The sequence below is a fragment of the Beta vulgaris genome, chromosome 7 (genome assembly GCF_026745355.1).
Source record: "Beta vulgaris subsp. vulgaris cultivar EL10 chromosome 7, EL10.2, whole genome shotgun sequence".
NCBI classification, from domain to species: domain Eukaryota; kingdom Viridiplantae; phylum Streptophyta; class Magnoliopsida; order Caryophyllales; family Amaranthaceae; genus Beta; species Beta vulgaris.
The window spans coordinates 40124087-40196175 of record NC_079208.1 but is presented as its reverse complement, the minus strand read 5'-3'; the positions used below and the strand labels follow the sequence as shown (position 1 = coordinate 40196175).

General features: G+C 35.0%; 1 protein-coding gene and 2 pseudogenes across 1 annotated transcript; 1 reads left to right on the top strand and 2 right to left on the bottom strand.

Annotated features, from left to right (window-relative positions):
* Positions 1-4373, bottom strand: part of LOC125499387 (mediator of RNA polymerase II transcription subunit 32-like) — a 9200-nt pseudogene extending 4827 nt beyond the window's left edge.
* A 657-nt stretch (positions 4374-5030) lies between these two features.
* LOC104898522 (histone H3.3-like) lies at positions 5031-5449 on the top strand (annotated as a pseudogene).
* A 12524-nt stretch (positions 5450-17973) lies between these two features.
* On the bottom strand, positions 17974-55649 carry LOC104899428 (probable LRR receptor-like serine/threonine-protein kinase At1g56140). The gene is given in 25 exon segments (XM_057390914.1): positions 17974-18444; positions 18594-18718; positions 18721-18743; positions 18881-19112; positions 19213-19423; positions 23445-23563; positions 23697-23846; positions 23940-24138; positions 25593-25966; positions 30524-30588; positions 31934-31978; positions 32151-32216; positions 33282-33347; positions 33483-33554; positions 35782-35853; positions 35949-36020; positions 36131-36202; positions 36407-36478; positions 36610-36681; positions 43585-43656; positions 46124-46195; positions 46608-46679; positions 46838-46909; positions 47354-47543; positions 55249-55649. Coding segments are annotated over 25 exon segments (3036 nt in total). The 5' UTR covers positions 55349-55649; the 3' UTR covers positions 17974-18093.
* Between the last annotated feature and the right edge of the window lie 16440 nt (positions 55650-72089).

Below are 72089 nucleotides of genomic sequence, written 5' to 3'. Positions count from 1 at the left end.
TTTCATTTGGAAGGACGAACATTGTTATCATCAGTAAAATATAGGATTAGAGTCCCCGCGTACATTATAATATAGGATTAGAATCCCCCCGTACATTATATAACCATATTAAATCAATCCCACCTACACCAACTGGCCAAAGTTCTATCAGATCATAATTAGTGCACCAATACCTCAGATGAAGGTATATTCTGGGTAGGGTAGGGGAAGCCAATTATCAATTAACAAATTGTAACCCAAAAACACTAATTAAACAAGGAATTAGTATTATAAATACAAAAACTAAAAATAAAAACCTGAATGTAGCATCCTTGGAACAGAAGTATTGGAGTTGCTACAAATCTACAAAATCCATAGAAATTAAACCAAAAGTGAGCATCAAAACAGTAAAAAAATCATTCAATAAAATTCAATCTTTTTAAACCATATGTACTTCATTAGCTAAAATGTATCTTCTTAAACCATATACCAAATACCAAATACCAAATAAAAATAGGAATCCGAGTGCTTAGCAGACAAGCACCAACAATGGCCTAACTAATCACATTGAAGTTATTGTCCTCTGGTAAATGGTTTACTAATTTCTTTCTTAAATTTCAAAATTTTTGTAATCACATTAAAGTCACCTAAACTATCTATGAAGTCCAAATCAGCACAAAATCACTACAAACCATTTCATTCTCGTTGTCGTATTCTCAATCATCTTCGCCTTAGAAAGAGAAGAAACAAACTACTCTCACTCTGTGGGGGTTAAAAAAACCTCACTTGAGCCTACAAATACTCGAATTTAAAACCAAGATTCCATCAACTTCAACCCAACACACATCCAAAAATCAAATGCAGCTTGTTTATTTCCACCACAAACAAAACATACAATCAAAAAATAACAACCAGGCAGTAGAAAGAAACTACACAGCAACCAATTACACAAAGCATCTAACTTCGACATAAATCATCACAAAATACAAGCAACAAAAAAGAAAGCAATTTCAGAAAATGAGGGAAAACCCCTAAAATTTGAATAAGGGCTTAAAGTTGTGACTGTATTATCATACCAGAGAATGACCACTATCCGGCAAAGAGCTTAAGGTGCTCAGCGAAGGAGGCCAACTGGAAAGTAGTGGTACTGCTGCACAAAAGATGTTTTGTTTGAGTTGAGCAGAAAGAAGATAGTTCATCTGTTTGTTGTGCTCTCAAATGGCGTTTTGAAAAATTAGAGGACCCAAATGTTGGCGAAGAGGATTTCAGAAGAGGATGCCTAGAATACCTCAAACCAGAGACAAGACTAAAAAAGAAGCGGATCAGAGAAAATTCCGGCAAAGAGATTGAGGAAATAAAACAAAGGAGAAAAGGATAGAGGAAAAAATGGAAGAAAATTGAGCAATATGATGATGAACAGTAATCTTATTTCTTCATACTTTACACACTCAGTTTACTATTCACAAGCATTTCATCCCACTTCTTGCTTTTAATACGTTTAAGATTTAGATATAATCAAATGCTGCATCTAAAAAAACAGAGAATAGTATAATAAATGTATGAGTATACTCATGGAAGTGCATTAGTGATGCATAATAACCTACGTGGAAATCTCAACACTCTGAGAATTAGGTAACCAAATTCTGAAATTCAGACAAAGAAAATAGAAAATTGGCCAGCAGAGATACCTATCGAGTTGTATCCTCTGCGAATCTGGCGTCGAAGGGAGCAGAGTGTTGGGATGTGACGATCCACCACTGTTTCCAGAACCCTGCTCCAGTTCAATCACAAGCCATCTCACTGCTTTACTCATTTGTTTTAGCCTTACACCACTAATGGGTGGAAAACCAGCAACAGGCTGACCACGCTTCCCTGTCACAGAGCCAGTGGCCTCATCCACCAAGCATTTTGATCCTATTCTTTGCTTAACAGACTCTACGAACTCCTCAGCTTGATCACAAGCAACCGTCAATAGTTCCCAATGCTGTTTGAAACTTCTCCAGGGAAGTATCTGTAGCTGCTGTCTTCTGACTTCCAGATGCTTCATTTGCTTCATAGACCCCAGCAGCAGCAGCAAGAAAATCTTGATATGCATTATTTAGGGCATCTACAATATTGTACATTGGCACAATCTTCACCTGCAGACATGGATACCCAAAAAAAAGATAATATAGGTACAAAATATAACACATGACAGATATGATCATAATACAAATGGACGGGAAGGGAAGGGAATGGGATGTCATATGGTGACCCATGATTTGTACAATAGCTATGGCCTATGAGAAGGGTAAAGTGCAATTCTCGAGAAATTCAACTCAAACAAACGGAAGAGTATCACAATGGACATACTCATGATCAAGAAAGCTCAAAGCTACTTGAGTTAGAAGAATAACAATCAGGCATACATAGGTGAAAACATCAAAATCAAATTGAGAAAGGATTTTGCCGCCTAAATGTAATACTAATTAATCACAATAGCAAAACAGGTACATGAAAATTGTTGGTCAGTTTCTTAACTAACCTATAAATGTTTTCTTACCTGAAACTTACAGTTGGAGGACAAATTCCTTCGTAATTAATGGACCAATAAGGTTTAGAAGCATGTAATAATTATGAAAAATAGATTAATTGAAAAGAGTAGGGCAGCACAAAAATTTATTGTAAATTAGTACAAGAATGCATTTCTGCAAGGCAATCGAACACCTAGGAAATTGAAAGTTACCTTTTGGAGATCAAGGGAGGGGGGGAGGGCTAACAGAGTTAGCAAGGACACCGACTTCTATAACTATAAGGCACTGATGTAACAACAGCTCGAAACTACAGCAAGACAATAATTCCCTTCCCCAAAAGAGTAAAAACAGTCGTAAAATTTGTGAAAAAAGTTAAAAGAAAGCTCTAAATCGCAAACAAAAGAAACAAAGTAAAAAAAAGACCCAAAGATCACCTAGCGAATGAGCAAATAGAGAAGAAAAGATGAAAACTCACTCACATCTATGCAAGAGACGTAGAAGCATAGCAAAAAAACCAAGCCTTGGAAACTTGAAGTCCACTACAGCTAGAATTGAACCCAAGTTGAGAAGCTCCAAGTTTTCAATGTAAAAAAAAAGAGAGATAACGCGGCGGAATAACATCAAAAATAAATTGCAGGAAACAAAAACCCACAATTCAATTCATTCTTTCGCTAAGAAAAGAAGGCAAAAACGACTTAAAAGGAAATAATAGTTGATACGAAAAACAAATAGAAATACATAATTGGCGATAAGTTAGCATGTCATCCGCTGCTAATTTCACTCCTACCTCTTGCTGTCTAAAATTCATCAATAGAGATTTTCCTGCAAAAGAGAGAGCAATAACTAAGGTGGATTTCTCTTACATGGATGAATTCAAAAGCACAAAAACAGATGAAACATACATAAGCAATACAAAAGATTAGATAAATCAACAAAAGTGAACCTCATATAAATGACACATGCACATTGAGAAGAAAAATAATAGTTAATAAGGATATTTGGAGAGGTGGGGTACTAATTAGACTCTAGTTGCCCCCAATAAGAGGTAGAACTGTCCAAAAAGGGGATAAACAATAAGGATGTTTAAGTTCTATGTTTAAGCTAGGGTTCTTGATTTCATTCAGTATAACCAGTCAGATCGCATTTAGTAAATGAAAACAAACCACTTATGTTAAGGATACTCTATTATAAATTAGTAACCTTCTTTTAAACAATATACTCCAAGACCTTAAATTTCATTCTTCAGATTAGTCTCATCAACGGAAGATTCTTTTCTCTTATAACAAACTCAAGGAAAAAGAGCCAAGTTTTCAATCTGACTAACTTTATTCAACTCATACTCAACATAATATCAAAAATCAATAACCAATAAATTGCATAAATCAACAGCCAAACACCAAGAAAGATTCAGACAGTAACTCATCATATTTAATCATTTCAAGATTCAAGAAGGATATAAAATAACATACTTTACACAATTAAAATAACAAAATGATAATCTCATCATATACAAATTCATAGTATCAAACTACCAAATCCATGAACTAAAAAACACTTGGTAAGCATAAAGTGCACAATTAGAAAAGCCCTAGGAGTAGTTCCTAAAATCATGACATTTATAGTTATTACAGCCTAGAGGGGAAACATCTTCTCTTTATTTGAACATGAAAATCACTCCCCCAAAACCCAATAAAAATTACAACAAACAAACAGATGAGTAGATGAAAAACTTAAAACTGGACTAATGCAAGAAAGACATCAGAAGATACGAAGGAGCCAACAGGGCAAAAGAATGCATTTAACAATAAGCAGAAGATACTTGACAAAACCTGGGCCAGCAATTGATCTTGAAACTTCTCCCTCTGTTCAGCTATATCAGACCTATAGACATATCCAAATAAATAATGTGACAATTTCTTTAGGAGAAATTAGAATATTATATAAACAATAATTCAGTGGATAAATGGTTAAGAGCAGTGCCATGAAGAAAATTAATAGAACTAAGACCTGGTAGAATAAAGAGACAAGGTAAACTATGTTATACTTGTGCATGAAAGCCGAAGACATGCCAGTACAAAGACAGAAAAGGGAAGCAAAGGTAAAAAGAAGAAATAGAACCACAGAAGCACATCAAAAGATAAATCACAATAAATACGAAGCTATCGTCTAATGCTGCTCATTATGATAAAGGTGGCACACAAAAGATAGGCTCGAAAGGCCAAAAAGATATAAAATTTTATGAAGTAAAAAATGATATCATTACTCATTAGTCCCTACAGTGGCTGGATTGCTTTACAAGGTCGCAACTTTTGATTATCGGAGAACCGTCCCAACTTTTGTCCCTCCACAAAGGGATCCATAACTCAATTTTATTTTTGTTAAATCGGGTAATTATGACGCATGATACTCTTCTCAAAGACCTTAATTTCAGTTTACTTAAACCAATGAAAGAGTGTCATGTATCATAAAAACCGACATGTCTCTAATGTTGCTTTTGTTGCTGCTGTTGAAAAGCCACAGCGGAGGATGACGACACAGATGGCTCGCACTAAGCAAACTGCCTGCATGTCTACCATCGGAAAGGTCCCCAAGAAACAATTAGCCTTCAAGGCAGCACGCAAGTCCGTTCCCAGCACAGGCGGGGTGAAGAAGCCTCACATGTACAGACCTGGCAAGGCTGGCATTGTCGCCTCCGTGAAATTCGTAAGTATCAAAAGAGCACGAGCTATTTGATCAGGAAACTCCCCTTCCAAAGGTTGGTTCGTGAACGCGCTCAGAACTTCAGGAATGATCTGCATTTCCAGAACCATGCTGTTTTCGCCATTCAGGAAGCAGCCGATTTATAACCTTGTTGGTTTATTTGTAGACACCAATCTCTGTGCTATTCATGCCAAGCAAGTCACTATAAGTCCAAGGACATCCAGCTCGCGAAGAGGATCAGGTGTCAAGGTGCTTAAGCCTCTTAAATGTCGAATATATTTGCTGAGTTCAAGATTGTAATGTCAATCCTATCCCTAGTTCACTATCTCTTCTAGTACTATCTAGTCTAGTCAATTAATAAGCGGTAGAAGCATTCTTCCCTAGGATTTTATCATTTTCATGCACAAACATCCACGTATGTTTCTTTCTTATAGCTAATCCAGCCTTTCAGATGCTTATTTTCTCATATTTCTTCATATTTGAGTAATATAATGAAAGGGAGTCGATCCCCAGTTAACCCTAACCCCTAAAAATCGATCCCCAGTTAACCCTAACCCAAAATTCACTGAAATCCTACCCCGATTAAAAGACCATAATTAAATGCTAATTCAACCATAAGTAATGCAAGTAACTTCAAAATAGTATCAACCATTAAAAGAAGCAAATCCGATTCCAAACTCGCCAATTTGAGAGTGGAAAAAAAATAAACAGTGAAAATTCAATCGTTACCTCAACAGTGCAGATGAAGAAATCAAGAGGAGCAGATGGTCGATCTTTGTTCATCTCCCAAATTACACAGTTCCTGCAAAGAATCAACAATGAAACCCTAAGTTCACAGGGCAACCATAAAATTACTCAATTTCATATCAACTTAACCAAAAAAATCATCAAAGAAATCAATATAACATTAACGAAAGAATTAGCAATGAAAATTTGGGAGCAAAATTGATGCAGATCAAGAGAATCGTGAAGAAGATGAGAGAGGAGAGAGGAGAGAGGAGAGAGGAGAGAGGAGAGAGACGTGAGGAGGATAAGAGAGGAGAGAGACGAAGTGAAGAAGAGGGAGATGAGATAAGGCGGTGCATCACGTGAGGGGTGCGTGGGAGCAAAGTGAAGCATATCATGTGAGCAGCACATGCTGGTGCAAAAGGAATAGTGAATTTCATACTTTTACCACTCAAAACACTATTAAAAGGAATAGTGTTGCAACTCCTACTTTTAAAAGGTCTAAGATTAGTATCATGTATAGGACTATGTTGTTCATATATATGATTTACTGGAATTGTTTTACATGTTACTTGCTTGTGTGCTACATGTGAACTAAGAATATGTATGAGTATGACTGTTTGTATGGAAGTTTGATGCAAGCAGATAAGTTCAGTTTTTGGTATTAATTTGTGAGTGAATTAATGTAAGTAAGTTGGAATCATGTGTTACATAGATTCTTTGAGATTATTAATTTATCTTAGAAGAACCATGGATCTTATTTGGTAAGTATGGATTATACCTATGTAAAGGTACGGAGTTTTGTTGGCTAGGTTCAACAAAGGATAAAAAGAAATAAAAGGGGTCTTGATTGATAAGTTGTGAACACTTGTTAATCCAAAGATAAAAAGAATGTTGTTCTGATTATGTGATTTTTGAATTGTGTATTATTTGGTTGTTGTGGTGTCAACACAAGTAATAAAATATATTTAACGTAAAGTGAAACGAGAATAAGTTATAGACTTTAGACTGGTGCACGTCTAGAGTTGGACACTAAGGGTTGGGATACATAGTCCGCCGTGATATGTATTTTCGAGGGTTGGATTGATCACCATTCCTCTTTAGTTCAAAGGTTCCTCGATATCGTAGGTCATTCTGGTTTACGGAGTCATGACCGTATTTCCTATTTTAGGTTGGTCAACTCGTCCAATAACTATTCCATTAAAGTAATAAAAGTTGGGTCAAGTGTAGTTCAGTAAAAGTTGTCTGTAGAGTATTATTTACTTATGTTATTATTTAATCCTACAAGTTATGTTTGTAGTATCATGCTTAGGATTATTTGTGTCTGATATGTAGTACTCAGCTTTGCTGACTACGTGCTTGTTTGTGTGTGTGATCATGGCTTTGCCTATTGATCCTGTGATGATCCTTCTGGTGAGCAGAGTCAGTATTGCATTGACATTACAGGTTCGCAGATGCATCTCATTGGGAATCTGGAATGGAGAGGCTTATACTTAGCATAGTTTAAGTTGTTTTCGTAGGGACATCTTTACTTAATTTTGAGGTTTATTTAGTTGGTGTGTTTTAGTTTTCAAACACTTGTCATTTATTTAATGAGTTTCAATAAAGTTGGTTTTAGTAAATTGTTTTCCGCTGCAAATTTCTGAGTAAGCCGAAACGTTATCACACGGGCGATAATGCCTGGGTAATTCTCTAGATTTGTTATAAAAGTATTTTCCAAAAAGAGAGAATTATCGGGGTGTTATAAAGTGCTATTAGAGCTTTAGGTTAGTTTAACACTTATAGGCGCCTAACTAACTAGCTTATTAAGTGACTTTAGCTTCTTAAGTTACCTAGCTTATGGGTTATTTGATGGAAACCTTAGTATTGCTCCTATGTTTCATTTCGAAAAGTTAGACAAAATGTTTTGAGGATCAAAAAAAAATATTTTTTTTTTAGGAACCGAAATTTTTCGAAAATGAGGTTCGAAAATTTTGTTTTCCGAAATTGGAGAAGTTCGAAAGTTTACGTTTTTCCGGAAATTTTTATAAGCGATCGAGTAAAAAAAAAAAAATTTTTTTCTCGAATGTCTTTAGGACCGAAAATTTTATTAGAAAATTTATTTTAGGCACAAAAGTAATGTTATTTGTAAAAAGCGTCTGCATTATTTTCATGCCTTTGAGGTTTATAGAATGGCATTGTGAGAATGGGTAGTATAAGAAGGGCATATAGGATAGAAATATTATATGCATGCATTGAAAAGTTAGTTCAGCATCATCATTATTTTCTTCCCTGCAAATAATTGCATTATTTTTCTTCCCTGCTAATGATGCATGAATGTTTTTCTTCCCTGCTAACTGTTATATCCTTCTTGCCTGCTAAGGTGTTATATTTTACATGCCTTTGTTATGTTTACCCTTTGATTATTGGTGGGAACACGTTAGAGAGAGTTCTAAGACATTATAGGTTTATTTGTTGTAGATCTCTAACAATGTCTGCCAGACAAGTTAATAGAATTGTCAGGCAAAGTTAATTGAGTAGGAAGCTATCATAACCCAATTATATTGAGTGATGATGAGAATGTTCGATGTCATGAGCCTCAAAGTTATAGTTACATTAGCCTGGAGATCATTATGCATTCTGGGTTAAAAGTAGGTATCCCTGTTAGCGCTATATGAAGTAATTCAAAAGTTTGATTGTACTAGAGTGCAAACTTGAAAGGACATCTACAATGTTATTTGGAGACTTTATCTGAGCGATGTGAGTGTTTTAGAGATGGATGACATGGACATCAATCCAAAAGTATTTGAAGATCTACTAGATCTAGGATCTCAAGTTATTATTGTTACTACTATTATTATAGTGAAGACTTTGGAGACTTTAGAGATGAAATGTTTACTCCGTATAAAGGAAATAAGGATATGAATGATAATGTAACTCTATAGAGTTTTATTTATGCTTTAAGATTAGTTGTTGGAAAGTAGTCAAGCTATAATGGTTTAAATTTCCTTATTGAGTATTCTTTATATTATTGAGGAATAAGTTGGTTATTTTGGATTGGGAAAATATTCTTATTATCGATTGAGGAATAGAAGTTATTATTTCTTTATATGAGTGAGTAAGAATTTATTCTGGGCACGTGATGGGAAATTTTTTTATTATTTAATTATTTTTCATTATGTGATTATATTCTTGCTTGCTTGTTTCTATTTGCACGTTGATGCGAATATATTTTACATGGTTGGTTATGTGATTAATAGAGAACACTTCTTGTTGAAACTTAGTGAAATTGTTTGTTGATGCGATCTTTATGGTCAAATCAAATGTTGCCTTCGTAGGAAATGGCAAGTAATTCTGAATCGAAACGAAAGTAGAGTTACGTTAGATTTCAGTCGCGAAGTAGAGCGTCAAACAATAATGATGCCTTAGCTTCTGCTATTCGCCTGTTGGCAAAGAATTTGACTCGAAAAAGTTGAGTGTCTCGATTCTGCTGGGACATGTTGGAGAGACTAGCTAAGAATAAACTGTCGTACCGTAAGGGGTAAGCTGACCTTGTCCTCTTAGAGAGTCGGATTAGGGCGTTTGAAAAGATTTTTGGGGCTGTGAACTGTCCTGAGAGTGTGAAAGTAGGTCAAGTTGTATTGTATCTGAAAGATGAGACTGACTTATAGTAGAAAGAGAATGAGACTAGGCTCGGTATTATGAAAGAGTTTATTTGGGAATCCTTTATTGCTGCTTTAAGAGAAAAGTTTTACCCTGCTTTATGAGGAAACTAGAGTTTATAAACCTTAGGATGAGAAGTATGACTATCTCTAAGTATTATAGCAAGTTCATAGCGTTGTCTAGATTTCCATTTGAGGTAATAGCCACTGAGGAGTTAAAGGCTCAGTGATTTGAGCAAAGTTTGATTGAGGAAATTCAATTGAGGGTAGCAGATAAGGATGTACCTAAGACTGCCTTTCGAACGCGTTATGGTCACTATGAGTTCACTATAATGCCATTTGGGTTAACAAATGCTCCTGCTATATTTATGGACTTGATGAATAGAATCTTTCATGAGTTTTTAGATAAGTTCGTAGTGGTTTTCATTGATGACATTTTGATATATTCGAGGAATGAAACCGAGCATGATGAACATTTGAGGATATCTTGGAAACCTTGAGGAAGAACCAACTATATGCCAAGTTCTCTAAGTGTGAGTTTCGTTTGGAGAAAGTAGCATTCTTGGGTCATTTTGTGTCTAAGGAAGGAGTCTCTGTAGATCCTGCTAAGATTCAAGCTGTGAGTGAGTGGCCAACTCCAAAGAGTGTGACTGACATTAGAGTTTCTTGGGTTTAGCTGGCTATTATAGGAGATTTGTAGAGATTTCTCGAAGATAGCAAGACCTATGACTAATTTGATGAAAAAGGAGTCCAAGTTTGAGTGGAATGAGAAGTGTGAGGAAGCTTTTCAGATCTTGAAGGATCGTTTAACCACTGCACCTGTTTAACCCTACCTGATGGGAATGAGGGATTTGAGGTCTATAGTGATGCTTCAAAGAATGGTTTGGGTTGTGTGTTGCAACAGAATGGTAAGGTAATAGCTTATGCGTCGCGTCAATTGAAACCTTATGAGGCTAATTACCCTACCCATGATCTAGAGTTAGCTGCCATAGTTTTGCATTGAAGATTTGGAGACATTATCTTTATGGAGCAACTTGCAAGATATTTACAGACCATAAGAGCTTGAAGTACATATTTACCCAAAAAGACTTGAATATGAGGCAAAGAAGATGGCTAGAGTTGATTAAGGATTAGATCTAGACATCCAGTATCATGAGGGGAAAGCAAATGTGGTTGCTGACGCCTTGAGTGAAAATCGAGTCATAGCTTGAGTGCTTTGATAGTCCCTGAGGAGTTGTGAGAGATATGCAAAGGTTGAACCTAGAAATTTTAAATCCTGGGGAAAGTAGGCTAGACTTAGTAATCTTTCTTTGGGAGTGTCAGTTTTCGATGAGATCATTGAGGGTCAAGTCGGGGATGAGCATCTAGATAAGATTAAAGAGAAAATGAAGCAAGGTAAGGAAGTAGACTTCAAGATTCATGATGATGGGAGTCTAAGGTTTAAAGGGAGATGTGTGTACCACAGAAGTGCAATGACCTTAAGAGACGTCTTATGGATGAGGGCATAATACTCCGTATTCTGTGCACCCTGGGGGTGACAAGTTGTATAAGGATCTTAAGGTGATCTATTGGTGGCCGAACATGAAGCGAAGTAGCTGAGTATGTGTCTAAGTGTCTAACCTGTCAGAAAGTGAAGATAGACCATAAGAGACCCATGGGGAAAGTTCAACCACTAGAGGTTCCTGGATGGAAGTGGGATTCGATTTCTATGGACTTTGTGACTGCCTTACCCAAGTCGAGGAGTGGAAATGATACCATTTGGGTTATAGTGGATAGACTGACCAAGTCCGCTGTTTTCATACCTATTAAGGAGACATGGAAGAAGAAGCAACTCGCTACAACCTATATCAAGCATGTAGTGAGTTGCACGGAGTTCCAAAGGACATTATTCGGATCGTGACTCTAGATTTCTATCTAAGTTCTGGAAAAAGGTCCAATTAAACCTTGTGACAACACTAAAGATGAGTACCGCCTTTCACCCTGCGACCGATGGTCAGACTGAGAGGACTAACCAAACTATGGAGGAATTGTTGCGAGCGTGTGCTATAGATTTTCAAGGGAGTTGGGAGGACCAATTAGATTTGATTGAGTTTTCTTACAACAATAGTTACCATGCGAGTATTAAGATGGCACCTTTTGAGGCGTTATATGGACGGAAGTGTAGAAGTCCCATTTGCTGGAATGACTCTAGTGAGAATATAGTTTTGGGGACGGAATTCATTGAGGAGACCGTCAAGAATGTTAGATTGATTCAGGCTCGAATTCAAGCTGCGCAAGATAGGCAGAAGAGTTATGCAGACTTAAAACGGCGCGAAGATGAGTTCGCTGTAGGTGATAAAGTATTCCTGAAAGTATCACCACCAAAGGCGTTATGAGATTTGGGAAAAAGGGCAAGCTGAGTGCTAAATATGTAGGCCCATATGAGATTTTGGAGCGCATTGGGAAAGTAGCTTATAGATTGGCATTGCCAATGGAGTTTGAAAAGATGCATGATGTGTTTCATATATCCCAACTTAAGCGCTATATCCCTGATGAGCGCCATGTGTTAGAGCCTGAAGAGTTCAGATAGATAGTAGCCTCACTTATGAGGAAAGACCTGTCAAGATTCTCGACAGGAAAGTGCGTAGTACGCGTAACAAGGATGTTCATATTGTCAAAGTTCTTTGGTCTAACCACGAGTCAGAAGAGGCAACGTGGGAAGCCGAAGAGGATATGAAGAAAAAGTATCCAGACCTATTCCTTGAGGTGAGTTACGAGGGCGTAACTCGTTTTCTTTAAGGGGGTAGAATGCGATAAATTTCGCGCTTTTTGTCTATTTTTATGAGATTTTCATGTATATGTATGCCTATGTTGGGCAATTTGCACATGTTAGTGCAAAAGAAGTAGAGTCTCCGCATAAGAAAAGTGTTCATAAGTAACACAAGTGTTTTAAAAATGGGAAAGTGCACGAGAGCACTACCTTCTTCAAAAGATTTTCGAAATGTGAGTTCAAACTTTGAAAGACGAGGGTTTTGTGTTAAGTTTCGGGACGAAACTTCTTTTAAGGGGGTAGACTGTAATCCCCCACATTTTTAAAGGATTTTCATAAATATATTAAGTATTTATGTAGTTATATTTAAATCCAAATGAGTTTGGAAAATGATTTGACTTTTAAAAAGGGTTGACTATTTTAAAAGTCAACTAAAAATATTTTTCATAGCTTAATAAAATTTGTAATATTTTAATTAAGCATGTTTTAATAAGAGTTTAATTATTAAAAGCATATTTGAAAAGAAAACTTAATGGAATCGAAAGCCCAAAAGTAATAAAAAGGGAAAGGATATTTGATGACTAAAGTCCTAATAAGCCCATCTTGTTAGTCATCAAAGTTTTAATTATTGAAATTCTTTTCCTAAGCCCAAAAGGATTAGCCTATTTAAATATCCTAAAAACCCAAATATTTTGCCCTACACTTTATTTTCTCTCTCCTCCCTTGCATGATTTCGATTCTCTCTCTCACTCGACATTTTCTCTCTCCTCTCCTCTTGAGCGTGAGTTTCATATTTTCTCTCAAAAATGTTTCTTCTTCGCTAAGTAACGTTTCTTGTTGAACAAGAAACGTCACAAAACTTTTTGAACCAAGAAACTGCTGCCGCCCCTCCTTGCTGCTGTCACAGTCGCCGGCCTCTCCTTCCTCCTATTTGGTTGTTTTTCTTTACTTCTCCTTAAGATTCCATTAAAGTCTAATTTTTATTGTTATTTTATTATATTTACATGTTTATGTTTAATTATTATTATTATGAAGAATATATTTTCGGTTTCATATGTATAAAAGTAATAATTTCAGATTTATTATTTTTAGTTTTAATCATGAAAGATATGTTTTTAGGGTTTTAAATCACTAGAAATCGTATATTTAAAGTATGAATATGAATTTTGATTAGAATACGATTTTTATATGCATTTAAAATATTTTCAGAAGGTTTAGAAAATTTTATAAATGCTGGAAATTCAGAAAGTTAGTATTTTAAGGTTTTTAATGATTTTTAATCACTAGAATAGTGTTACTATACTAGGGATTAAAAATAACGAGAGTTTAAATTATAAAAACGATTTTTAAAGACGTTTAAAAGGGTTTGGGACGTTTTTAAAGTTGCTGTATTTTTTTTAGTTCAAGTATTTACTTGATTATTTATTGTCTAGGCGGAGAATTCATAGTAGGGGACTTTTAGAGCATAAAAGTGGCCTACCGTTGCGTTTAACAAGGTACGTACATAGTCTACGTGCTATATGGTTTAGAAACATGCCTTAGGGATGTTTTTATTTATTAGTATCATGTATAGGACTTGTTGTTCATATATATGATTTACTGAATTGTTTTACATGTTACTTGCCTGTGTGCTACATGTAAACTAGAATATGTATGAGTATGACTGTTTGTATGGAAGTTTGATGCAAGCAGATAAGTTCAGTTTTGGTATTAATTCGTGAGTGAATTAATGTAAGTAAGTTGGAATCATGTGTTACATAGATTCTTGAGATTATTATTTATCTTATAAGAACCGTGGATCTTATTTGGTAAGTATGGATTATACCTATTAAAGGTACGGAGTTTTGTTGGCTAGGTTCAACAAAGGATAAAAAGAAATAAAAGGAGTCTTGATTGATAAGTTGTGAACACTTGTTAATCCAAAGATAAAAAGAATGTTGTTATGATTATGTGATTTTGAATTGTGTGTTATTTGGTTGTTGTGGTGTCAACACAAGTAATAAAATATATTTAACGTAAAGTGAAACGAGAATAAGTTATAGACTTTAGACTGGTGCACGTCTAGAGTTGGACACTAAGGGTTGGGATACATAGTCGCCGTGATATGTATTTTCGAGGTTGGATTGATCACCATTCCTCTTTAGTTCAAAGGTTCCTCGATATCGTAGGTCATTCTGGTTTACGGAGTCATGACCGTATTTCCTATTTTAGGTTGGTCAAACTCGTCCAATAACTATTCCATTAAAGTAATAAAAGTGGGTCAAGTGTAGTTCTGTAAAAGTTGTCTGTAGAGTATTATTTACTTATGTTGTTATTTATTCCTACGAGTTATGTTGTAGTATCATGCTTAGGATTATTTGTGTCTGATATGTAGTACTCAGCTTTGCTGATTACGTGCTTGTTGTGTGTGTGATCATGGCTTTGCCTATTGATCCTGTGATGATCCTTCTGGGAGCAGAGTCAGATGCATTGACATTACAGGTTCGCAAGATGCATCTCATTGGGAATCTGGAATGGAGAGGCTTATACTTAGCATAGTTTAAGTTGTTTTCGTAGGACATCTTTACTTAAGTTTGAGGTTTATTAGTTGGTGTTTTTAGTTTCAAACATTGTCATTTATTTAATAGTTTAATAAAGTTGGTTTTAGTAAATTGTTTTCCGCTGCAAATTTCTGAGTAAGCCGAAACGTTATCACACGGGCGATAATGCCTGGGTAATTCTCTAGATTTGTTATAAAAGTATTTTCCAGAAAGAGAGAATTATCGGGGTGTTACAGGTATCAGAGCTGAAAGCTCTGAATTTCAAAGACGTTTTAAAAACGATTTCAAAATGGGTAGTATGGGATAGAAGCATATAGAACATATTATGTTATGTGCATTAAGTCATTGGAATGAGTGCAAACGTGATTTCGTTTCGTGTCTTGACTCATATGTGTTGTTTGATTGTTCAACTGAAGTTGCGAATGATTCTTGCAATATTCGAATATGAATAGGTTAAGAGGATGTACAAAGATGTTTCAAAAATGACGTTGAACTAAAACCTTATTTTTGCGACAAAACTCTTTACTTGATTGAAACGATCGTTTTATCTCTTAAATACCTATACATATATAACATGTTTCAAAACCTTTGATGGTACTCTATGACATTCCTTGTAATGGTTGTGACCCCTCATGTGAGATGTTCGTGTTGCAAGTCAATAAAGACTTAATATTTGTTCGTGACAATTGCTTGCTATATGTGCAATGTGTATTGGTTAAGAAAGTACAGGATGATGTGTGTGTCACAGAGATAGCTATTATGTTATTTTCAGCGTAGAATGGTTCGGTCGGGAGGCACGCCTGAAACCTCTCTGAATATAGAGCAATTGATACGTGACTTGGTGCAAATCACTGCCAACCTAGCCCAAGGTCACAATCGTGAAGGGGATTTATCGGAAAAGGTTGCTCGTAGGAACCCACCAATATTGAATGGGAAAGGGGGACCTGAAGAATTAGAGAACTGGGTTGGGGAATTCGATAAACTATTCTTCACCTTATCCTGCCCTGATGAGAAAATTGTGCCCTTAGCGAGCTACTACCTTCAGGGAGATGCTCATTTCTTGTGGACCCAAGCTAAGAACAACCTCCTGAGTCAGCCTGGTTTTGGGTGGGAAACCTTCAAAAAGGCCTTAAGGGACAAATATTACCCTCCATACCTTAAGAAGCAGAAAGCCCAGGAATTTATGATGTTGGAACAAGGACTCTGGTCTGTTGAGGAGTACTACCGGATTCATCGAGCTGATGAGATTTGCCCCGAAATAGCACCTACTGAGGAATCTAAACCTCACGTTTCGAACTAGGACTTACCCTTGACCTGCAAGGAAGACTGGGTGGAGATACATTCACCTCTTTAGATCATGTGTTTGGCAAAGCTGCTCATCTTATGCCATCAGGAAGAGAGAGAAGGGGGTAAGCAGGGTGAGAAACGAAAAGATAATCCAAAACCCTGAGGTCCAGAAGTTTGAGAAAAAGCATAATGGGACCCAAAACCATCAAGACCCTCAAAGGAATTTCGGTAAGGGACCCAATAACAACAACTCTAATCCCAACAACAATAAACGCAATAGCAACACCAATAACCGCAGACCTGAGCGTGTGTATAGGTGTAGAAAGTGCCCTAACAACCATTCTGGTAGAGACTGTGAGGGTAACAAGGTGGAATGCCGAGAATGCGGGAAATTGGGACACAGGGCATATGAGTGCTATTCGAAGAACAAACTGAACCCCAATGGCCAAAAGAATGGGAATTATGGGGACAAACCTCAAAATGGAAATGGAAACGGGAATGGAAATGGGGGAAGTGCTTACAATGGGAATTCTAACTACTCCAAGCCTGTAAACAACACCAATAATCAGACATCTAATGGGAACAATGCAACCAATTCCCAGGATAAGAGCAAGGGGAAGCTGTATATGATGTCGACTAGAGAAGAAGAGGCTCGTAGGGATGTTGTCTAAGGTACATTTTCTATCAACTCCACTCCTGTTAAAGTATTGTTTGATTCTGGAGCATCATTGTCATTTATTGCCCATTCAACTGTTAGGACTTTAACATTGATCGAGTCGATTTCTATGCCTATAGTCATTTCGTCTGGGGAGACTGTTAACTGCTCTAAGCAGAAACTCACTATATCATTCAAACACACACTATATTAAGCAGAAACTCACTATATCATTCAGACACTCATTATATCATGGAGAAACTAAATCATTCCATTTGTTAGAACACGTGTCATGATATATACTACGCAACTTAGATCTTCCTGTATGTTAAAACATTTTAATTAATTCCTCTATTATATTGCATATAATTTCACATTATGTTTTTCGTTATATAATATACTATATTGTATATAAGTTCACTATATCTCTATAGAATTCACTATATGAAGTTAATATCTTACCAACCTGATGTACACTTGTGCACCGAGTCCATTTGAGTTTTTTACGTTGAGCAAATCACTACAGGAATGAATGGAACCAACAAGGGAAGACAATTGCACAACTTGGAATTCCTTGGAACTCAATGATATTACCTATGAATTGCTAAATGTTATATGGTTATTCATGTGAAATAAAAATTTCATGAAACTTCCACTGACTTAGATCTTCCTCTGTAAGTAATTTCCTCCATTTTGTGAAAAGTGGAACTTACTAGGAATTTCTACTTCTCGTCAATTTGTCAACCAAACAACATAAAAAAAAAATTCCAATTCCTAGAATTTTAACTTCCTATGCCAAACAATGTCAACCAAACAAGTACTAAAATTAAAGAAATACTTCCTCCGTTTCTTTTTACTTGCAACGGTTTGACTTTTACACTATTCACCAACTCTACTTAGTTTATGTTTGGTGATTTATAGTTAAGGAAAAACATATTCATGTGGGATCTTGTTAGATTCGTCGTGAATGTATATTTTCCGAATATATACTTTTTATAATTTGTATTTATCGGTAATTAAAGTTATTGATGGTTAAAATTATGCATTGGCAAGCGTGAAAGTCAAACTGTTGCAAGTAAAAAGAAACAGAGGAAGTATAGTGGAAGATGGTCCAAACTTGGGATTTTTTTTTGCAATTTTCGCTAACCAGCAACTAACCTAGGATGACTCATTTAACAAGATATAACCATCATCCAACAACAGTCTGCATTGATTATCAGTAGTTTGATACACTAGTTTTTATCAGTAATCACTGAAAAATGAGGCTGACATCATCTTTAGGTGACTTTAGGCCATGAGCAGTTTAGTTACTAGTAGTGGTAGTGAGAGCTGCAGAAGAAAAACCAGTATTTGAATACTCAGTAGCCGTTGAAGAATAACCAGTTTTTGAGTACTCAGAAGCTTCGCTGGTCATAAAGCTCGAGTCATCAAACGCCCAGTCTGTCAAATACGTTGGTTTTGAAGGTACCGTTCCCACTTCAACGTCCCCAGATAGCATTGCCAACACCCGAGACATCGTTGGACGATGTGCTGGTGATGTTTGAGTGCACAAAAATGCTATTGTAATCACTCTTTTTACCTCATCCTCGTTGAAATCAACCAATCTCTTATCCACAAGTTTCACAACTAGACTATTCTCATATAGACTCCACGCCTACATTAGCAAGGTCGATAAAAAAACTATTAGATATGAAAGCTGTAGAGTTCATAAAAATAATAGTCTTATAATTCTAGCGAAGTCTGATTGTAGGTAATAAACTGATGAGAAAAACAGAAAAAAAAAAAAAAGAAGTTCCATCATACCCAATCAAGAAGATACATCTCTTCCCTCCCTAATGCGGAGTCGCAATTGGACCTTCCGCTAACAATTTCTAGAAGAACTACGCCAAAAGCAAACACATCGACTTTTTCTGTAAGATGGCCACGCATGCATATTCTGGGGCGAGGTAGCCGCTGTAATGATTATATGAAAACATTAAGAGGGAAAAAGAGGACAAAGTACAAAAAAGACATCGTTGTTTTGTTGTATTAAGAATATGAACCAGAATAATCAAGGAAAATCAACATTTGGCAAGGTATATAGATCTTACACTGTCCCAGCAACACCAGTGCTCATGTGAGTCTTTTTTTCATCATATAGTTTGGCCAGACCAAAATCTGAAATTTTGGGATTTAGATCAGAATCAAGCAGAATATTACTGGATTTAACATCTCTGTGCACAATCCGAAGCCGTGACTCTTGATGAAGATAGAGCAAGCCTCTTGCCACTCCCAAACAGATTTCAAAACGTTTAGCCCAGTTAAGTTCCAATTTGCTGTCTCCTGTAATAGAAAATAAAGAAAATTAAACAAGGCTAATTTTACAAAACAAAAGCTTTCTGTTATGTTCTTCACGTTACACATAAAAGAAAAAGGCTTGTACCAAACAATGCTTTATCAAGACTCTTGTTCTCTAGGTACTCGTAAACAAGCAAACGCTTTTGATTATCAATGCAACATCCATACAACTTTACGAGGTTCCGATGTTGTACTGCAGATATAGTCGCTATTTCTGTTATAAATTGATTCTTCCCTTGATTAGATGCTACAGCAAGTTGTTTAACTGCGATAAGTCTGCCGTCACTTAAGGTTCCCTGCAATTTTAGACATAACACCAGGTAAAATGTTGAGAAAAGAGAGGTAAAATGATGAATTTTTTTAAAGCACCACATTTTAAGCCTATAATAAAAGAGTATGTATGCGTACTTCCTTTTGTATGCACTTCTATCACGAGAGTTGCTCAAGTTTTCAATATGATGGCTTAAGTTGTATAAATTTCACATTAAATGATTCCTAGCAGCTTCCTACTTTCCTTAGCCATAAAGGCATCTATTAGCTCTCTTCCTTTCATAAAATACTAGTCTTTCACAATCACCAGGAGACAAGGAAGGCTTTATATATATATATATATATATATATATATAGATATATGAAAAATTCACAACAATAATCCCAACTAAGAACACTCTTCCCATATTAATCCTAACTACATGTTATTCATGTATAATCCAAATTATATGAGTTGTCTTCCCAAATTGATCCATTACCTATTATAACCTATTTAGGGTTACCTCATTCACATGGCGTAAGCTGGATCGTGGATATTTTTTTTATAAAAAATTATTTCTTTCTCTCTTCCTTTCTGTCATTGACTACCACCTCCACTATTGAAACACCATTACTGTGAACCCCTATGTTGCTCAAAATCGGGTACCCATGTCCGACACGGGTACATGTCCAAGTGTCAGACTCGGCTATATTTTGGAATTTTTTCTATTTTTTAGCCCAAAACAAAGTGTCCAAGTATCCCACCCATGTTCGAGTGTCGAGGATCCGACACGGGTACTTGAGGTGAAATGAAGAGTCCGACCTACATAGTTGAACCCCGTAAAACCGACCTCACCCATCCCAAAAACCACCACCACCAACCTGGAAACTATCACATACCCTAGAAACCACCCCCAACCCCTAGTCACATCCATATACTTGAAATTTAGTTGGAAATAACCCAAAACAAAACTTCATGTATATTTCAAATTTCTGAACTAAAAGAAGTCACTTAGCGAACAATAATTACACAACAGAGAACCAAAAATAGTAACCACAACTATTTGATAACATATAATATCTAGAAAGCACACAAAAATTGCATGACATTTGAAAACCGATGTCATTTTACGATGCAATACTTGAACCCAAACAACCACCATCACACTGTTGTTGGACACGGCATTCAATGATGCATGGGAATAATTGAATGTCAAGCAAGATTGTTTTTTATATTGTGAGGCATTAAGATGTTGAAACCATCAGAAGCACTTGATTATGGATATAATCGTTCCTAGAATCTGAGCATGCCAATGAAGTTTGCACGAAAAAGAGGGTGACGAACTTGAAGGTGGAGATGAGAGGTTGGGAGATGAGAGGGAGAGTGAGAGACATGGAACGATAGCCGGAGTTGTTCTTAATGGTTTAGTCGGAAATGGCGGAGGAGAAAGATAATGGAGTTGGACCATTGATGATTGAGTTTGAAGGTTTGAGGAGTTGAGTTTGTTGCAATCTTGCAGCAGAAGATTCTTGAAGAAATGTAGGCGGGAAAAAGTGGTGGCTGGGTAGCAGAGGGAAAATAGAGAGGAAGAGACGAGAGAGTAAGGATGAAATTAAAAAACAAAAAAGATAAATTAGAAAATTTACCTGTTTAGTAGGTTACTAGTCAAGTGAAATCATTATGAGAAGATACATCCTATAGTTTGGGTTATACTAGAATAACATGTACTTCAAATTAATATTGGAACAGTGGTCATAGTTGAGATTATTGTTGTGAATTTTTCCATATATATATATATATATATATATATATATATATATATATATAATATATATATATATATATATATATATATTGCATGTGGTTTATCTCTTTGCTTCTTAATTTTTTCATATCCTCTCTTTGGAAAGTGTACTCATATATATCATGCCTAAACAAAAAAAAGCTTGCCATTTAAGATCAAGTTATTGAATTCTTTCCTTACAATATTTATTGATAACTTATCTCCTACTTGAAGATTATTACGCCCACAGTATTTTCCTTGCATGCGGAAAAAGAATTGTCCGCACTAGAAGAACAGTATGGAAAGTAACTAGTACTCCTGGTTGCCATATGCTTTTTGAATAAAACCTCATTAACTCATATGGTTAAATCTCTCCTCTTGAAGCGGCTTTTGTGATGAACGGACAAAGCCAATGGTTTTCAGTAAGATTCTTGAAAGGTGGTTTAAAAGTCTAACAAATCCATGACATAAGAAAGGACGCTCGAAGACATGGTCCATTATTTTCTAAGGCAACCATGTGGGCAGGGGAGTTGAGTCCCACGGACCGGTTCCAGCCAAATGGGTGGAAGACTGGGAGGATCCACTGATCCAAAGCAAATCCTCCACAGACAAAATACATTAGATAAAGCATGATATGGTGATAGAAATTTCAATTTCCAGGTCTGCTTGTGTTGGACTCACTAGAGAACATGTGAATTTTAGAAGTTTCGATTTGCAGGTCTGCTTGTGTTGGACTTGCTAGAGAACATGTGAAATTTTGTGTAGACCACTTGACTTCAGATCAAAGTACCATAATTGAAAAGGAACAAAAAAACATGTGAAGGGGAGATTTTACGGAACTTCTCACGTGTTTGTGGAAACAAATAGTTTTATAGTGGAAGAATACTAACAAGGTAACATCATGAAAGTGTTTAGAATTCAGCACAACCATGGAGTGACTTTTCATGAAGACTGAATTTGTCTATAAAATGTACTTTCACCTGATAAAATTTGCAAATTCGAGTTCTCGAGCAAAGTAGCATATTCGAAAAGGAACAAACACATGTGTGGGGGAGATTTTAGGAAATTTATCACGTGTTTGAGGAAACAAATAGTTTTACATTGAAAGACTACTGAGAAAGTAACATCATAAAGTCTGAATTTGTCTATCAAATGTACTTTCCGCTGACAAAATTTACAAATTAGAGTTCTCAATTTTTTTTCTAAAGGGGGGCGGGGGACATCATACAACAACATGCAACTTTGTCATGGTATGTACTCAACAATCAATGATAAATAAGTTCATCTTAACCCTATAATCTATACTAATATATTAAAAGGCGTTTATAAGAACATCTATGTGTCATGTGGCACTCTCCTCTATGATTCTAATGCATATGCTCTATTTTCATGTCAAACGACCTCTCAAATAAAAAAGTAATGTTGTGTGGTTAGAAGGTATCGAACACGTGACCTTTGAAAGGAAAAGTGATAGCTTAACCATTGATCCAACATAACATCATTGATTAATATTTCAAAATAAAATATAATAAGGACTTGTAATTATATCTCATTAGACTATACAAGTAGTAAGATGCCTAACACATTAATGGTAATGATAATAGACTATTGTGTCAATTTTTTCCTTACAAGACAAAAATTTAAGAAAAGAAACAACCCGGAGCATCTCCCCGGACACTCACTAGTTAAATTAATGAAAAGTCGAACTCCCCTTAAAAGCACCAAGGTTTAGAGTTAATTCTCTGGAGTAAATAGTTTAAGCAGGCTACTCATTTGTTCTATGCCTATATGGGTTGGGTTAATGTTGGAGCTTCTTACAAGTTCATTGAGTGGGTAATAGAGCAAACCACAACCAGATTTGAGCTGACGACTAGACTTCTCAAGAGGGAAGAAACTAACATTAAGAATCTAAAGAAAATGATTTCCTACTTTTTCTCAGGTTTATTGAAGTGGAAATATGTGAAGGGGAAAAACAGATTATTGGTTATAGGAAAGAGGTGATTATGATGCCAAGGTACCAGCCATATTGCTTCTAATATTGTAATAGTAAAGTGATATCTGTTAGTTCTCCTACTCCAGCAAAATGGTTAGAGAATTTAAGAAATTTTAGAGAAATTGCAAGTTATTGTTCTCAAATGACATATGCTCACGCTGAATTCACAAATGTCAGCAAAAGATTGCACTTCTGATCATGAATTAGTTCTTCAATAGCTATTACAAATAGTTAAATAGTCATATATAACAGTTGACAATTGATAGAGAATAAAATTGCATATGAAATTACCTTGTAGACACTTCCAAAGCCACCTTCACCAAGCTTGTTTGATGGCTCAAAATCTCCAGTAGCAGACTTCAGTTCAGCATAACTGTAAGTGTATGGTTTAGCATCAATGCCCAAGAACTCTGCAAGTCAAAACAGATTATGAAGAGACCAATAACAATGAGCTTCTAAGCTCCATTAGAGCAGATAAAAGTACAATGCTTAAACAAGATCACGAATGCAAGTCGGATAAAATTCTTATTTTATTAGGCATACCGTCTTCTGTTTCACGCAACCTCTTTCTTCTTTTAACAAACCAACATGCTCCCAAAGCAAGGAGGGCAATAACTCCAACAGGAACAAGGATTCCAACAATTACAGCAGTATGATTGTTTGTTGTTGAACTTACAGGCCTGGCATCAAACACTAAATAACAGCAAATAATTGGTTACGACACGAACATAAAAACCACCTCCTAATAAAAACATTATCTGATTAAGCGATCGAACAATAAATTACATGGAGTGACACTGAGAGCTGATATAGAAGGTCCATATGCTCCCTGGACAGGTATGCAGCATGTTCCTTTTCCAGCCCAAAAGAGATGTATCTCTAGGTAGTTTGCCGTCACCTCAATAGTATAGTTTCTCTGAACTGGTCTATATGACTGATTCCCTGCCTCCCTCCGTATGTCAAAATCTCGTTCCACCCGATTTCCCTTTTTTAAAATATCAAAAAGTTAGGTGAAAAGAAGTAGGGATAATCAGCAAAAAAATAACAATGTAATTGTAAAAGAGGAAAACGTCGAACAGTTTATCAGATTCATTAAAATATGACTTAAAAAGATGAACTTATGGCCTATTCTGTTTCTTGACAGGAAATAGTGGCAAGCATGAGGCAAGGAGGTACTAACTTTTTTTACCTTAACTTCATACTACACGTAGTAAACCATGAGGCAAGGAGGTACTAACCAACTTATCGCAACAACTTAAAAAAAGTGCTTCTTGACCAATTTGATGTTTAGATCATGCTGATGCACTCCAATCATTTATTGCAGCAAAGAAAACAGTTATTTTATCACTCATCGGGAGAAATTTTGACCAGAATTATGCTGACCAAATTTGATTAATTGTCAAGAAGAAAAGATGTACGACACATTACTCTACATATGTGTCAAGTTATACAACGACAATTCAACAAAGCTTTAGTCCCAAAATAATTTGGAGTCAACTAACATGAACCGTCATAATAATTGTTTTGTGGGAGAATTAAAACAATAAAAAGAATGAATAAGTCAAAGAGATTAAAACAAAGAAAAAAGTAGAGGTGAAAGTGAGAGAAGTATGACAAAAGACAACATAAAGACCAAAAGGCCGGACGAGATGTAAAAGAAAAGGACATAACATGATAGTATAGATATAAAATTAAGAAAAGTTATATATAAGAGGGTTAAGAGAGAGAAACACAAATGTGAAAAAAATCAAATGGAAAGGTTGGAGCAAATTATTTAAGAAGAATCAATAGAACTGCTATAAGGAGAAATGTTTACATAACACAAGGGATAAAGTAAAAGAATCAAAAGAAATAAATAGAAAGCCAAGACGTATATCAGCATAAATTCTCTCTCTCCAGCCATATCTAACTCCATATTTTCCAGAATCCCGAGTAGATTAACATCATCTCAAAGTCTCATGATCATCCTAGGTTTTTCAGGTCCTCCCCTACTCTACAATCTCATCACTTTCCCACTCTTTAAGCTCCTAATCAGTACATCACTTTGTCTCTATCTTATATGTTTAAACAACCATAGGTGATTCACCCTCATCGTATCTTTAGCAAATGTAACCCCTACTTTTCTCTAATTATCTCATTCCTCGATCGATCCTTTCTTGTGTGTCGACACATCCAAGGTGCATACACATCTCTGCCACATTCATCTTACGAACGTGACCCTATTTCACGACCCAACATACCATATCATATAATAGTGCATGTCTAATTGTCATGTGGTAGAATTTTCCATTCAATTTTTAGGGTATGTCAGGATCACATGGAAACCCCATGGCACTCTTCCACTTCAACCAATCTACTTTTATAATAATTATGTTTCATAGAATTTAACCTAGCAAAAAGACATGGAGTTTTCTAAATTGTAAAAAGATTTTATTTTACCTGGATAAGAATATCAAACACACGCCTTCCAAGACTTCTCCAAGTTCTACCATTTTCAATTTGTATCTCTGCAAATCGTAGGAGCACACTGTAGTTACCATTCTGAAGGCCTAGCCCATAGTATCTCAGGGATCCGGCGGACAATCTTGTTGTTTGGAATAATTCAGAGTCTAAATCAACAAACTGGCGGGAAGAGCTAAATCTATATGAGACATTGTTGCTTGCAGCAGGCAATCCAACATTACTGACAGCCCACTGATCATTGCCTGTCACAAAGTAATTGGCAGGACCGAGAGCCTCACTATCACTTTGATATACAACTTGATTGGATGCTCTAATCTGCGGACCACCACACTTGACTGCAAAGTCAGAATCTGCATGATAGTTCATCAGACGGATTATTGCAAGCAGATATATGATTGTACTCAGATTTTCGAATGTATCTAGCTTATGGAATTTCAGAATTCATATCGAAGCTTAAACACTACTTGTCATTCGAAAACTGAATCAGAAAAATACACAAGCAAAAATTTTATATGCCAATTTCTTCTAACATAAGGATAAAGCACAAGTAGAACAAAGTTTTAACAAAACAGCACTAAATAGGCAATCAGTAATATATCAAAAAGGAATTCTGATAGCAGATGCTTTCACAATTATAATATTGGAAAATTTGTCAGAAACCACCTTTTATAATCACTTTTTTGAGAGAAACCACCTTCTAGTCAATTAGCCACCTTTTTGGTTCTTTTTTTTGTTGGAAGCCACCACTTGTCGGAATCCGGTGTTGACCTTGATTTTCCGGCGTTGACCATCATATTTTCGCTATTTTTTTCCAGATTTTCGCCATTTCTTCCACCTGAGATGTCGGGGGATGCGAGGGAGGAGATGGGCTTAGGGCTGGGAGGGTGTAGATGGTCATGGGGGGTGTTTGCCGGCGGGTTACGAGGGAGGAGGGGGGTTACCGGGGATGCGAGAGGGAGGGTGGGTTGCCGGGGATGTGAGGGGGGAGGGGGGAGGGGGGAGAAAGATAAAAGGGGAAGAATGGCGAAAATCTAATGGTCAACGCCGGATTCCGGCAAGTGGTGGCTTCCAACAAAAAAAAGAACCAAAAAGGTGGCTAATTAACCAAAATTTTTTAAAAGGTGGTTTCTCACAAAAAAGTGATTATAAAAGGTGGTTTCTGACAAATTTTCCTATAATATTATATTATTAAACAACCAGTCACAATCTAGTCCTGTCCATGTTAAATAAGGATGTCCATCACTTGACTTCAAATCTTAATGCTTAATAAGCAATAACATGAGCAAAGGCCATTGCTTACTTGTTCTCTCTTCTGACAAAGATTTAGTTTAATGATCAATAGGTATACATTAGCCAAGGCCCACCCTTGCAACTACTGACATGATCTTACGTGCAATAGTTTAAGCTACATAAAGTTCCCCTACTCTGGTCATGACATCTCAAAATGTTTATAAAATGTCAAAAAGCTGAAAATACATATCTTATCCAAGGCAACAAAGTAGCAGCAGCCTGCATTATAAGATTAACTCTCAAAATTCCACCTGCAACTGCTAATTAAGGGAAATACTCTAGACCTATGTTACTCCGACACGGATACGGGTGTCGTATCCAAGTAGGGATCGGAGGATCCGACACCCTACTCCGAAAATTAGGCCGATACTCCGACACGGTCAATAGAGTGTCTTGACCAATATTCTAGACACGTCAATGATTGAAAGTGTCGGAAAAAATTTCCGACACTTTATTTTAATAAAAATAAAATCAATACTAAAATAAAATCAATACTAATATATTTAGAAAATTATAAAGAAAAGAACTAGTATTATAATGTGGTTACTTGGTCTTTGATTTGAAAAAAGAAAAAAATATATTAGAAGTTGAAAAGGCAAAAGAGTTGAAAAGTCAAAAGGGAATAGTAAAGGCAGTATAAAATTAAAAAAAGAAAAGAAAAAGAAAAGTGGTGGTATACAGCTAAGTATTTTATTTCAATTTTCAGTCTCTTCCTCCACTTCCACCCTTCATTCTTCTTTCTCTTCCACCCTTCGTTCTTCTTTCTCTTCTCAGTTCTCACTGTACAACAATGGCAGCTTGCGAAAATGTGAAGTGCAAACCGTTCTTCTTTGATTTTCCCATCACGGCTTGATCTCCTGAGTAAAAGCCCTAACAAATTATGAGAAAATTTCATAATTCGACTTCAATTAGCAGATCTAGGGTTTACAATTTCAACAAAGTAAGTAATTTTTCACCCTTTTCTCTGTGTTTCTTTCTTAGTTTTGTCAAATGGGTGTCCAATTTCCGACACTTTTCCGATACGGGTATCGACGCCCATTTCCAGGCGTGTCGCGCGTCGTGTCGCGCGTCGTGTCGAGTCGACACGCGACACGCGAGGTTGAATAGGGTGTCGGAGTAACGTAGCTCTAGACACAAAGACCTGCTCGATTTACCTATCATTTTAAACTCATAAAATCCTCGCTATTTATATAACATGAGAAGGCCACAACAGAGAATTCTTCTATAGAAAACTTTTTCAGCTACAAATAGTTTATTACTACTAAAAGTTTCCAATACCTCCATGAAAGAAGAAGTCAACAATGGGTTCAATGGGTTTCGATCTTTAGGGTCTCCAAATATGAAAACGACCATTAGTTATGTTTTTATCTTGTGGAGTAATCCAAACAGATGACTCATATCGCTGGAAATTAACCAAATCTTTTTCCAATTCTCTCAATTCTCCAACCTCCACCCAACCACATCCCTTTTTCCTCTTTTTTCTTACTGTATCAAAATATATACAACCTTCATTTCTTCAAGTATATAATGGATGCATCACTAGATGTACTACATGACAAGGCTACGTCACCGGTTGTATTTCAAATTTTTTCCTCTCTCCTCTATGCTCCATACATTTCATACAAACAGATGGTTGGTAATATTGAAAGGGTGACATATGTGTAGAAAAAAAGAAATTTTTGATAGTCTTCCAAATTTATCTAGTGAGGAGATCATTGAAGAAACCTCTTTAGTTAGACTATCTGATGTCATGTTGATCATGAAAACCAATGATGTTCAATTATGGTACAAGTTTAGATACAATTGGCATTTTATATAACCTCTTTAGTTAGAGTGTCTGATTTCATGTTGAATCATAAAAAACTATGATGTGTTGGAGATTTAGAGTAAGGTTAGTTTATTTCATGATCTATTGTTTGAGTCTCTTGGTAATGGTGTTGTAACTCGAATAATATATGTAATAATATGCTATATGATTTATTGTTTTGTTCTTGCGTTTCGTCGAGAACTTAATGAAGAGCAGTAGCCTCCACCTCGCGAGCAAAACCAGCCACACGCTGGATCTGGTGGGAAGGCAAGTGCTGGTCGCGACTAGCGACCAGGGTCGCCCCTCGCAACCTTGCCCAGCTCGCGACTCTCGCGGCGTTCCTGACATTTGTTGTTCTTTGCATTATTTTGCGTGTTTTGACGGTTTGTCAATGTATCGTTTCGGATTTTGTGAAACAGTATAGCAGTGTTATAACTATGAGATCTCTCATATGATGAAAGGTGTTGAAAAAACTATTTCTCTCTTTTGCATACAAACTCTAAAGATTAAAATCAGAAATTCTTCATCTCTACAAAATCTCACAAACTCATTTTCAATTAATAGTGTTCATAGTAAGCGTGACCACTATTGTTTTCTTCTTTGTATCTCGAAGGTGAATTCCGTGAAACCCGTGCTTTACGATTAGGGTCGGAATATTACTTTTGGGAAAGTGATCCACACTTAGAAGATTGTTCATCTTGTGACCCTTGTTCATTTCTATTTTCCCTAACATGATGTTCATTATGTTACAAGTTCAGATACGATTGGCCTTTTATATAGTCGATGTACCCAATAGGATGTAGCACATCCTCTTGGGTAGCTTTCATGGGATATGGTGCAGATTTATAGTTTTTTATATAACGCTTGTTCTTTTCCCTAAAAGTTAATGTTAGGAAAAATATGTTTATAAGCAAGCCACTGTTAAAATGAGTTCTGGTAAGGTCTATAAGTTATAATATAAGATACCAAGTACCAAGTTCATTTGTACAACAAATTAAGTTCATAAACTCATGTAAGAGCAGATAACTAAACAAGTCCAAAAAGTTGAAAGATGGGATTCAAAGTGAGTCGAGCATCTTATTGCATTTAATCTCGAATACAGACATTTCAGGTTGCAGGTGAAGCAAACTTATTACTGAACATTTTAGGTTTTCCATTCAGATTCCATTGCTACATTGAAACTTTGATCCTATTTGCTACAGCCAACACAGCTTATCCTTTTACTAAAACATTGATAATTTTTGGTTTAAGCATCTTTTAGTGCTCTGACCAATTCATATAGTTGACATATTACACTATATAATATTAAGCTATCGAAGCTTAGGTTCTGAAGCGTGTCTGCTTTCCGCCGCTAGTATAATTATTTTCAGGCAGCCTGCAGTTCTTATTCCTCTCACTCACTGTCTCAGCTATTACAATATTTAAGACTTTAAATTATGCCAGCTTCATAATTGGTTCGTAAATCAGAAGTCTATTTTCTTTAGGATAACCAGAGAGATAATTACAAAGACCAGCTGTCTTTCTCATTCAGCAAGACGAAGAGCAATTCAAAACGCTGCACTGAGTCTCTCTAGGAAGATCCACAATAAAGTTTCTCTAGAAAGGAGTATGGTCTATAATATGAGTAATGGGTGCTTTAGACCAGTCACAACTAATGGATGAATAAACGCCTGATGAGAATAAAAGTTCATATATCCTACTATGGTCCATTGAGCGTAATATGTCTAATAAGCTTTAATCCCTCCCGCATGTATACTTCATATAAAATGTGAATTCCACCAAACAATGGATGAAAGGAATATATACTTACAACGTCCCAAACCAGTGTTGCAAGGGAATCCATTCTGCAAACAGTTTAAACCTGATGGCAAAGATCTGTAACCAAAATGCAGTGCTTAGATGCTATATGCAATCAAATTAGCAAGCTACTATCCAGAGGAACTAGGGGTGGTGTCTCCTTAAATTTTAGATTGCATATACGTATTTTATTATATAATAATCTTGCATTATGTGTGATCCTCGCCAGAAGCAGTGGATTAAAGTTGGCAACGTTTTCAAATACTTGGTTACAACAGTAAACAGTAAACAATAAACATACACTATAGTGCTGGCAAGTTAAAATGAGTAGGTGAGGTTCAAGACTATGTCAAATTGTCAACAACCATCTTTGGTCTGCTACAAAGCTTTCTTATCATTTAATACTAATTTATACTAACGGTTTTCTTTTAACTAGAACCAAGGAAAAAGAGAAAAAATGAAGAGTGAGAAATACAAAAAGTAAATAAAAAATAGAGGAGAAAAAATGGGGGTAGGTGGGGGGTTTTAAGTGGGTTAATTTACTTGGTGAGGGACCACATGGGGGACAAAAGTGGGGAATAATGATATGAGATTTTACCTTATATAGATAAAGTAACAGTGTAACCATTAAAAAGGAACGGCCCGAAAAGGAAAATGTGTAGATTAAAAAGGAACGGAGGTAGTACACTACTAGAGAAAGAAGGAGTAGGATATTAGGAGGTCTGCACTTGAAACTTATTCTAAATTGTGGAATATTTCAATCAAGAAAAAAATTCAAGGTCATAGTGAGTTGCGTTTTGCAGAACGGATTTGATGCAACGTATTGAGGCTAAAGTGGCATGACTTTTTTTGAACAACTTCACATGCATGGGTTTTCAAACTGGTATTTGGACTTCTGTTTTTGCGATTTCCGGAGTATAGTTGCATTTCAAGATTATAATATAATGTGTGTTAGTAACACTGTATATGCTTCAACTAAATGCTTTCAAAAAGTTTTGAAGTTGGAAATCTTACAGTACACAAAACAGCAACTCAATATACATTACTGCGCGGCCATTCTTTAACAAAACGGCTGATGTCAATTAAATGCATGAACTATGAAGAGTGCTTGTGCATCATATACACTTCAAGGCCAATGGGCATTGACATAGGAGAAAATGTTGGATAATAAACTTAAAGATTAGGCCTTCTACTGATCGTTTAAACTTTTGATTGATTTGCTTCTATCACACTTCCCTCTTTGAATAAAAAGGGTTGTTTACTTGTTCTTATAGCACTCTAACAAACTAGATATAATTTACTGAAATAAAATGAAGCTGTATTTTATAGGCTCAATCTGACATGACATGTAATAATCATTCAATTGACTCATCAATCAAGTAACCATCTAGAATATGTATTGGTTTAAGGAATGGATCATAACCTGCTGTTTGAGCTTGATACAGAGAAATTATTCGCAACGAAGTTCCTGTATATACAAAGAACTATGATAAGAAAACAGGCAATTGAATAGAAGAAGTATGTAAAGTATGAAATATGATATCACAAATGGTGAAATCATAATTTCGCACTGGTGAGAGAAGATAACAAAAAGGGAAACTTTAAAAAAAACTCTTAAGAGATAGAGTATATCAGCGTACAGTTCCAGATTCGGTTGGCTGACCCAAGAAGGCAAGTTCCCAGATAATCGATTGTAGGATACATCTCTGCATGCAAGGTTACATAGAAATCAATTTAAAAAAAAGTAGATAAACTTGATAAAAAAAAAAATAATGGGAGAACCAAAGCAAAAGAAAAAATTTAAGAATCTGAAATTAGAAATCTTATACTATTAAGAAAGTTCTTGTGCTTCTTTAATATTCACAAGTGACTATTTGTTTTAGAAAGTTAGACATAATGCTGGAATAATCTAGTATGACAGAGGTGTATATTTGTGTTCTAGCAAATCAAGTTTATCCAGGAAGTTGACAATGAAGTTAATTCTTCCGAACTTTGACTTCTGTCAACTTCATGGAAAGTATAAAACACGTTCAGGGGGTCTTAAAACTTTTGGCTACTTGCCTTGGGTTTTCTTGGCCTGATGGAAACACATGTGGAGCAGTCAATTACAAGCTTAGACTAACACCTACAGAGAGAATCTAAAATATGAAGGAGCACGAGCTGTGACGTCACATGAAGCCTTTGAAAAATTGAGCACAATTTGAGGCACATGAGAGAAGTAATTGGGAGCAAGTTCAGACTAGTTTTCGTTCTGTCAAGTTGAACTTCCTAAGAAGCTTTTATCATAGCGTTTTGCTTATTTTCTGGCAAGCAAAGACATTAGTTTCTCTGATGAATGTTTTACAAATTATTATGTCTCTCCTAACAGGTTCTCTTCCAGAAATTAGTACACAATGCTAACCTCTATTGAATAAGAATAACAATTCTGGCGCTTGTATGGACATGTTTTCTCGTTTGGTAATTGCAGTGCTATTACAATACCATTGAGTAGGTCTAAATGATCCTTCTGCTAGCATTGCTTGGAAAGTTATATGTAACTATCATCTAGTTAGTAAAGACTAAACACGAGATTAATTGATACACATAACAACTTGTGATATCGTAGTACTAGAATTCTGTGTTTTTATTCCCTAGCATTCAAGACAAGAACCTAAGATCACAAAGTTATACACAAGCTCAATTGAAAATTATAATGCTCAGTAAGCGCATGTTTTGAATTTTCTGTAAGCTTAAGAAAAAAATATATAGTACAGCATGCTTGTATCACTTACATATTAGCCAGAGATGGGCTTTTCTGAGCAGGTAGAGCACCAGTAAGCCTATTGTTTCCAAGAAACCTAAGCACAAAGGAAGAATCATCCTCAGTTAATTCCTCAACTGCGTGTTTAGGGTAATAGCAGAAAGGAAGTAGTAAGTACAATCTGAAACATTTATGTCGCTTGCAGATGAGCAAAGAAGGCATGATTACTCACAAGTGAGAAAGAGAGCTGAGATTAAAAACTGAGTTTGGAATTTGTCCAGTTATGGCATTGAAGCTTAGGTCCCTGTTGCAGGTTAACTTTCATCAGTACAGAAACAAATGGAACGGGAAACATGGAAGGACTCTTAAAAATCACACAAATAAAAGTAAGTTTATATACATCCAAGTAGAAAAACTCTGATCCAAATTGCTGGCATACAGTGTTGCTAACACTTTTAATTATTGTTAAGCTTACTAGATTATGAAAACAGATTTAAAGCAATGGTCTTGAGGAATTTTTTGAGCTTAGAAATAGTGAAAGATTGCCACTGTTTTATTTATTCATCAATCTGATTACAATCTTGCTAAGAACTGATAAAGTAGGGGGAAGGGAATTTTAGGTAGTATCTTTATTAGTTAAACATGGGAAATAAGTTAGATAGTTTGTTAAGGAAAGTAGTATAAGTAAAGCAACTTAGAATGTGAAAGGCATGTTGAAAATTGTTGAGAATATTGGTGAGCTTTCAAGAGTTTAATTGGGAGACAATCAAGACTCTTGAAAGCTTGAATATCATTTACTTTTTCTGTAATTTTCAGTTTATCAACAAATACTCATCTTCTTCCTTAATTTCTGCCATTAACGGTGTCGAAGCTATGTTAATTCATAGCAAACCTATTCTCTTTGCACATTATATAGTGCGGCTACCAGCATAAACCCTTACATCAAATCACCTGACCTGGGAGTATATCACCTAGGACAGCACGCACTAGCTGAAGAACATTCTTGACAGCTATTTACTGCTGCTATCTCAGAATGACAGACCAAACAAAAAGTGAAAGCTGTACTAAAAGGCTTGTGCACAAGAATAAATGGGTTGCTTTAATTTAATAAAAGATTTGGACTCTTCTTCTCTCAACACTTACAAGGTGATGTCTCCTGCTATTCCTTGAGTGCAAAATTAATGATTGCACTTGACTGAAAACAAAAATTTATTTTGATACTGGCTTAATGATGCATCTCAACTCCATATAAGCAAACCACTAAATAGCAATACTAATTTCAGTTCTTATGATCTCATCCAATGAGAAGTTAATAAATTTTAGCTTTTGGACAAGCTCCCAAGGATTTGGTTCGAAACTCTATATAACAAGAAGGGATAGATCCAGAAAAAAATATCTAGTGGGCTCAAAACAAAATCCTTTAGATTTTACAGGGTTTAAGTTATTGATTTTTGCAAAAGAATTTCCAAAAAATCCCAATTTTTATTAGGAAATTCCCATCAAAACTTTCAAATTCAGATGGAGTCAATTGACCCCACTATCACGAATGTAGTTGTGCCCCTAACAAGAACCTTCTCTTTTTCTTTTTTTTAATATAGGGGAAAGATAAATTTCATTAATCGAAAGCCATACGACATCTGCAATCGATATTAAAGTAAAACAAAACACAACCTAACTTGATCAAATAAAGTTCCTTTACGATATAACTATATTGATAATGAACCAGAACTGATAATATAGCATAGCCCCGTTTGTTCGCTAAATCATGCAGCTTGCTATGAGAGTGTCTATCATACAAACATAGTTTTGGAAAGATGTATCTTTATTGGACCGTGTAGATAGCGTATTAAAACCCAATACTAATAGCGAATTTGTATAGCAAACCATCCGTAAGGTGCATCTTTGCAAAAACCATACAGCCCAAACTCTAAATTCCCACAAGAACTTCCTTTACTTGTTTATTTTGTTACTTAGAAATTTTGTTGCAACAAACCTTATAAGTTACAATTTTATGAAAAAACACCTTTTTTTGCGAGTACAAACCTTATGTGATACTTATTATTGATATACCACCTTGTCTTCATATCCCGATGAAAAAGAACTTTTGGTCTTTCACTCTCCTTTTTTTCCCTCTCTTTGGGCATCAAAATTCAGCCAAAAACATTTTTGTAAATTTAATTGACTTCCACGTACAAAGGGAGGAAAAAAAGGAGGACCAATGACTGAAAGTTTGACTTATTATCAAGAATCTAATGACAAGATAGACATTTTCATAAAAGGTGTTGTATAAGATTTTCATTATATATATAGAAAACTGTAACAAATAAGGTCTTTTTTGACAAGATATCCTTTTAAATTAAATTAAACTTCTGCTTGTTCAACAGGTATTCTAGACTTTTTTCCCATGACACAGTTTATAGAAAGATATCTCCTTCATCAAGACCACATGAAGTGATGTAGCAACATAATTTTCACAATTAGCCATATATAGCTAGGGCATATTCCACACTGATAATTAGCAAACGACTTACAGTTGAGTTAAACTTTGCAGTTCTCCGATACTACGGGGTATGGAACCAGTAATGTTGTTATTCTTCAGAATTCTACAAGTAATCACAAAATTTTTCCAAAGAGTCAATACAAAATTATGAGCCACAGTAAAGAAGCTCATATGTAGTCTAGAATCAGGTGGTCTTACAAGATCTGTAAGGATGTAAGACCAGTTAAGAATTCCAAAGAAGAGCTGCTATTTGACAAACCACTTATCCTCCTGCATTTCAAATACAAGTGAGAAGGTTCCTTGCCAGATTGTCTTCTAAAAAGAGCAAATGCTAGAGAATGATAAAGAAACATGGAGAAGTAGCTACTGAAGCAACTCACAACTGCTGTAAAGAACTTAAATTGGAAAGGGACAATGGTATTGGTCCAATAAATGAATTTCCTTCAAGCCTCCTGCATGAAACAGTTTGGATTGCAAAGTGCAGGATGTTAAAACGAAGCAAATTATAGTATAACTATAAGAGCATGGATCATTTGTCAGACAATATTGACTCATTTACCAAAGCATCCATTAGTAAGCAATTGAAATGACAAAGAAGACAAGGAGGACTCAGGAAGATACAGATTGAACAACATTTTAAGCAATGAATTTCTCACAGTTCTTGAAGTTGGCTCCAGTTCCCTATGAATTCAGGTACTACACCCGTAAGTTCCGTATCTGATGCCCACCTAAATGATTGAAAATGACAAGACGAGGAGCTTAAAACCATATACTTCTGTAAATAGTTAGATTATGAATGTTCTTAGGCAATTTTTTCCACAAAACAGTGTATGATGTGGTAGTTATGTTAAGCTCTTACACTGTCACTAGGCTTCGCAAATTAGCAAATGATGAAGGGATTGCACCACTAACTCCAGAACTGTCAATGTACCTGTCAAGGTAAACCACATTTATAACCTTCTGACAAGCAAGAAAACATAATAGAAAACCTTGATAATAACCAGCTTATGATATTTGCTAACTGCTAAGGTTATAAGCTAATTTGTTATCCGCGATCATGCGGGTGTTGTCTTATGTGCTGGTGTGCGTGCTCTGAACCCTAAATCTTTGGCTGTTAGAGATGGAGTTCGATGTGCCCCGAGTCACAGTGTGCCTAATATCGTTATTGAAGCCTGAAGGGGATAACATCCCATCTATTTGGGTTGTTTGGTTTTCATATCTTGACTCTTGAGGCATAGAAACGGAATCAGATTACCAAAAATCATCCTAACCATTTGGTTGGGTAGGAGTGGAATTCCAATCTTACTTTGGGTTAATAAATCTCTATTATATATATAAGTCAAGGAAGGTTATGTTCAGTTCACCTTATTTTTGCTTATTTCAGATCAGATCAAAAAAAATAAGTTCAGATCAGATCAGAAAAATAAGTTCAGATTAGATCATATCATACTTATATTTAAAAATCATTATTACTATTAAATATCTTTCATTACATATAAGTAAAAATTATAATAATTGAAAATTAATAAAGTACTCATTGAGACGAATCAAACAAGACCCCACATGATTATATTTTTTCTTATATATTGAGAAAAATCTAAAAGATAAGATCTTGTAAATCAGATCATATCAGCAAAAATAAGTTCAGAAGAAATAAGTTCAGATCAGATCAGATAAGTTCAGAGCAGAAAATTTCAGGTCAACTAAACATAGCCTAAGTAGGTGTGATGTCTCCATTTGAAATGACTAGAATATCCTCTAATAATTTAAAATAATATTTTCTTTTATAAAAAATTAAAAAATGATAATCAATGCAACTTGTAATATGAGTAGGTGAAAAATGGAAATGCAATCACCATTAATAACTTGACAAAATAAATTGACACAATCAATTCACACAATTAATTAGAATTTGCAACCAAAAAATTAAAAGTTAGCGATATATCGTGGCAACATAATATTTCATATTTACAAAGTTCAAACAATATGGTTTATTAACATGTATAATCGTAAAAGAAATATACTAAAGTTGCTATAAGGAATTATTAAATCATCAACCAAAATTTTTATCGATCACCTTTAATTTAGAAAGATAATAAAATCTACAAAAGAACCTCAATAATTTACATCACTACCAAAATAATTTTAGATAAAAAAACATGTTAATTCGTATATATAACTGACACACGTATCACATGCATATGCGACTAGTATCCCTAAAATGAAACCCTTCCTCACCTACTGGAAACAAACCATGGTACCTGGTGGAAACACATGAAGCTTGTTTCTCTCTCTTCTTCTCTCTGCTATACAACGTCTCTAGCACTTTAAGCAGACAACATCAATGTGTAATCGTGCATTTAGGTACATTAATGTATAACTTGAGAATGGTTGTAATCATCAGATATAATTTTTGATCTTTTTTCTTCTTTTTTTACTTTTTCGAAATTTCAAAGCTTTGGATTTGGAATTCAAAGAAAACAAAAAGGCACTTTTCTTGGTAATTTTTTTCATGCTGACATTATAATTTGAAAATTGCATATTTTCAATAATTTCTTCCTTCAAACATGTAATTAGTATTATTATTTATTTGTTTTGTTTTTTGTAATTGGCATATTTGTTCGTAGATTGTGGTGTTTGAATCTTAGTTTCAATTTGTTTGAAATTGGAGTTTTTGAAGTTTGGATGATATATACGGCCCATTTATATTCTCGAACTTCTAATACTCCCTCCGTCCTATAATATAGTGCTTGTTTCTTTTTTACACGGTCTCCAAGACGTAACTTTGACCTTTAATATATTCAATTCCGTATTAATAAAAAATATCAGTAGTGGATAAAAACACAAGGGCTGCAGTGCAAGGGCTGCGTTTGTTGAAAAGCGCATCCCTTAATAGTGAAGGGTTTACGAAGGGTTGCAGCCCTTTTAGTGAAGGGTTGTGGTTAGCCGAAAACCGCAACCTATAAGTAATAAAGGGCTGCGATTTTTTTAAAACGCAACCCTTTAAGTAATAAAGGGTTGTGTTTATTAAAAAAAGGCAGCCCTTTATGGGCTTTTTTTTAAAATAACTTTGATTTAAAAGGAATTGCGGGGGCTTTAAGGGTTTCTCACAAACTCAATCTCACGCCTCCTTCGTTCTCCCTCTTCTCTCTCACCCTCCTCCCTTCTCTCTCACCCTCCCTTGTCCAGTGCTGCAACACCACGCCGCCGGCACTACAGCCACACCTCCGCCTGCCAGCTGCAGCCGTGCAGCAACCACGACTCGCGACACCGCCACCTCCTAACCGCCTCACCACTGCGATGAAAATTTATCACCAGCAGCCCAACCCTTTTCTCCCCGTCCTCCTCAAACTTGTACTGCCGTTCTTTTTGCTGTTCGGCGACTTTATCGTGCTCCTGCTACCACCGGTGCTTCGTGGATGCTACTGCTTCGATGGGGTTTCTTTGCCGTCGGTCGAACTCCGCTCATCTCTTCCTCGTCGTCGAGCTCCGCTTAAGCCGCCGCCGTCGTCGGTGATAATTTTTCTTTTTCAGATCTGTAATTTCTTGATCTTTGTTTTGATTAATGTTCATGAAATTTCAGATCTATAATTTTTTCTCTTTTGTATTTTCGATCACTTTTTTTCATTTTCGTTCGTTTTTTTTCATTTTCGTTTGTTTTTTCATTTTAATTCGTTTTTTTCATTTTCGTTCATTTTTCTTACTATAAATTTCGAATGTTCTTGTTGTTCTGGTTGATATGTCATTTCATTATTTTATTTTTGTTCGTTCTTGTTGATATATAATTTCGACTATTATTGTTGTTCGTTTTTTTAATAGTTAGTGCCTAAAATTGTTCTTCTTTTTTTTTACAGTAAATTGTAATTTGATGTTGTTGTTGATTGTTAATAAATAATTTCGTTTTGTTTGTTTGTTGATTCGTTTTTTATTTTTCCTGTTGTAAATTTCTTGATATATTTAGGAGTACAAAATTGCCAAAAAAAATATCTTTTTTTTTGGGTCAAAAGGGCTGCGATTATGGTCAAAACCGCAACCCTTTGTACAAAGAAGGGCTGCGGTTTTGGGCCTAAAACACAACCCTTCACTTTTAGAAAAACGCAGCCCTTAGGCCTGTTTTGACCACAGCCCTTCCGTTTTTCTCCACTAGCGCATAAAAAGTTGATATTATGAAACTATGCATTGAGACGAATCTAACAAGATTCCACATGAATATGTTTTTTTATACATACAAATGTGAATATTCGGTCAAAGATTTTAAAGTTTGACCCACCAAAAATGAAGTCGGCACTATATTATGGGACGGAGGGAGTAATATTCATCGTGGATATCGATTGCCATTCACACCAAAATAATAGAAATCCAATCAACTTATAATAACGTTTTGAGCATAAAATTTTTATTTTAGAAATTTCAGAATTTAAAATATTTTTAACAATTTTTTTTGAATTTATTGTTATAAGCTTGATTCTTTGTTATCAAACTTGTGTGTACCAAACAAGAAAAAAGGAAATTCCTTCCAACTTACAAGTAATTTCTTTCCATTGTTGAACCAAACACTTAATAAAGGAAACAATTGTGGTCACCATTCCTCCCCTCTACTTGATTTCATTCCTCTCTTTGAACTGAGGATTTGACTCACGTTAATTAGAGCATCGTTTCCATCATTGCAGATGTTGGTGTGAAGACTAAGTTATGCAAATCGGACAGCGGATTTCATGGCCAGGATGGGGCATGGCATTCCCGTGCCACTTAATTTTGCCTCCTTAAGATGTTGACTTTTCACTCTCGATCCGTAAGGACATTTTAGATTGGCCCCCTCTCTGGTGGATTCGCCTAGCTTTTCTCTGCTTGTTAAAAAAAAAAGAGCTAATTCCCTTGTTTTCTCTGAGCCAAGCTAATTATGATGTAATACTACCAATATCCCCTCCCCTATCCCCAATGCACCACACATTAAAACTCATGCAACAATACCTACCTCTGGTTCCTAAATATCCTCCATCTTTGACATTTTTCACTATTCACGAATTTTACTTTGACCGTTGTTTGTAATCTATATGTAAGGAATCATGTGGGTTCTTGTTACATTTGTCTTAATATGTATTTTATAAATACTTCTTTCGTCCCATAATACTCTTTACACTTTTCTTTTTTATGTGTCAGAATACACTTTACACTTCTATTTTAGGATATGACCCACTATCATTTTAATCATTCTACCTTTTAACTATTGGCCCACACTCTCTCTCTTTCAAATAAAATAATACCACTATTATTACCTACCAGTTCTAATCATGGCCAACATTTTCTCTCCTTAAAATAAAATAATACTACTTTTACTAACTACTAACTCTTATCACATCTACTTTTCAATAAAATAACAATTGATAACCAAACAACTTATCATCTAAAACTATGTGTCTTGATAAGTGTCAAGAGTATTTTGAGATGGGGGAGTATATACTTTTTATAATTTTTATAAATACATAATTAGAGATATTAGTGTCCAAATTTTTGCATTAACATGCGTGCAAAGTGAAAGTGAGAGGATCTTTAGGAGCCATATGGAGTATTACGTAATACTCCCTACGTTTCATACTCCCTACGTTTCACAAAAAACTATTCACTTTTCTTTTTCGTACATTTCACAAATATCTACTCACTTCTTTTTTTTCAATTGTGGGACATGAGGCCTATTATATCTTTTAAATCAATTACTCACATGTCCTCACTCATTATGGTCAAAGTTAGCTATACAAACAATTACCAAAATGTCACAAGAAGTGATAAACAACCTCTTACAATAAGAAAGATACCTCTCTCTTTTCAAGGTTTCTCTTGTAAGGTAATGTTAGGCCTCCATGGCAGTCCTTAAGAGGACAGTGACCAAGGAAAATGTCCTCTCCACTCAATTTTTCCCTCCTTATCATATTGACTTTTCAATCTCTGTCCTTAAGGACATATAAGGTTGGCTCCCTCTGTAGGGGGTTTGCCTAGCTTTTCTCTCCCTTGCTAAAAAAAAGCTAATTCCCTTGCTTTCTCCGAGCCAAACTAATTATTACTCCCTCCTTTTTTTAATTGCTATATTGTTGTATGCACAATAATTTATGCAATGTCACTTTCAAGCTTTTTGCAGTGTACTTTTTGACCCATTTAATGCAAAATAATGAAAAAAAGTGAAAAAGTAATACTTTTGGGTAAAAAAAGAGAAGAACAAATATAAAAATATTACTTTATGATGGGCCAAGAACCCCAAATAAGGAAAATATAGCAATTAAAAATAAACAACCATTTAAGGAAAATGTAGCAATTAAAAAAAAACAGAGGGAGTATGTACAACCAATATTACCCCGCCCCTATCCCCCAATGCACCAACATATTGAAACTGATGCAACAATATACTACCTCTGTTCTTTTTTAATCTACACATTTTCCTTTTCGGGCCAGTTTCTTAGTGGTTACGCTGATACTTTATCTATATAAGGTAAAACATCCAATCATTATTCCCCATTTTTGTTCCTGTGTGATCCCTTAACAAATAAATTAACTCACTTAAAAGTTAAAATACCCCACCTAACCCATTTTTCTCTATGTTCTACTTTTTTATTGACTTTTTTACTTCTTACTCCCCACTTTTCATAATTCATCTCCTCTCTCTCCTACTTTTTCACTTTTTACTTGGTTCTAATGAAAAGCAACCCGTCTAGATTAAATAGAAACGGAGGTAGTATTACATAATACTCCCTTCATTTCACAAATTTACTCACTTCTTTATTTCAATTTTGGGACATGAGGCCCCATGGTGTCAAAACAAGGCTGCACCGTATCTTATTGCCCGTGTCGTAAAGGTTTTGAAATCTGTCGAACCGATATTACCCGCATCGTAAATGTGTACAAAAATCGCATTTTACGCGGGTTTTAGGGATATTTCATGGTTTAAGCCAATATTCACTGGTAGGACAACCGCATTTTCTCCGTTCCCGCATCACCGTGACTGTTACCGCAAACATGATCGAAACCGTATTTTCGAACTATGTGAGGCCTATTATATCTTTTATATTTGTTACTCACATGTCCTCACTCATTACGGTCAAAGTTAGCTATACGAACAATTAACAAAACGTCGCAATTACAAAAAGAACAAAAGAAGTAATAAATAACCTCTTACAATACAAAAGATACCGCTCTCTTATCAAGGTGTCTTTTGTAAGGTAACGTTAGGCCCCCATGGGAGTCCTTAAGGGGGCACTGACCAAGGAATATGTCCTCTCCACAATCCCTCCACTCCCTCCTTCCCTCCACCCCCCCCCCCACCAGGTCTTGCAAAGAAAATACTAAAAACACTATATACTCAAACTTATGGGTACCTCACTTAAAAGTATAAGTCGATCTTATGGTATCTCTATAAAATATTTCTTCAATAAGTATATTTACTAGATCATTTGCATCACATATAGTTGGCCCGACGACAATTTACCAAATGTATATGTTCGAAAAACTACAATATTACCTACTTACCTAGGGTTATTTTGAATGAGTAAAGACTAGAAATAGGAAGGGAAAAAAAGGAGGACTAAGGAAATGGACAAAGGGTGACTACTCCGTATCATAATTAACTGGTCAAGCTAGAGAGTAAAAATGACACATGGAAAAATTGTCTAAAAGATATGTACAAGGATTGCTCGGAGACATCAAGTTCTCTAGATTCAATGCCTTAAAGATATTGGAAGACTATGCAGTAAAGAAGTAATTCCACAGCTACTCCACTACGAAGAGCTTCATTTGTGCATCACATTATAGACAAAATTGCAAAATTATTGGACGAATAAGAACTCACAGTTGGTCTAATCTTCTTAGGTTTCCAATCTCTGATGGTAAGGGACCAGAGAAATTGTTTGAACCAATACCCCTGCAAAAGTAGCACACCTTGTATCAGGATCCAATATGCTTTATATACTTTGCCATACATATAACTACCTCTTGTGCCAAAAGAATAATTTCAAAACTATAATAATTTTAAGGAATCATACATGTAGTTGATGTAAATATCTCGATAGTGAGGGATATTTGAGATGCTAAAACTAAAGCTTTTTTTTACAATGACTCATAATCACATGTGGCCAATTTACGAATGGAGGGAGTATAAGGGAATTCGTAATACCTCAAATTTTGTTGAAGAAAATAGACACTAAAATATGAAGTATATATGTGGATGGAAATTCGTAATACCTCAAACTTTTGTTAAATAAAATAGACACTAATATATGAAGTCTATATGTGGATGGCAAGGAGACATAAGAGGATATCATATATACTTTATATGATGTTACTTGTTTTAGAGTATATTATTTGGAATATTTCCTCATCTGATGTTTAGTTTAACCTTTTGCTAGGGATAATCTTAAAAGATGGAGTAGTACATTAAGATCAAGTGACCAAGAGATCAATTCTGAAGTTATGTTAAGCAACTAGATCATTTCCTTAATCCTTATTCTCCACATTCTTAAGGCTAATAACCCCATGTTCTTTGTTAGTTTTTTCAAAGCAGGGAATAAGTTGAATTCGAAGCTTAGATTTGAGACATTCCCCATCAATGTGTTTTAGGGGACAAGAGAAATGAGAAGGGAAAGAAATTAAGAACACTCAAAGAGAAATCAAGTAAATCATTGTTTGAAATTCTCTTAGTGTACATGAAAACTATAACTAATACGTCTAAACAATTACTAATGACTAAAAACCATAACTACTAACATTACAAATATATCTATTTACCCATAACCATAACTATTTAACCAAAAGGGTGTTCAAGAAAATAGAAACTAATATATGAAGTCTATATGTGGATGGCAAGGAGACATAAGAGGGTATCAGATATGGAGTATACTTTATATGATGCTACTTGTTTTGGAGTATATTATTTGAAATACTTCCTAATCTGAAGTTTATTTTAGCGTTACTTTTTCAGGGTTACTTTTTGAGGCTGGAAATAATCTTAAAAAATGGAATAGTACATTAAGATCAGGTGACCAAGAGATAAACTTTGAAGTTCTTTTAAGCAATTGAATCCTTTCTGTAATCCTTACTCTCCACATTCTTAAGGCTAATAGCCCCTATTCTACGTAGTTTTTCCGAAGCATGGAATAAGTTATATTCAAAGCTTAAATTTGAGATATTCCCCATCAATGTGTTTCAGGGTACGCGATAAATGAGAAAGGAAAGAATTTATTTGGAGAAAGAAATTAAGAACACTCAAAAGGAAATCTTGTAAATCATTGTTTGATATTTTCTTAGTGAACATGCAAATTGTGACTAATAACGTCTGAAAAATTACTAAAAACTAAAAACCATAACTATTAACCTTATAAATATAGCTTTTTACCCAAAATCATAACTCTTTACCGGAACCAATAACTAATTACCAGAAAACCATAACTACTTAACCAAAACATGTAGTACGACGAAAACTGTAACTATCTACCTAAAACCATTACTTACAATAAAAGATACATTAGAGTTAGACCCATTGATAGAGGGAAACAATGAGCTTTGAGAATTAAGAATGTACCTTTTTCTAGGGGAATTAAGCATAATATACTTACGTGACTTTAACGCAACAATGTCGTCGTTTAAGGGGGATCGAAGAAACTAAACTAAGCATCATCAAGTTCTCATCATTAAGATTGAAGAGGACGCAAACAAGGACATTAGTTGAAAGTTTCAAATGTTAGAAAAAGAAAAGAAAGAAAAATAAAGAGATGTAGGCTTTAGAGAAAAATGGAAGTTGGGTGGGGGAGAAGGAAATGTACAAAAACGAGAGGGGTGGAGGAGAGAGAAACGAGAGTTGGCATAGGAGAGAGGTATATGAGAGAGAAAATATAAACTAAGGGGGGAATATTGATGGTTTTACTAGCATAACTAATAGATCTAAGCGCTTCACTAATTCCATTGTCAGCATGACATTACTTGGTGATCTCACGTTAACTCTCACGTGAGACCATCTTTTCAAGAATTTGTGTTTTTTTATTGGTTAGCTTCCAAAAAAGATTTGAAAGGAATCCAATGTTCAAGCTGTAATTAACTCAAAAAAAGCGAAGGAAAAGTAAAAAACAATGTTGCCAACTTTTGAACTTCTTTTTCCTCCTAAATTCTACCAATTTTGCAAGGAAATGAAATTGAAGATTTTATTCGAATCTTTTACATCCCTTAGTTTCTTTTCCTATGAAGTCTCATATGAATATCATTTATTCAAATGTTTTCATTTCCTTTTCATCTAGATCCTCCCAACCAAACATGAAAAAGTCATTTACAAGTAAGTCTGCAGAATATGATAAAAGAACCGACAAAAAAAAGACATTTGATAGATGGAGAAAACTCACAGTAATCGTAAATCAGTTAGTAGACCAAGTTCTCTCGGAAGGCGTCCAGAAAATGCATTGATACCAATATTCCTTGAATTAATTCAAAATGGAATTAGAAAAGATTGAAAAAGAACAATTCAATGGAACATTATCTTAAACTATCATTCCCTCCGTTTTCTCAATCTTTACTCACTTTCCATTTCCATCCGTTTTCTCAATTTTTACTCACTTTCCATTTACATCCGTTTTTTCAAGTTCTACTCATTTTTGCTTTATTTCTTATTTGGCACTTTTGTCCTCTAATACAGTGCAATATACGACCCAGTATTCCTATGTTTTCTCTTTAAAAGCAACTCAAAGCCACATGGATGGTCCATTTCTCCTACTTTTTTGGTTATTGGAGCTAGAGCAACTTAGTGAGTGTGTAGAACTTAAGAAAAAGGAAGGAGTACTAGTAAAACACACAATATGAAAATTATCTAAATAATCTGATAATACATACAGATATTGCATACGAGTTAGGTTTCCGATGCTTGAAGAAATAGGGCCAGTCAAGTAATTTTGCCCCAATATCCTACACAGTAAGAAGATTTCACATTTTAGATCACACACAAACTTTAATGAAATCAGAATTCTCTTAATGCTAATTTTGTTAATACAATGAGTCGCTGCACATATCTAGAATCGAACCAAAACAGAAATGATATTGTGAAAGTATATAGGAAATCATACACATTAGTAAGGTAAACCAAATCCCAGATCTCATCTGGTATCACGCCTACCACATCGAGTGCATATACCTTCCTGTCAAAATGTAAATCAGATGACAAATATATTAGTATCTCATGTATGATCTTTGAATCAATAAATTCCTTGATATATAAAAAAGGTCAGAAATATAATGTCATGTAATAGTATTTCATTCACGAATTGTAAAGCTAAAAAAATATGATAAAATTCTTAGAGTAGTAAGGGCTTGTTCTCTTCGGCATAAAATAGCTGAACTGAACTGAATTGAACTGAAATGAATAGTGATATGTTTGAGTAAAAATATTGTCTAGAGCTGAACTGAGCTGGCCTGAATTGAACTGAAAATAAGTTGGGGAGAACAAGCCCTAACTATATCATTCATGATTTGTAAAGTTGAAAAAATATGATAAAATTCATGGAGAGACATAAAAAAGAAAAATAGTGAGAGAATAACTAATATAGGTGTATAAATATGGCATGAAGCAGCGGGCAGCTTACAGAGCAGTAATATGGCAGATAGTGCTGTCATTATAACTACAATCACATTTGATGAAGGGGTTATAAGCAGGAGCATCAATTACAATAGAAGTATCAATGGCCGCCCCAGAGCATGGATCTCCAGTTGTATTCCACTGTTCCGTGTTTGCAGGCCTCTCCCATTGTTGTAGAATTGAATTCAATGCCCTCGCTGCAAATACAAATACGATTATATCGCAAAGAATAAATGGCAAGATAAAACAAAAAATAATTCATTTCTAAAAAATTTCTCTCTTCTCCTTTTGCATTACTGGAAACGATTTTTTTAATTGGTGGAAGATTTATGGGTAACTAATAACTACATAGCCAACATAGGCCTTGTTTGGTTGTATATATGAAGTCATACTTACTAAGAAGTTATTTTTTCAGTAAATTTGAAATTCCTAGAAAGTGTAAAATTGTGTTTGCCTGATAATGCGAAGTAAAACTTCCTATTGGAAGCTCTACTTACCTAGGGAGACCTAGGTAAGTAACTTCCTCCATAGTGGTTACTGGTTAGCATTGTTTAGTATTTTATAATAAAATATACTCCCTCGGTTTCATTTTAATCTATACACTTTGACAGTTTTTTACACTATTTACAAATTTCACTTTGACCATCATTTGTGATTTATACGCAGATGAAAATATAGTCGTGTGAGATCTTGTTAGATTCATCTTAATATGTATTTTATTAATATGTATTTTTTATAATTTTTATAAAAACAAAACTAAAGATATATATCCTCAAAGTTTTATATTGACATGCGTGAGAAGTGTAAGTGTGTAGATTAAAATGAAGCTGAGGGAGTAATAAGGTTTTATAATTAGATTTCATTGAGAAACTTACAAAGATACTTAAATTTCGAACACTTTCACGATATAATAGAGAACTTTTTGCTAGAAAACAACTATTAAAATAACCATTTTGTTGAAAAACACCTATAAAAACTTTTTTGTTTTAAAAGACCAATTATAAATACTTACCTTTGTCATACAATACCACCTTAACGTTTTTTGGTCAAAAAGTCCATTCTTTAACATTGACTTTTCTTCTCATTCTTTCTCATAAATGGGACCAACCTATTTTTTTTCTATCCTGATCCCTTAACCCTATCAAACTCTTTCATCTTGCTTCCCATTTTAAAGGGACTAGTATTTTTTTACACGTGATGCGTGCATGACATTGCGTGTAAGTGATTTTGTAGAAATTTTCAATTTAATCCTAATTCATTATTTTGGATTAGGAATTTGCTTTAGATGTAATAATACAAATAAGTGTACAAATGCAATTACATCAGAGTTTTGTTTTAAATCTCCATGACTTTTTTCCATCGTTAATTATCTTGGAATAACAAATGCATGAAGAGTATTTAAGGAAATTTAGATGGACATCAAAGTTTCCAAGAACTCACATGCTCCCTCCGTTTCCTAAAGATCTTCACTCTTTCTCTTTAAGTGCGTTTCCAAAAGATCTTCCCTCTTTTACTTTATTCCTTATTTGGAACTTTTTTTTCCTTTTTACCCTCTCATATCCCTATCATATGATCCACCATTACATTATTAATTCAATTTTACTCCAATCCTCTCTCCTACTTTAACCCCTTTTTATTTGTTTATATATCTTAACCCCTTTATCTCTCCTACTTTACCCACCCCACACCCCACACAAATGGATCCTTCTTGGTATCTGTAGGAACAGTAACAAGGAAAATCTTTAGGAAACGGATGGAGTATATAATAGAGATAGTTTTATATGCATACAATATGTGTGAAAGCAAATAAAAAATAAAATTGTATTATTACGTCTAATAACCTTAGACAATAGGTTAGAAAAAATGTTCATTAAGTTCCTTAAAAAAAATACTAAAACCATTTCTATTTAGCAAACATTGAATAAGCACTTGTATATTTAGCAAAATTTATTTATGAGATAATGTTTGCATCTTCAATTTTGGCTTTTATCATTGGTAGTAAAAAAAAAGTTTATTATCAGAATTAGCCTTGATATTTTGGGTATACTTGAAAATACGGTATTAACAACCATGTTCAGCCATAAACAATTGTTAAGAAGGTTGTTTTCATCATATTTAGGATCTGTTTGATTCAACTTATTTTGTCTTATCTTATCTGAACTTATCATACCTTATCTGAACTTATCTTATCTTATCTTATTTTTTCTGAAATAAGTGGAGATAAATTGAATAGATTATCTTATCTTATCTTATCTTAAATAAGTTAAAATAAGTTGAACAGGACAGTACCTTGGGATTTCTAGTGTCTAATATTTCTTTTGTAAAATCGAATGAAATAAGTTTTTAATAAGACACAAAGGCAAATTAGGTTTCATAAAGGAACCCCATACGTAAATAATTTTATCTAATAGCTAGTACTCCCTCCGTCCCGAAATATAGTTCCCATTTTCATTTTGGGTGTTCCAAAATATAGTTCCCATTTCCATATTTAGTTCCACATTTTTCCGTAATTTGTCTAGAAAAATCATGTCCTATCATTTATTTTCTTCTTGAAATTTGTTTTTTCCTTTGTTTATTCAACCAAAATGTTACAATTAATGCTCTTTCACCTATTATTCTCTACTCTCTCTCTTAAAATCATCTTTTCACATACAATATTTATTTAAATAAACAAAAAATCTTTACTATCTATTTTAGATTCTACTTGCATAAATTAATGTGAAAAAAGGGAAATTGAAACTATATATTGGGACGGAGGGAGTATATAACAAATTTTTTATGTGCATATCAAGGCAAAAGAAAATAAACTCAAAATTATATTAGTGAGTAACCTGTCGATGTTAGGGATTGTTTGAACATCAAAGCTAGATGCCATCTTCAGGATACTCGAGTGTGATAACGTAGCGCAAGACTAGAAGTAGTTATGCACAAAAGCTGATGGTCAATTTTTTATGTGCATATCAGCCCAAGAATGTTGAGCTAGCAGTAGCGCAAGACTAGAAGGACTGAAGTCGTCGATATATAACGCCAAACCTAAGAGCTTTTGTGCGCATGAGCAAGTGACTAGTGAGCATTAAGTAGTACGAAAAGTCAAAGGTAAGACGACAGAATACTCGAGTTGTTTTGCAAACTTTTTTTTCTTTTAATGGTAAGGACGTGCTAAAGACTAAAGAACAAGGTTCTCTTTAAACTTCCATTCTCTCAGTTTTTTGGTTTGGTATTTGTGAGTAGGGTGATTGAGAATAAATTGAAGGATAAAGGATCGCTATTCTTACAATTAGCAAATTCAGACCCAAGACTTAAAGAATTTAAGATAAAATAAAGTCTTAATCAAGTGACTAACTATTACTACACTCGCTAAATTATTTTGCAAGTGGTGGATCTGGGACATAACTATGAATTCGAAGGATTATTCATGATACTGACATACACCATAAAGATATGTTTTTTAGCTTCTGCTCTACCATCTAAGCGTTATGTACGGATTACTATAGACTATAGAGTGTCCTTCAAGTCAAGTAACTTGTCTTGTAGCTATTTGAAAAAAAAAAAAAAAAAAACTTAAGAGGTGTTTGACAATTAGAGTTTTGGAGTAAAAAGAGAGTTTTGGACTACTTTTAGAGTTTTGATTAGTCAGAAACTCTAAAAGGAGTGTTTGGTAAAAGAGAGTTTTAGAGAGAGTTTTGGAATAAAAACTCTCAAAATGAAAAAGCTCATAATAGGAGCTTTTCTATTAGAGGATTAGGTAAAAATATGTTCAATGACTTTTTTGCCTCTAATAATAATATCACACATATGTATTAAAATGTCTATATAAGTCATTTCACACAAACAAATGGAAATAAGCTTTTAGCAATCAGTTAATTGTTACAAAATACATTTAATGAAATCAGCAGTCAAATCTGCTCAACAAAAAGTTAAAACTCTAACAACAATCTAAACTCTAATAGCTAAACTCTAAACTCTATCTGCCAAACGGTAGAGAATAGAGATGTACATTGATCAACTTATCCCAATTAATATTACGAGCCATTCAAGTTCCTCTCTCATACAAAGTACTTATGTTTATTGTTAATTACTCATTTCATGTTGGAAGAGAATAACGGAGGAAGTACAAATATTAAGTTTTATGCCTTGAAATTCGTCAAAATTGGTTTTCGCAGGCCCGCCCGACTGTCGTCGCGAATTGTGAGCGGGCGACGTCCCCCGATCGAGCGCGATAAGTTAACAAGTTTGAAGAATTGATCACCCAATCGGGCAGATGTAGCCCGCCCGATCGGGCGACTGGGTTTTACGCGGTTTTGACTTATTCCATTTTGGTTTATCTTTTAGGATTTTGTACGGGGTTCCTTATGTTATAAAGGGCTTCCTGGTGTTCAATATTTAACACATAACTTTTGAAACACTTTCAGCCTCTAGTATTTTTAGGACTCCTTGTATTATTCTTTCGGTTTTTCTCCATTATAGCGAAGAAGCTCTAATCCCCCACCTGTGGATGTAGGTCTATTTGACTAAATCACGTAAATCCTTGTGTTCTTTGTTTGTTCTTCTTTATTGTCTTCTCATGTTTATTATTTCATTGATTTTGTTCCGCGTTAATCAAACTACAATACCCTCTTTCCTAACAACAACAAAATTAGAGAGAAATTGAAAAGGTGGAGAGAGAAATTGAAGAGTGTGAGAGAAAAAATTAAAAATGGATGACACAAGTGGAAAAATAGGAGAAAGTAGATGGTACATGTTACCAAGAATAGAAAAATCGACAGTGTATACAAATCAAAAAAGAAAGTGGTGTAAATTAAATCGAATCACAATGAAGGCCTTGTTCTCTTGAACTTATCTTCAATTTAGTTCAATTTCGCTCTATTTTAGTTCAGTTAATTTTAGTTACTCCTTGCATTTCAGTTTCTCCTAGTTTAGTTCATTTAAATTTCTCTCGTTCCAATTAGGTGATTAAGTCCCACATTTCGTATTATTCAAGACTCACCATTTGGCTAACATGTAAGGGTCATAATGACAGTGTACGTAGTACTGATAATGGTGTCTTATCTTGATCGTTATAGCTAATTAGCTATATATCTAGGTCAGTTGTTTTGCATGAACTTGGTCCATAGTAATACTAAATAAGTACCGTAAAGTTTTTGTTTCCATATATCACCTTTTACAATATATATTTAGTTACTCCTATATATATTACTCCCTCTGTCCCATGCATATAGTGTATGTATTCCACTTTAGGTGTCCCAAAATATACGCCTCTTTTCTTTTTTATCAATTTGCTTGGACTAAGTTACCTTTAATTTCTACATAAGCTTCCCAAAGATTCCCTTACCTTTCTTTCAATATATGTGCCTCTAGTTATTGTTTTACACCATTCGAAATATTAGAGATGGCAATGGGTAGGATCTGGACAGGGTCCTCTGAGATCCAGATTCGTTTTATAGACAATGATCCAGGTCCTACTCGAATCTATTGGGTAATGAGAATGAGGATCCGGATCCGTATGGATCCTACGGATCCGGGTCCTAAACGGATCCTTGCCTGTTTTGTTCAAAGTACCCTAATTTTCACAACAATTAAAGATTTTGAACGATAAAATCATCTAATTTCAACCAAAAATTACATTTAATTTTTGAAAAATAACCATTGCAACCATTTACAACTATTTAATTATCAAAGTGTAGATTAAACAACTATTTCTGAAAGATTAACAATTATCAACCGATTTTTCGAATCAATAATCCAGTAAATTCACACATTAATTAGAACAATAATTTGAAATTCAAGCAAAAATCCGTTATAACATGTAATAACTAATACTATATAATTAAATAATATTAATAATATTATAAAAACGGGTAAACGAATCTGGATCTGGGTAATACTTAAGGACCCGGTCCAGTTCCGTTTTTTCCAAAGAGGATTCAGATCCTACCCGGATCCATAGGGTCCAAAATTTGAGGATCCATATCCGTAAAAAAGAATCTGGATCCACGGATTCGGGTAGGATCCATTACCCACTGACATTTCTACCAAAGAACATTCATTACTTTTTGATTTTTTTAAGGGAAAAAGATAATAAAAGGCTAGTTGCAAAACAAAAGCACCAAAAAAGCACTTTCTCAAACATATCTTTTTTAAAGAAATACGACTACTCCATCCATTTTCCTTAATATCTCGTGAAAAGTGAAAAGGAGACACTATATTATGGGATGGAGGGAGTATTATTTTTCATACAATCACCCATCCTTACATTAATTTACCATAATAAAATTATCCTTCATATCATAGTAACCTTTTTTCTAATATAGTCAGCATTTACCACTTATAGTTGCTCATCTTTTATATTTATTATTTTTTAACATAATGATTATTTTTTTCATAAAATCATATGTACTATCATTATGTCTTTATTATCGATAAACAAATTATATGAATACTATATGCCTTATTATCGAAATCTCTCTTCTTCTTCTTTTTTGCCAAAATGCTCCCTCTGTCTTATAATGTAGTGTTTGTTTCTCTTTCTTAAGGTCAAATTTTAAAATCTTTGATCAAATATCTTTATTAATATATACAAAAAAATATACACATATACATTCGGGATCTTGTTAGATTCGCCTCAATGTATACTTTTATAATATCGATTTTTCATACTTCCTCCGTTTTTTTTACTTGCAACACTTTCCTAAAGGAAATAATTAATTACTTGCAATACTTTCTACATTTGCTTTTCCTTTCTCTCTATCTCTCTCCAATTACATGAGGCCCTCTTTTTTTTTTCCCTCTCTACTTCTCTCCTACCCAAATTTTATATTTGAGTTGATGAAAAAAAAGTGTTGCAAGTAAAAAATAACGGAAGAAGTATTTTTATCAAATAAGAAATTAAAGATATCGAAAGTTAAAAATACATCTTGAAATTCATAAAAAAAAAACACTATATTATAGGATAAATTAAAAATATAAGTTAAAGTCCTTGGTGGCTAAAAATGTGAAAGTACATCAGTACATGTCCTTGGTCGTATCTTAACTCAGAGTAAAATACTTGTGGCCTGTGGGTTATAGTCATATCAGGAACAGGAAGTCTTGTTCTGAATAGTACAGTGCGAAACCTAATCTATTGTACAGTTAGTTTTTTTTTTGAATAGTTAGAGAAAAAGATGGCACAATAATTGTTGTAGAATCTCATTCGTCTTAGCTTTAGTAACCTTAATTATTCAATTGTCTAAAAAAAAAAACCTCAATTATTTTGCTTATCGCGCCACCCCGGAAGCTCCGTAAGTGCGCGTGTGGCGCGCATGTGATTGCAAGCAAGAGTGCAAGACAGGTATCACAAATGAAATAAAATTCACAAATAATGACCCTTTCTAAACTTAAGTAGCTCATACTCTATACTTAAATCTAAAAAAAAATAATCAGCACCCTAGTTGAATATCTAGTGAATTCAGTAAAACTTTCCAAAATAAGAATAATATTTCTTATACTTATATAAATAAGAGAAATTAACAAGAGGGATTATGTAATACTTCATCCATTCTTTTTCTATGGTAATAATTACCAGTTTTTTGGATAATTTTACATTTATTATAACAATTCTAGTTTTGATAAAAAAACCTTAAATTGAGAATATTACCTTTACTTTATCTTACTAAATCCATCATTTGTTATTCACTTTGTTTGCTTTTACTTTACATTGTTTTCACTCTTACCCTCGTTAATTTACGAGGCATCGCTCAACTATCCATTTTTTCCACTTGTTTAAAAACCTTATTCAAACATATTGATGCAATAGAAAAAGAAGGGATATAGTATAAAATGACAAGTATCTCATCCATCTAGAACGGAGCTAGCATGTATGAAGAGAAATGAAGTAATAGAGGAAGTGAAGAAGAGCGAGCTAACCTTCAGTAGGATCAGTGGTGGCGCTGGTGGTGTTTTGAGCTCGAGCACATGAACACGCCGCCATTAGTAGCAGCGCAATTACGCACCAATACCGCGTCATAGTGATTGGTGGCGCCAGCTGCAGAAGGAAACTATTTGGTCTCTTACTATTTGTATTTGCGGCAGCCAATTTTGAAGAAAAAAATATATGGATGGTTGGCAAATTAAAGTTGATGATGGCTGGGAGAATTTAAAGAGGTATCAGCAACAACAGTAGTTGGTGGATAAAGTAAGCGTTTCCGGGTTGTGGATCAGCAATCAGTAGACTTGTAATTTGTAAAAGTCAAGTCAAAACAAAACAATTACTACTTTAGATCCCAATTAATCTTTGTTTTTGAATATTTGAATCATCTCTTTGACAGTTTGACACCTAATTGTTCTCGGCCATTACATAATCACCAATTGTTAATTAATTACTTCAGATCCCAGCTTTTATTATTTTTATTTATTTATTTATTTTGGTGTTACACAGCGAATGAGTGTATTGGAGTAGGTATCATTTGATCTCAGGTTTTCATACCACCTCTATCATTATCAATTAAGGTTTTGTTCTTTTATGCTTATTATAATTTATTTAAACTTCTTAATTATTATTAGTTTTTATTAGATTTTATTTGAATTTACTAGACCTTATTTTGTATGTGTACAAGATTTTTTTTTTGTTGAACTAAACGTATAGGTTTTTATTAGACCTTATATTATTAGTTTTTAATAGACCTTATTAGAACTTAACTAATTAACTAAACTCAGTTTTTTAGCTATCGACTAAAAATAAGGTAAATAAAACATGCAAATAAGTACATGCACCCAAGTGTATATCATTTTTAGAGTTTATAATTTTTAAAAATTATTGTTATTTGTTTCCCTAAAATTTTGCAACTAAGATTCCTTTTTCAAATTTAGGTTTAAAAGGTATATGTTTTTTTACCTTAAGTGTAGATGTTCATTTACTATATATTCTTTTCGTTATAACCTTTGTTCTTTTAAAAATATAAATTTACACGTTCTTTAATTTTAAGTCTTATGTTCTTTTTTAAAGTAGAAAAGTTGTTGAAAAAATTCGTGTTCTTTTATATAAATGATATGTTCCTTTTAGGTGCACAATGAGCATTGTGCACCCTGCGGAGGGTGAGCACATTACTGCGAGATTGGGGGCGGTGGCGAGAGATTTACAAGGGTGGAGTAAGAAGAGTTTCGGGAATTTAAAAAAGCAAATTACTCGAGTTGAGAAAAAGCTTCATGCAGAGGGGCCCAACTTCGAGGGAGAATTGTGATCTTTGTGTGGCTTTAGAAAGTGAGCTTGATGGTTTACATGCTGAGAATGAGGCTTACTGGTACCTTCGTTCGAGAGTTGTGGAAGTAAAGGATGGGGATAGGAACACTGCCTATTTCCATCATAAGGCGTCTCAGCGGAAAAAGAGGAACTATATTCATGGCGTCAAGGATAGAGATGGTGTGTGGCAAACGGACGAAGAGAATATTGAGAGGAGGTGATCGATATTTGACGATTTTTACCTCGTCTGAGCCATCTAGAGAAAATCTGCAAGAAGTTTTAAAGTATGTTAGGCCTTCTGTGACCCAGGAATACAATGACATGTTGATTCGCCTATACACAAAAGAGGAGATTTATGCTTCATTGAGTGATATGCACCCTTGTAAGGCTCCTGGGCCTGATGGGATGCATGCTATTTTTTATCAGAGGTTCTGGCATATCATTGGCGATGAGGTATTTACTTATATTAGCAGTATTTTACATAACTTTTCTTGCCCAGGAGATGTTAATTGTACTAACATTGCTCTTATTCCTAAAGTAAAATCTCCTACTGTTGTTTCTGAATACCGGCCTATCAGTTTATATAATGTATTGTACAAAATAATCTCTAAAGCTCTTGTTCTGAGGCTTAAGCAATTCCTCCCTGCAATTGTAATTGAGAATCAAAGTGCTTTTGTCCTTGGAAGAATGATTTCGGATAACTCTCTCATTGCTCTGGAGATTTTTCATACTATGAAGAGGAGGAATAACAGCAGAAAAGGCTTGATTGCGATGAAACTTGACATGAGTAAAGCCTACGACAGAGTGGAGTGGGGTTTTCTCAGGAAGCTTCTGCTGACAATGGGTTTTGATGGAAGATGGTTAATTTGGTGATGATTGTGTCTCAATTGTATCGTATTCCTTTGTTATTAATGGACGAGTATGTGGTTCGGTGACTCCCTCCAGAGGATTGGCCAGGGTGATCCTTTATCTCTTTCCTGTTTATATTGGTTGCTGATGCTTTTTCTCACATGATTCAACAAAAGGTGGCTACGAAAGAAATTCATGGTGCGAGAGCAAGCCGAAATGGTCCAGAAATCTCTCACCTTCTTTTTGCAGATGACAGTCTTCTCTTTACAAGGGCTACCCGACAGGAATGCTTGACAATAGTTGATATTCTCAATAAATATGAAGCGGCATCCGGGCAGAAAATTAATTATGAAAAGTCGGAAGTATCCTTTAGTAAAGGCGTAAGCTGCGACAAAAAAGAAGAATTGATTAATCTTCTCCATATGAGGCATGTTGACAGACACCAGAAGTATCTTGGTATTCCGTCTCTTTGTGGGAGATCTAAGAAAGCGCTATTTCGGGAACTTTTAGATAGAATGTGGAAGAAATTGAGGGGTTGGAAAGAAAAGTTGTTGTCCCGAGCTGGGAAAGAGGTTCTTATCAAGGCTGTTATCCAAGCCTTGCCTACATATCTGATGGGAGTCTACAAGCTTCCTGTTGCTGTTATACAAGAAATCCAGGTGGGGAGGGCGAAGGGATGAACAGAAAATGCATTGGCTAAGTTGGGAGAAAATGTGCAAACCCAAATGTATGGGGGTTTGGGATTCAAGGACCTTGCGGTTTTCAATGATGCTTTGTTGGGTAAACAAGTTTGGCGTTTATTACATTACAAGAAGTCACTTTTGAGTAGAGTAATGAGTGCCAAGTATTATCCTCATGGTGATGTTTGTCAAGCAAGGTTAGGATATTCTTCTAGCTATTCGTGGCGGAGTATTTGGGGGGCGAAGAGCTTGGTAATGGAGGGTCTGATTTGGAGGGTGGGAGAATGGCATGAAAATTAACATATGGAGCGCACCATGGGTGAGGGACGAAGAAGGTAGATTTATCAAGAGTGCTCGAGTGGAGGGACTAGAAGTGGTGGGGGATTTAATGGATGGTGAAAGAAGGGAGTGGAATACGGAACTTATTGACAGACATTTCAATGAACGTGACCAACATTGTATTATGGCGATCCCTATAAGCGCTAGATGTTTACAAGACAAATTAACTTGGGCGTACTCTAAGGATGACACTTATTCGGTGAAAACCGCTTACATGTTGGGTAAAGGTGGGAACCTGGATGATTTTCATAGAGTGTGGAACATTTTGTGGAGCTTAAATGTGTCGCCTAAGGTTCGTCATTTCATTGGGCGCTTGCACAAGCTCACTCCCGGTAAGGGCAGTGCTTAAGCGACGTCACCTCGTCGAAGAAGCTATTTGCCCCTGTTGTGCCAGAGAGGATGAGATGCAATCACATCTATTTTATAGCTGCTTGATGTCGCTGAAGTTGTGGGAAGAGCTGGGTTGTTATATGTTATTGCAAGGGGTGGAAGATGAAGCCATGTGTGATACACTCGTCAGATGGAGTGAGATGGATGCAAATGTGGTTCAAAAGGGTTGTTATATCCTTTGGAATGTTTGGGGTGAAAGAAACAAGAAAGTGTTTGAGAATACTAGCCACCGAGCCACTATTGTGTGCCAGAGAATCATGAGACAAGTTGATGAATTTAATTGCTATGCTGTGAGGATTTATGGTGGATTGCGATCCATCACGGCTTCGAGCCCACCCCGATGGAATGCCCCCCTGCTGGAGCTATTAAATTGAGGACAAATGCCAGCTTGGCTGATGAAGGTTGGGTGGGTTGGCGTGGTTGCCCGCGATTCAGAAGGTAAGGTGTGTTTTGCTGCAACTAGACGAGTGCGTGCCTTCTGGCCTCCAGAGGTAGCTGTATGTAAGGCCATTTATATGGAAACCCGCTTGGCCAAAGCTCATAGGTATGGTGATGTGATTTTCGAGTCCGACTCTCTAGTAGCTACGAAAAGATTAACAAAAGCAGCAATTTTCTTCTCAGATTTGGATGCAATATTTGGGGACATTCTTTCGATGTGTAATGCCTTTTCTTCTGTTTCTTTTTTCTCAGTTAGAAGGGATGGGAATTCTGTTGCCCATAACCTCGCTAGAGTAGTGCCGTTTGGTGTTGAGCAATGTTGGGAGCGTCATTGTCCTAGTGTTGTAACATCTTATGTACTTATGGACACCTTGTCCCTTTGATTAATGCACTTCTCTTTCCCCTAAAAAAAATGAGCATTGTGCACCCTAGTGCATAATCCACGCTTTGAATAAAACATGCTACATTTACAATTGTACTACTATTATAAGACTTGGTCATGCATATTAAAGATAAGTAAGGGGAATCTATGAATGTCGATCTTTTTAGCAACTAACAAAATTGGGAAGCAATAAATAAAAAAAGCACTAACCTTTATGTGGCTAAACTACAACCCATTTCTATATCATCTGTATTCATAATAAAACTAGTTTTTTTGTCCAGGATATATTCTGGATTAGTTACAGTTATCAAATATTAGCCTTCGTCGATTGTTTGGGTCTGTTCTAAAATTTTATATAAATATAATTTAAAAAGTGCAATTTATAATCATTATAGTACAAACTAATGTAATTAATAAAGTGTTTAGGAATTGTGATGAACATTTAGATATAAAGTCTTATATTCAAATAAAATTTGTAGAATTTTTTTTAGGAAAAATTGACAATAGAGGTCTGAACTTTGGGTGATAATTTTTAAAAGATCTGAACTATTGATTAACCTGTGTAGGTCCCAACTTTAGGGGGTCTTAACTTTTAGCGGGCCTCGACGACTTAAAACTGAAGATTTTTTTTTAAATCTCACCTAGTTCCTACATCCCTCCCTCAATTAAGCCTTCTGATGTGACCCAAGTTTTACAAGTGATGACCTATTAAGCCAGTTTTAAGTCACTAAGGCCCGCTAAAAGTTAAGACCCCCTAAAGTTGGGACCTACACAGGTTAATCAATAGTTCAGACCTTTTAAAAATTATCACCCAAAGTTCAGACCTCTATTGTCAATATTTCCTTTTTTTTATTGAGTAACCATTTTTCTTATTATGTCAAGTTATTTTGTTAATGCTTATCTAGTTTATTATTGGAATGATAAGGAGACACCAATACACACCATGACACATATTGAAATTAGGAAAGGATATAATTATAAAAAATATGAATATGCTATCATAAATTTAGCTAAAGACAAAAAAAAAATTATATGGGGATATCATATCTCGCGCGTGGCTTATACTTCCTCCGTTTCACAACAAGTGAAACATAGAGGAAGTGCGGAGCTACCAAGGAATTTAGAGAGAGAAAGTTGAGACCACAATAAAGTAGAGTGAAAAAGTATTGAAGTTGTGGTCCCCTCTTACTTTTTGGTGGCAGGTATATTTGTAATAATAGTGAACTTTTTTTTACCATTTGTAGCCTGGTTTTACTTATTGTGATTATTACAATAAGAAAAGTGTTTCACTTACTGTGAAACGGAGGAAGTATAATAGAAATTTCTTGTCATAAAAGGACATTATAACTCATCCTTGACTTATATAATAGAGATTTATTATTTTATGTTTTTAAAATTAAATCTGATGAACTATAAAAGAAAATTATGTGAAGTTCTTTTGGAATCCTTATGTTTGTATTAGCATAACCTTTTGTGTTAGTAAATCACGTTACTTTGTTAATAGATGAAATTTTCCATTTTAGTGTAATACTTGATTGTGCATTGATTGATAAAATGTTTGAATGATATAAGTTTCTTATTAATTACTTTTTTATAATGAATATATTGTTATGAAGTCAAAAAGTGAATGTCATGTATTTAATGCATGGTAAGTTTTTCCTAAACCTACATACTAGGTAGGGATGGCAATTGGGCGGGGCGGGTGCGGAGGATGGTACCCCCACACCCGCACCCGCATTAAATTCTCATCCCCATCCCCGCCCCACCACCCATTGCGGGGAAAGATTCCATCCCCATCCCCGCCCCACCACCCATTGCGGGGGGAAATTCTAGACCCACCCCCGCCCCACCCCCACACCCGCGTCGTACCCGCATCATCCCCGCAAAAAATCCACCATAAGCCCATTATAGTTGTCTACTTCACAAAATCACAATATAATATAGTAAAAGAAAAGTTAAAATACATTAACAAATGCAAATATTTTATTACATTTCAGAAGTGTCTTCAAATACGATAGTAATATATGTATATAAATAGAATTTTAATAATAAATATGCGGGGCGGGTGTGGGGCGGGCGGGGGTGGGGCGGGGCGGGCGGGGATGGGGCGGGTATAACATAAAATCCACACCCGCTCCACCACCCATTGCGGGTACAATTTCAATCCCCATCCCCGCCCCATCCCCGCCAAACCTAGACCCATCCCCGCCCCAATTGGGCGGGGATGGGGCGGGTCTCCTACTTGACCCGCCCCACTGCCATCCCTAATACTAGGGTATGTACACATGTTGACTTGTAATATATCTCTTGTAGTATAAATATGGCTTTTGCCATAAGTAGCAATGCACAACTTCGGGAAGAAAGAATCACTTTTCTGTTATTTTTCACTCTATAATCTTTTTGTTACCTTTATTTCACAACACGTTATCAGCACGAGTTTGCTACCGAAAAATAAAAATCTTTACATCTATTCTATTTCAAGTTCTAATATTTTTTTTCTCCAAGCCCAACCCTTTACTATCTGAACATGGATCAACAAAGTAACTGGATTAACATTGTTTTACACAATGTCTCTGTCTCAGGTGTTTATTTTTGGATAGAGCGAAACAACACAACAATAATGTCACTTTTTTCCGTCCGCCAAAATCGGACGCTAAAAACGCGGGATCGGACGCTAAAGTCTTTAGCGTCCGTCAACGGATGCTAAAAGGCGGATGAAAAACCCCTGGTCGCTAAAAATTTAGCGTCCGAATTTTCAGGATTAGCGTCCGACTGACGTCAGACTCTAATTAGCACCATTGAAAGTCGGACGCTAATTAGCATCCGATTAGACAGAAGCTAATTAGCGTCCGATTGAAAGTCGGACGCAGGCTGTAAAAATCAGACGCTAAACCACTAACTCAGAGTCTCAGATGCTTTTATTATGAGCTTTCTTTTGTTTTTTTTTTACAGGTATTATGAGCTTTCACTTTGCCCAAGGTTTTACTTTTATTACTTTTATTTAATTCATTTTATTAACTTTCAATAATTAATATTACAAAATGAACAATGTTAGAATAACAAAAATTGAGAATTAAACAAATGAGAATTTTATTTAAAATAAATATATATAATTACAATCTAATACCAAAATTTAGTACTATAATAGTATAATTACATTGTAACTAAAATCTAATACAACAACTTCAATCTAATACTAGTCGGACCCACTGCCAATGTACTGCACCACTGCGACAGCCACCGCACCACCAGAAATCTCACCAGCGCACCACCGCGTCAGCCACCGCTCCGCCGCGCCAGCCACCTATAAATACCAAAAAATAAAAAAATCAACCAAAAAAAGAAATAAAACTAATTAATTTTAAAATTGATTAATGTTATACGATAGATTCAAGCATTCATACTACCATAGAGACTAGATCTGATATTTTCCAAAAAATAACTCAGCCCTAAAAAACGAAAAACGAAAAAAAAACACGAAAAACTGATTTCTAAAAAAAACGAAAATTGATTTCCAAAACAACGAAAAACGCAAAATCGAAAATAGAAATCGAAATTCATAAGTAAATTTAAACGAAAAAACTCAACCATAATTTCCCAAATTTAAACAAATAAATCAGAAAATTCAACAAAAGAAAATCAGAAATTCAACCAAATAAAATCAGAAATTCAACCATAAAACTCAAGGTACTTCAACTCATGTAAAATTTCAGAAATCCAACTAAAATCTAGAAAAATACAGAATAGTGAATGAACAAAATAAGCCTCGCTAAAAAATTCATGACCAAATTTAACTCATAATTCCAAAAACTCCTCAGATTTCGAACCCAAGATACCAAAAAATCTCTAAATTTCGAATCCAAAATCCAAAAAATCAAAAGATGAAGACCGAAAAACCAAAGACAAAAAAGCCAAAATCACGAAATTGAAACATTGAATAACCAAATCGAAAATAAAAACACACAAAATCAAAATCTCATAAAACCGAAAACTCAAAAAAATAAAGAAAAATCGAAAAATAAAAAAAAAGTAAAAAATCTTAGGGAATTCAGATCTAGGAAAAACCGGAAAAAAAAACTCCATAATCAACAATCAAAACTAAAAAAAAACAAACATATTTACTCACTAAATTTCACTGAAAGAAACGTGAGATCTCTTCCGGACGTGGAGAGAACCGTAGGCTTTGTGAGATCTGAAAGAAAGAGAGAGAAACATGAGATCTGAGAGAGAGAGAGGCGTGGAAAGAGTGAGGAAGAGAGAGAAGCGTGGGCTTAGGGTAAATGATTTGGTCGACTTGAGGTAGTAAAGTGCGTATTTATATCTCTTATTTACCCTCCGTCTTTTGGACGGTAATTTCACTCAACGGACGCTAATTAGCGTTCGTTTAAAAAAACGGACGCTAAATTTTAGAAAGCGGACGTTAATCTGCGTCTGTCATATATCGGACACTAATTGTGAATTTACCGCCCGCTTATATCATCGGACGCTAAATTCAGACACTAAATAGGCGGATTCTTGTTGTGCAATGTGTCATTCACTACCAATCCAGCGAGGAAATCTGTAAGACGGCCCGAGCCCAGTAACCTTAACGACGGTATAAATATTCATACTAGAGAAAACCCACAAACCCCTGTTTCCAACACCAATAATAACCCTCCTATACAACCAACTGAAAATCAACCTGCACAAAGTAATAAAAGAGATAGTGATGAATAGGAAGAAACTAGTAGTAAACGTCACCATGCCGCTAACCCAAATTTGATAATAACGCCACTTTCATGGAGGACAAGGATATTTTATTTACGTTTTTTTTGCTCCTGAACCGCCTACATGGATAAGTTAATATTTTTTTGAAATTGCAGCCTATATGGACGACCTAGTGAAGTGATAAAATTATTATCTCTTATATGTGCAATAATGTTATATGTATGCAGGGAACAATCATTCAGAACACTATTATATATTATTGTCTCTAATCTTCTTCCTTTTTTTTTTTGCATTTGTAGTTACATATATTATATTACCATTTTACCAACATGCTCTAACATATATTTGTCAATCTTAAAATTTTATTGCATTGTATATTTTTAACTGTAGATGAATTGCATAGTTAGGGATAACCTTCTATAAAAGCGGATTACCTATCCCCATTTTCACCACACATCTCTTATCTTCTTCCAATTTTTTCCTCTCTTCTTCTTCAACCTTCCAGCCACCATGTTCCACACCGACGACAATCGTCCTCCGCCCTCATTTTCTTCTTTTGAGGAGGATTTTAGGAAAGTAAGACTCTACTTGTTCCTTATAGTTGGTTTCTTTTTCCTCCTCATGACATTAATGATATATCTCCTAATACATAAGTAGGAGACAAAAAAAAAATTATCCCCCCGGAAGAATGACGAAAAAATGCACATGAATATCAATGTTTTTATGTCTTTAAGTGCATAAAAAATAAAATATTACGAAAAAACTACTGCCTCCTCTCTCCTCCTTTTTCTCTCTTCTCTCTCCTCTCCCACAAAACCCTAATTTTCAATCTAGGGGCTACCACCACCCTTTTGGGCGGTGGTAAGCCCCTTTTCTGGTTTTATTACTAGCTTTTTACGTTTATGTTTCCAATAAATCTTAGTCTCTCTCTAATGGAGAGTTTTTCTACCCATATATTGGGTTATGTCTACCCATATATTGGGTTTTATCTCTCTCCATGTGAGAGTTTAGAGAATTTGTTTTTAGGTTTTTCTGTATTTCAAGATGTTGATTTGTTGATCAAAATTTGTGCGGAGTTGCAACAGATGTCAAGACTTCGTTTACAATCACTTGAATTGAATCCGATTCTACTTCAAAACTACAAAAGATTGATAGACCCCCTTGCAGAAGGCTGCATCAGACAGCGATGTGAAAGACAAGGGTTTTCAGAAGTGTTAGATCTACTCAACGATCGTGGTTTTATCATATTAGAATTGTATTTATTTCATTTGATATGTATTTGTTTAGTATTGACTTTTATTGTAGATGTCGTATGACTTTGAATCAATGAATTAATGTTACTTTCAAAAAAAAAAATGTCTTTAAGTGCATTTTAGGAAGTTTTTTTTCTTCACTTGTATTTTTTCTATTTTTGGTATTTTTTTTGCTTCATTAATATTTTACGCTATTTTAGTATTTTTTTTAATTTGTATTATTTATGTATAATTATGATAACATAAATCAGGAGGAGATAATATATGTGATTTCTCATCATTACTAATTTCAAATATTTACATGTTTGTTGTAATACTCCGTATTCTTAGTAGTAATTTCGTATTAATTAAGAAAGTATAAAGAATTAATAAAAAGGTATTTTAGGTTATTTACAAATTAATAGGAATAAATTATTGTTAATATGAATTTGTTAGGAATTTTCGGAGTTTTAAAAGAGTAACCTGATCTTTACTTGACCTAGGGTTACTACTTTTTGAAGGGAGTATAAAAAGAAAAGGAGAGGGAATTTCAGAAAAACCCTAAACCCTTTCTTCTCCCTCTCCTCAGCCGACTTTTCTCTTTCCTCTCCCTCTCTCTCAGCCGATTTCAACCCTCTCTCTATCAGATTTTCTTTCTCTCTCTCTCTCGGATTTTCTCTCAATCTCTCGCTGCTCTCCCTCTCGTCTCCTCCCTCTCGTCGCTGGTGTTGTGCGTGGTGCGGTAGGAGTTCGTCGAGGGTTTGGTGCGAATTCCGACGAGAGTGTTCGAGAAGTTTCGGTGTGAAGGAGTTCGAGGTTCGTGCGAATTCCGACGAGGGTAACGAGAGTTTTGTTGCGAGCGGTGGTGTTGGCTCGTGTTCGAAGGTGTTCGAGGGTGTTCGAGTGGTCCGCGTCGTGCGAGTGTGGTTGCGCGACAGTTCTGGGTCGCGCGAGGGTATTTGGGCGACAAAGACCGGGCGTGTTGGTGCGAAGCAGTAGCGCAAGCGTGCGTGGCAGCAAGGGTCGCCGGAATTCGTCGTCGGTATTTATCGCCGGCAAATTTAGCGGTATACCTTATTATGTACCTAAATTATTATATCAGTTTTATTACTTATATTTACTGTTTTCATAATTACGTAAGGTTTGTAATTAATAATTAGTAATTAGAGTGTTTAGTAAATTATTAGATTGTGTAACTAGTCAAGTTATTGTTCCGTTTTAAGTTAAAATTCTGGTTAGGTTTGTAATTGGAATAAGTTGAAAGTAGGAAAAGTGTGTTATGTTATTAGTTAAAGTTATTATCGTTTCATGAGTGACCTGTTTCATGGAACCTGACTTTGGGACATATGACTTACCTTTTTGGACATGGAACTTACCTTTTGGACATGGAACTTACCTTTTGGACATATGACTTACTTTTGGACATATGACTTAACTTCTGGACATAAGACAGGTTGGACTTATGACCCTTTTGGATTGGTAAAATAGTGGACTAATGTTACTAACTAAGTTTAGTTACTCATTGACTTTGACTTCTAAAAGATGTTAAATCCACTAGATTAGAATTATAACGAAAGTGCTGGAATCAGGTTTTAACTATCGTTTAATTCGAATCGTTATAGTCTTAGTACGTAGTAGTTGTTAGTGTTATCAAGGACGTAACACTAAAGCTTTGTTTTAACGGTTTAGGTCCCAATTTCATAAGCGGCTCGTTCTATTAAGTCAGCGAAAATTCTCCGCTACAAGGTACGTACGCGTACCAGTTTACTTTCAAGCTTAGTATCATGATTAGGTTGCAGTTCATGTTATTGGAACCTAGTACCATGATAGGGAACATTTGATTGTGATTGTTTGGTTAGACGTTTATAACGTGAAATCAATATGATGCATTGAAATATGTTGCATTGAAATGCAAAGTTCTATCGTAGTGTAACATCAGCATTATTAATCTGATCTATAGAGTAACGAGATGTTACCAGAGATAAGATTGAGTTTGGTAATTAAGAGAGCATGTAAATGACTCTTTGAAGTTATAAAAAGATTAGTTAGTAATGAAAGAAGATTATGGCAATACTTGTAGTTGGATTCCCTACAAGTATAGAACAATAGGGGGAGTGTGGGACTTGTCCTACACTCCTACGCAGGCCTACTGTGACGACAGTAGTGTCCTTATATTTTGATAACTCAAGTAGGCGGAAGGTTTCGTTCGATCTTGGGGGTATGCATACTAAGGTGATGGGTGTGAGACGGAACAAAACCGTATTTGCATTTCATCTAATAGACCAAGTTGTCTATTAAGGATTCAGTAGCCCGTATGATTCTAGTAAGATGACGGTGCCCGTTCGATGCCAAATAATGAAAGATTAAAGGATGTGAGATAACGTATTTCATATAGCAGTTTGTAATGTATGCATCATTTATGTTCATATAGTTTCAATGTTCATTACGTACTCAGCATAGCTGACTCTTGTGTTATTATGTGTTTGTTGACCTGTGATGAACCATTGACACTTCAATGGGGAGCAGACTAGGTGAGCTGGTGCTGCTGCATGGTATCAAGCATAAGGGGGCTAGTCTGTAGTTTGAAGTTAAACTTTTGGTTTAAGTATTACTGAATTTTATAGAACATTGTTAAATGGTTTGAGTTTGAATAAAGAGGGGTCATCTATGATTCCCGAGTTGTATTTACATTTTCTATTCCGCTGCAATTTGGTTTTGAGACAATGAATTTGAGTTACCGTATTTCTAATTATGCCTTGCGTTCCATCGCGGCGGTAACACTCCCAAAGTCGATGCGACGTAGCATTAGACGTGTATGGATTTTGGGGGTGTTACATTTGTAGTCAAAAGAATGGGAGATCTAGTGAAAAGACAATTTAACATACTAGATCTATCTGGGCAAAAGTTTTTAGAATGGACGGTGGATGCCCAAATGAATTTAAAGCCCCAAGGACTGGAACATACAATTAAAGATATGACAACCGAACAAGGAGATGGAACTACATCAGCTGCATCAGTTAAAATTGCGACTGTACAAGAAAAGGCAAAAGTCTTAGTCCTCCTCATATATCATTTACATGAAAGTTTAAAAACCTAATATCTACTTGTGGAGGATCCAAAAGAACTATGGGATAGCCTAAATTAAAAATATGGACATCACAAAATGTGCTCCTCCCAAAGGCAAATTATGACTGGACCAATCTAAGGTTCCACGATTTTAAAACAGTCAGTGATTACAATTCAACATTGTTTAGAATTGTATCATTGTTGAGATATTGTGATCATCCCATCACAGAAGAGCAAATGATAAATAAAACGTTCGCCACTTTTCACGCTTCTAATATAATATTGGCAGAACAATACAGGTTCAAAGCTTTCAAAAAGTACTCTCAGCTAATTTCAGAACTACTTGTGGCTGAACAAAATAATGATCTTCTGTTGAAAAATCATAATCTTAAACCGGAAGTTTTTTTTCAAAAAAAAAATCTTTTTTTTTTATTTTATTTAAATATATTTATAAATTATATACATTAAAAATTAATTATTTTAATAATAATAACAAAAGAAAAAATAGTAGGTTTCTAAGTTTCTAACTTTCTACCTTTTATTTTTTTTTAACATATAAGCTTTTTTTTACTAAAATAATAGAAATTTCGGTCCTACCAGTCCGGACCGGTGGACCGGAATCATGATATTTAGCGGACAGGGGACCGAAATCTTCGGTCCAATATGGTCTAGTCCTTATTCCGGTCCGATCCAAATTTCGGTTGGGACAGGTTTTTGCACACACCTAGATATGGCATGACTGGGCACTGGGGTCGCACATGTCGTAGTGTCAAACATTCGGTAGACCTATATCAGGCTTCAATAAAGAACAAAGGAAAAAATACTGAAGCAAACTTTGTTAATGAAGCTAATACATCCATGCTCAGTCTTGATGTTTCAGATTTTTTTTATGGATGAGGTTGAAGCTGAAAACAACTTTGTTTAGATAACAATGCATTAATATGCTTAGTTTATTTTAATTGTTACAATATTCACTTTCATGAATTCCCTCCTTAATTATTAATAAAATATGTATTTTTCTTATACTGATGAATTTACCAGAAATTGGAACCAAAGAACAATGTCTTCTCGACAGTGGGACAATGCACACCATATTGAAAAACAAAGAGTATTTTTCAAAAATAACAATATTCCAAGCAAATGTTAGCACAATTTCTGGGACAACCAAGTTAATTGAAGGCTCTGGAAAAGCCTGCATTATATCTTAATGGGACAAAATTGACAATCAATGATGTGTTATATTCGAGTAAATCTCGAAAAATCCTCATAAGTTTCAAATATGTACGTCAGAATGGTTACCATTTGGAAACAATGACAGTGAACAAAGATGAATTCATATGCCTCATGGCAGAAAACTATGGCAAGAAATACACCTATGAAAAATTGCCAGCAATTTCCTCGGGACTATGTCGTTAGATATACGTCCGATTGAAATTAATATGATATTTAACCAGAAGTTAAATAGCAGAAAATTCATTTACTCTATGGCATGATCGATTAGGCCATCCCGGCACAGGAATGATGCATAGAATAATTGAAAATTCAATTGGACACTCTATAAAGAATGTCAAAATTCCTTAGTAAAATGAATTAACATGCTCTGCATGCTCACTTGACAAAATGATAATCAGACCATCTATAAATAAGATTGTCACTGAGTCTCCAACGTTTTTAGAAAGAATACTAGGAGATATTTGTGGGCCTATTCACCCTGAATGCGTACCATTCCGCTATATCATGGTATTAATTGATGACTCTACTCGATGATCACATGTGAGCCTTTTGTCAAGTAAAAATGTTGCATTTGCAAAACTTTTGGCTCAAATAATTCGATTAAGAACTCAATTTCCATATCATACAATAAAGAGAATAAGATTAAACAATGCTGGGGAATTTACATCCCAAACTTTTAATGACTATTACATGTTTATAGGGATTGTTGTTGAGCACCCTGTACCTCATGTACATACACAAAATGGTCTTGCTGAATCATTAATCAAGAGACTACAATTAATTACAAGACCATTAATAATGAGGTCAAAATTGCCCTCTACTACTTGGGGTCATGCTATATTACATGCAACAACATTGATAAGATTAAGGCCGACAACCTACCACAATTCTCACCGTTACAATTAGTATCAGGTCGAGAATCGAATGTCTCACATTTGAGAATTTTTTGTGACACACGTACCTATTGCTCATGCCCAACGTCCTAAAATGGGTTAATTAAGAAGGATGTGAATATATGTTGGATATGAATCTCCATCAATCATCAAATATTTAGAGCCAACAACTGGCGATTTATTTACGACTCGATTTGCCGACTGTCATTTTAATGAGTCAGTATTTCCATCCTTAGGGGTAGAGAAAGTGGACCCACAAAATATAAAAACAGAAATTACATGGAATGCATCTCAAATCTCGTTTCTGGATCCGAGAACAAATTATGTGAACAAGAAGTCAAGAAAATTGTTCATCTGCAAAGTATTGTAAACCAATTGCCAAATGCATTCACAAATACTAACAAAGTGACAAAGTCACATATACTTGCTGAGAATGCTCTGGAATGGATTGAAATTCCTAGTGACAATAGTCCATTGAAAATGAGTCAATAGCACGTCGAAAACGTGGCAGACCATCCGGTTACAAAGATTCAAAACCGAGAAAAATGAAAAAGCAAGGTGAAACAACGAACGAAATTAATATAGATCTCCAACGAAACATAATGAAAACAAAAATGAAGATAAACATGTTCTAGAAGAAAAGGAACATGAAAGCATAGAAACCCAATGAAACTTCAATGGATTATGTTTCTACAAACAAACAATGAAATCGAAAAGATGAAATCTTTGCTTACTCCATAGCGGTTTAAATGATATACAATGAAAATGATATAGAACCAAATAAAGTTGATGAATGTTGTAACACCCGATAATTCTCTGTTTGCAAAAATACCTTTTCAATATAAAACATAGAGAATTACCAAAGCATTATCGCCCGTGTGATAATGTATCGGCTTTTTCATAATTTTGCAGCGGAAAACATATAACTAACTTCATACTTTAAATAAAATATATAATCAAAGTACTTAAGAATCAACATACTATAAATGTTAACTTCAAACCAACTTAAATAATATGTTCCTACTAAAAACAGTAATTAAGTCAATCTGTTACACATGCTCTCCATTCCCAAATCCCCATGATGCAACATCTGCAAATCTGTAGATGTCAATGCTCTGAAGAATCTGCTCACTAAAATGAGTCATCACAGGATCAATAAGGCAAAGTCATGATCAACATTCACAAAAAAAGCACGTAATCACCAAAGCTGAGTCCTACATAACATGACATTCCTAACATGATACTAATAAATAATAAGCAGGGATAAGCAACAATATTACAATCTAACATTCTGCAAATAACTTTTAACTGAACTAAACT